Below are 69,591 nucleotides of genomic sequence, written 5' to 3'. Positions count from 1 at the left end.
TTTCTCTAGCTGTAGCATCATTCCCGTATGAGGAGGAGTCGAGACCTCGGGCACCTTCTTCCAAAGCAGCAATTCCTCCTCCAGTCTATGATGAGCCAGAGAGACCTCGTTCTCCCACAGGACCCAGCAACTCCTTCCTGGCCAACATGGGGTAAATGAGTGACTCCTGCACATTCTGTAGGGAAAGGCCTTGGAAGGTGGCAGAAATCAAAAGCTGAAATAGTTTGTCAGGAGAGAAGAGCACAACCCATTTCATGTATGTGGTTAGTCTGAGTTCAGAGTCCAAACTGGCAGGATGCAGGAAAAAATGTGGATTGACAGGATTGGGGGAAACACATCTGAGGTGCTTGCATTCAAGGCTGTGCTTTTAAGTCACACTCCAGCATAAAGTGTTTATGGCCTGTACAAACCAAAAAATTAAAACAGTTGAAAAAAAATTCAAAAAACTGAAAACATAGGTGGCATGTTAGTTCTTTTCCAGCTTTGTCTTATATTTGGTACATATCAGCAATTTGATATTTCAAATCATTTCAGCTCTGCTTTGTTCAAATCTGTGGCTGCAAATCTGCCCATTTACTTTCCTGCCTTGTATGTGATGCTTGTGTTAACTACTGTGGCAACAGAGTGAAGGTGAATCTATAGCTAAAAACAGCTTAGAGACCTCGTTTTTGGGTTTGGTGGGCTGTTTTTAATAGTCCAGAAAAAGATAATCAAACTTGGTACTGTTAGACCAGCTTGTGCATTGTTACCACTTCTAATTAGTAGTAGCATAGAACCCTCACTTCATTGAAAGAAGGGCTAAAAATCTGACCTAACCTGCCTTACTTTGACCACACAATTGACTATTTATTCTGTGACTTAGTATTTTAATCTTTCAGCATTCTAAAGCCAGACTTTTTAGCCTTTTGCTTAGAAAAAAAATCACGTAACTTGTAGAGAAGCTCCTGTACTTTCTGCCCTTGTGTAAAGAAATTTTAGGAGGTAGACTATTTGAGCACTCTGGAGATATGCAGTGTTACTGTTTTATGGAAGAAACCTTTATGAACTGATTTCTTTTTCTCTCATTGCAGGGGGACAGTAGCTCACAAAATCATGCAGAAATATGGTTTCAGAGAGGGCCAGGGGCTGGGCAAACATGAACAGGGGCTCAGCACAGCACTGTCAGTAGAGAAAACAAGCAAGAGGGGTGGCAAGATCATTGTTGGTGAATCTACAGAAAAAGGTAATTGTGTCCTGCACCACGTGTGGGAGAAATGCAGCTCTTGGGTTTCTGTTTATCATTTATCCTTGTTGAAAACATCAGAGTTGGAAAAATGACTCATATTTGTTCTTGTGGAAATTTACATTTTTTGATCTTCTTGTAAAATGATCCTGTATGCTTTTTTTTTAGCTCATCCTCCCCTTCTTCCATCAGTTGTCCTCCTTTGGTGCTGGGGAAGCATCTTCACTTCCAGCACTGATGCTGCTCTGCCCTGATGGCTTTTTCCCTGTCCCATCCTGTTGATATTGCTCTCATTTCCCTGCTCTTGTCTGACCTCAAGATGACCTCCAGGCTTCTGAGCACAAGTGGTGGAAGTCAGAATGCTTTTAGTCTTATAGTTCTTACGATGCAATTCTGAACATAAGAATTATTTCCCTCAAAGAAGGGAACACTGTTAGTGTTACTGCTTAATTCACACCATTGGAATTGATTTTTCTGCTTACTGTCATTCCAGGGAGCTACAGTAACAGTTGAGAACAACTGTTCCTCACGAATATGAAGTTATGTTTTATGGCTTTTATTCCATTGTTTGATCGATAAGATTCTGATAAAAGTCTGCAATTGAGCTTTAAGCTTAGATTATTCCATAATTCACTGTTCTGTCTTTCAACAGAAACAGGCAAGAAGGCAGATTCCAACCCCTTGACTGAGATACTGAAATGCCCAACTAAAGTGGTCTTACTGAGGGTGAGTTGGGAGTGAGGGAATGTGTCTTGGTACTGAAATGTTTAAACCTCTGTTCCTGATACAGAACTCTGCACTGTTCAAATGGTTTTGGCCTGCAGCCACGTGGTGTTCTGTGTTCTGGAGAAATTATGTGACTTCCTGGGGTACAAGCTGTGACTTTAAATCAACACTGCTTTAAATTCTGCAGTTCCCTTGTCTTAGGGACAGAGAACTGTCTCCTCCTGTAGCTCTTAAGCTTTTGAAGTATTTGTGGTCACAGTTCACAGAGCATCTGTGATTTGTCTGCACAGTCACCTGCACAGATTCCATCCAGTGAATTGGGTTTATTCTTTGACTTTCAGAACATGGTTGGTGCTGGGGAGGTGGATGAAGACCTTGAAGTTGAAACTAAGGAGGAATGTGAGAAATACGGCAAGGTTGGGAAATGTGTCATCTTTGAGGTAAGAGATAATCTGTCTTTTTTTGGCTGCTCTGAAAGTAAACTGGGCACTCATCCCTCACAACTGGAGTGTTACTGCCTAAGAGGAGCATACATAGAAGATCTCTCAGGGTCCTTTACTGTGTTAGAATTCTTGATTTTCTGAATCTGTAAGATAGAAGCTTCTAATAATAGCAACTGTGCAAAAATCACCCGAGTATTGTGGTTTTGGAACCTTTTTATTTCGTTCTTTCACTGCCTTTGTGAAGAACAGCAATTGAAAACAATGTTCTCGCTACTGTTCTAATTACTTCGGACTTTTGTTTCAGATCCCTGGTGCCCCTGATGATGAAGCTGTAAGAATATTTTTAGAGTTTGAACGGGTTGAATCTGCCATCAAAGGTAGGATCCTAAATTGTGTCCTGTGAACCTCAGAGTTAACTTCTGCAGAAAGATTAAACAGTCTCACTGTTCAGGCTGTTTAGTTAAAGAGATGTTTATTTTATTGCTGAGCTGCTCTTTGTTTCAATTCCAGCTGTTGTGGATCTAAACGGAAGATATTTTGGAGGCAGAGTGGTGAAGGCTTGTTTCTACAACCTGGACAAGTTCAGAGTGCTGGATCTGGCAGAACAAGTTTGATTTTAAAAATCTAGCTCGAGGTGTCACTGTTTTGGCAATCACGTTTTCAGCAGTAGGCTGGGAATACAGAAGAGAGAAGTAGCTTTCCTAGCAGACTGGAAACGAGCCTCATTGAATGGATTTTACACATTCATTGTGACTTACGTTATTTTGTAATATAAAGCCCTTTGAAAGTAAGATTCACGTCTGTGTGGTTTTGAATGGCACATTTCTGCTTTCTGCTCTGGGGATCCTGGTTTGGTTTGTTGTTTTTTGGGGTTTTTTGAGCTTTGGCCTGTTGAAAACCCACTGCTGAGGAGATGCTTTTTCTGTATTCCTGCTTTCTTTGTTCTCGTGCTTCATCATGGAGTCCCTGTGCTGGATCCACAATAATATGTGAAGCTTTGGACAAGGACTGTGTGCTATGATCTTCTCTTCCCTGATGGTCTCTTTTAGAGTTAGAGCCTTGCTCTCCTGAGTCCTCATCTCTGCACACCAGTGATTGCAGCTGGTTTGTTCTCCTGACTCCAGGACAAAGCTTCTGTGCCAGAATGGAGACTAAAATAACAAGAATTGAGTCTGTCTTCACAAATTAAAAGAAAACCCGTGTCTAATCCAGGGGAATGGAAAGAGGAGGGAATTTAATGGACTCTTAGCAGGAACCCTGTGCTGTCTGGCATTCTGCTGGGAATATCCAGGGATAACTGGTTTCAGGTTATTAGGTAGGGAGAAGGGAAACTCCTTCCTGTATCTGGCCAGCTGTCAGAATCTCACTTCTCTAACACACACACAGGCACCTAACTTTGTGTAATCATTTCTAACCTGGCATTTGCTCTTTCTGTTTATGTTTCTATATTTGAGGTCAAGTACCATCAAGGATTAGGCATTCTTTTAGGAAGCAGTGCCTGTGGAAGTTTTCAAAGTCGGAGGCCATGGATGGAAGTTCTCATGAAAATCTGAAGAGTTGACAAAACTACTAAACACTACTACTCTTACTTTTAACTTGATGTAAAATAGTGCACAGCTCTCTGCTCCTGACTTTATGTTTGTTTTTAGTTTGGGAACAGTATGTGACAAAGAGTTGACAAGAGGTGACTTGCAATGGTGGCAGTTGTCTCTGTGCCCCATTGCACCCAGAATTGTGCAGATACTGAAGTGACTGTGAGCCCTGAGGGCATTTTAGCTGTTTAAAAGCTGATGCTGGATGTCTTCTTCATGTTACACACACGGGCTGGGGGAGGGGGACAGACCTGTAGTTCAATGCTGAATATCTCCAGTTCTTGCCCTTTTGTTGAGTTTTGGCTGCAGATTTCTATGACAAACCCTTGGGCATTGTGTTCTGCTTATTTTGTCTGCTTGTGTTCCACCAACCTCTGTACAAACATTTGCTTGTAAAACAGATTTTTTTTTTTAAAAAAATGGTATTTTACCTGCTGTGTGTTGGCTTCCTTACTCTGCTCTTGTGTTGGTGCAAGGCAGTCCCTCAGAGCTGGGCACTTCTGCACCTCGAGTTGGCACTTTATCTGGTCCACCCTCACTGCAGCAAAGGTGAGGAGCAAGCCTGATGCCAAAACCACAGGACTTGGGGCAAAAACAGAATCTAGATTATGTTCCTGCCTCTGCTCTTAGTCTTTGAGCAACACTTTAAAGCCTTTGCTGCTGTGTAGTGAAACAAAGAGATTAGTCCGGTATGAGCTTGCATAGGTTTGCTTGTACTCAAATAATTTCAGTGGCTGCTGTAGAAAGTTAAACCACTGGTAACAGGTTGAGTGTGATCTGAACTTAGGTTGAAATATGACTTGGCTTTAAGCAAATGTGATTTATTTATGGCTCTTATTTCAGCAAATGCTTCTTGAGTGACTAGGCTGTAAGCATTTCCCGAGGTACACTGGCTGCTTTTTGTGCCTGTAATAACCAGCTGTTCTGCTTTTTAGCACCAGCTTCTGAGCTTCCAGTCTGGTAACTTGGAGGTTTTCCATTTGCTGAGAATAGCTTTATTGGCAACTTTTGAACCATTTTGTTCTGACAATCCTTACTGTGGTTGAAAACAGGAGTAAAGTATATCCATGGACATGTAGGGGACAGGGTTTGATTTGTGTAGGAGATTCATGCTATAAATGAGGTGTTTTTCTGTACCACGGGGACACTGAAGCAAGGAAACCTGGAGCAGATCTACATCCCCTGAGTTCCATCTGTGTGGTGGGTGCTGTATAGACATGTGACAGTGGAGCCGGGTGTGTCAGCAGGTGATGCAAACAAACCTGCAGAGGTTCAGACACTGAGCTCTGTGGAAAGACTTCATTTGTCTCCTTAGCAGGAACCATTTTTTTGCAAATGCACCTTCTCCCTGTTCTTCAGCACTCAATGTGTTGGTTCAAACGTAGTCAGGCATGTTTGTATTTTGGATGCCTTGAAAAATTTGGTCCTGAATTTACTCTGCTGGAGAATTGACCTCCTCTGGAATCTTGCCACTGACTTCTAGCTGTTTCTCAAATGACTTTTTATCTAACCCCTCCAGCTCTTCCTGCTTACACATCCCTTTTTCTCCTCTGTTTCATCAGTGCCCTTTCCAAGGGCTCAGCAGCACTTAATTTGGAGCTCTTTGCAGCTACCAAGTGTTATTTAGTGGTTTGTCTTTACACCCTGGAAATTGTGCAGCCACCTCATTCTGTCACGTGTATGTATGTGGTGACTGGTCTGAAGCAATAATGGTTTTGTTTCTCTTTTTTTTTTGTGGTGCCCTAAAAGGTTCTGATTTCACAGAAAGTGAAGAGGATGATGGGCTGTTAAGAACATTTACCTTACTGGCAGTGCAGGATTGGTTATAGGGCTTCAGGTATGATTTCCTAAATTTAAGCTTTAATTCCTTGGCTTAAGCACCTGTGTAAAGGCTGTGATTCTCTAACGTGTTGAATAACTGCATCTCCTCTTTGACTAAATATGAACTGTTCACTGCTTCTAGGAATTCAGATTAGATGCCTGCTTAGGGAGATTTGAGTATCCTGAAGCCACCAGGAAGCTGAGAGGGACGTGTGGGACGTGTCAGCCCAGAGCTGAATGAGGTGCCTGCTGCATTAACAACCCTGAGGTCTTAAGAACAGGGATTTGCTCAGTGGCATCAGCGTTTGCTGCCTTGTTCTCTTCCTAATTCAGAACACTGGCTACTATTTTAATAGTGGGGATTTAGTGACTTGATTACTTTCCTAATTGTTAAGCCCCCAAGGTATTGTTGCTGAGCAGTAGCAGCTATATCAGAACCCATTGTTAAGCACATAGGTTATGATTTATTTTCTCACCTGCACTGTTCTGCTCTTAACCTATGTTGACTTTCACCTGTCAGTTTATCACTTTGCCTGCTCAGTGTCAGACTAAAATCTGATGTGAGATGGAGCTTGGCAGGGAACATTTTTAACATTACTATTGTCAAAATCTTAAGTTTGCTTTGCCACCGTTGCATGAAAGGTGAGAATTGTTGCCTCGAAGAACTTTCTGTCTGAGCAGCCAAGGAGGGAGGGAAGCAGGCACAAGAAATATCTTGCCCGAGGACATGCAGAAGGTGGTTTCGAGAGTTGGGATTACACCCTGTTCACCAAAACCCACATTCCTAGTGGAGCTGCTTTTTATTGTGGCAAGAGAAAATGGTAAAATCTCTTAGCCTGGAGCTTTGGATTCTGAAGCAAATTCAGAAGGAGATGTAATTCATGTGCTGCAGTCCGTGTAAGTGGTTGCCTTGGGAGGGGCTTAGTTAAAACCAGGCTCCTGTGGGATATTTGAGTGTGTCAGGGTATTTTACCCTTCTGTGCAAGTGAAAATAGGTGGTGTAACCTCATAGAGTTTTCTTAAAGACAGAAAGACAAGTATGGAAGGTTTCAAAGAGGATCTTAAACTATCAGATCCTTCTTGCTCCACAAGCAGGAATCTAATGGGGAGTGAGAACTTTCAGTCCTCACAGCACTTGGTGCAAGACGCCCTGAGCAAGACTAAGATTCACCCTATGTTACATTGAATTAAATCCCATGTTCGTGCCTGGGATTGCTCCTCCTTAGCTACAGGACTTCACACTTCTCCTTGAGCTCCCTGATGTTCCTTCCAGCCTCTTCCCAGCCTGCTCAGGTCCCTCTGGGTGGCAGCATGGCCCTCTGAGGTACCTGCAACTCCTCCCAGTGTGTGTGATCTGTACATTTGCTTTAATGAGGGTGTTAAAAAGGGCTGGACCCAGCACTGAACCCTGGAGTTCACCAACAGCTCCTGGCCTCCAGCCAGACCCTGAGCCACTGATCACCCCGACCAGGCATTCAGACAGTTTTTGGTGTCTGCTCCTGCGGCTTCAAGAGCTTCTTTGTGAGAAAGAGCTTACAGATGACAATGTTTGGAAGTCTTACAGTAGTCCAGGTAGACAAAACCCACAGCTCTCCTCTGCCAGGCCACTCTTCATTGTGCAAGGTTAAGCTGGGCAGGCATGACTACCCCTCAGTGAATCCAAGCTGACTGCTGCTGATTTTCTTGTCCTTCATAAAAACAGTGTTAGATTAACTACTCCAAGAATTGTAGAAATTATTCTCTAAAATTCTAAAAAAATCTCTCAAATATTCTTTAAAAATTCTCTGAAAACTGGAAGAGAACTAGAACATCCACACATCTGAGGCCCATGTATGGATGCATCTGGCACTGGTAACATATTCCTAGCAAGAATAACCCTATTCCTTTTCCCAAAAAAGCAGGAGCTGCTTTTGATCATGGAGGACTCAGTGTTGCTAACAAGCACTTTCTGTTGCAGTAAGTTCAGTAGTGTAATGATTGAGTCCTTAGGGGAATTTCTGCCTTTAGGTGATAAGGCAGTTGTCCTTGAAGACAAACAGGGATTGATTGTGTCTAGCAGTGTGTGCTCTGTTAATTTGCTGTCACTGAGCAATGAGAGGACACAGCCAGGAGATTTGGATTCCTGCTGGGCTGCTCTGGGGAGATGTAGGTTCTTCATAGATGGGTTTGAAAGTAGCACCTGGGCTTGTGAATTTTTTTGGTGTGTCCTATGGGCAGGACTTTCAATAAAAGACTTCCTTCTTGCCCTGTGATGCTGTGATTTTATTCAAAGTGCAGAGCAGTTAAAGAGCAATCCCAGTGCCTTTATCCTCCATCAGTTTGGTTTATCCTCACACATCACCACTGGCTTCTGGTTGTGGCTGTAGAAGGTACTTCAGAAGTCCAGCTGGAGATGATCAGGCAGCTCCTGGCAGGAGATGTGGCCCTTGACTTTGTGTTTAATACATGAACACAGCTGTTTCTTACCTGTATTTTAGAGGATAAATTTATCTGCTTTGCCTTGTTTTGAATCATAAAATCATAGAATGGTTTGGATTGTAGGGGATCTCAAAGACCATCTAGTTCAAAACCCCTGCCAGGGACAGAGACACTTTCCACTAGACCAGGATGCTCAAAAAATTAACCTTCTCCTCAAAATACTTTAGTGACATTTCCTGCTTCACAGAGGACAACTGAATTTTTTAAGTTTGCAAAACCTGGTAATTACACGAGTTGTTCATAACATCAGCCAGACCCAACAGACCCTTGGGCAGCCCTAGATGTAATCCTAGATATTATGCCTTATGTCAGGAGCAGTAAAGGGCTAGCTGCTCTTTTCTCCTCCTCATTGAAGGATTTATTAACTCTAAAGCCTTTTATAAATGAATGCTTGGACTTGAAATTGTCTTTTAAATTGAAATTGAGTTGAAATTGTCTTTCTCTTTCTGCACGTCAGTGGGTTACAAGTGCTGCTTGCCTCATTGTCCAAGGTGATTTTACCTCCTATTTACTGCAAAAAATACTTTGTGCCACACAAGGTGCAGCTCAGCCAGCTAGTAGCGAGGAGAAAAAAATGCTGTAAAGTCTGCAGGGCTTTTCAACTGCTGGACAAAAAGGTGGGCAAACCCAAAGTCTTTCACTTCTGTTTCTGAAGAGAGAGAATGAATGACAAATCCTTGTCTGTGTGCCTGTGTTTGGTACTTTAACCAGAACTGTGCAGTAGCTGACAATAAGTACAAATGTGATCCTGTTGTCAGCTATGCTCCTTTAGGGATCTTGCTGCCTATTTGTGTCAGGTGGGGATAGACCTTGCTGGTGGCTTTTTGTACACAGGTACAAACACAGCCTTCCATGTCAGTAAGCAAAGTCTTGTTTGCATGGGGGAAATGGATGTTGAAGAGGAAAAGGTGCAATGGAAGAACAGGTATGAAAGCCAAAGGAAGCATTCTGTAAACTGAAGAAGGATAGTGTGTGTGTGTGTGTTCCTGCAGAGGTATCCTCTCATACCATGATTCCTGATGTCTGCTGAGCTCATGGTTGTGGCTTTTTCTCTTTTTTTTTTTTAGCATCAGGAAATTGGGAAATCCCAGAGTAGGGGGTTGTTAGCACAGGAATGTGAAAACACAACCTTATGTCTTGTGCCCAAACAAATGTCTGGTGTCCAAACAATGTTACCCACCCCGAGCTTTCAGGCCCATAGCTGTGGGAATCAGGAATAGGGCACAAATGTCCTGCACCCACCAGGCCCTGTCTCCCTTGCAGGACATCCCCTGCCCTGCTTTGGCAGCCCCACCAGTTGCAGCACATGCTTAAAGCCCAAGAGACCCTTGGCTGAATGAACAAGATCTTTCCTAGGAAGGTGCCTAACCCTAATGTTTCTTTTCTCCTGCTTCTTATTCCTCCTCTGGGAAGACCATAGGGTTTTTTTTTGCAAAGCAACTTTTAAGCATCTTGCCACTTCACAGCCCTTGAGTTGTTTTTCCTCTCCCCGTCTCTAAGGTGTTGATCTCTGGCCTCCATTTGAGAGCTTGCAGCAAGTCAACAGCTCAGGAATTCACATGGTCCTGCCAAGACAAAGGTCTTCCACTCATCTTTGGGTTTCTCCACCTCCTGCCGCAGGCACAAAGCTGGGTAGCACTTTTGGACTTCTCTGCTTTGAACCTGTAAAACTTGTATAGCAACTGTGAAACAAAAACTCAAATGATACTCTGGCAAAACACAGCGAGCTCCTCTTGGGAGGATGGAAAGTGAAAACTGGTGAGGCTTCATGTTTTCCCACTTTGGGAAAGTGCTGGGTTTGGGCAGTTGAATGATGCAGTTACCACTGGGAGAGGATGTGAGCTGCAACAATTCCCTCTGTGTCTTGTCTTCCCTCTTTGTAGGAAGGGATGTTGCACTCAAACAGCAACATATAAAGACCTTTCCAGGGAAATAATCCTGTGGCAATGAAGTTACTCAAACTGGGGTTCAGAGATTGGCTTTAAGCACAAATTTCAGAGGAAGATCCATCTCAGCCTGCCTATCATCCCCTATGACACAACACCATTGCATCCAAAGACACTGTCCCAGAAGTATCACGTTCACCTGCAAGGACTCAGCCCTTCTGAGGAAGTCAAGAATTTAGGGATAATAAGGAAATTGAGTTTTGAAAATATCTTCAGCTATCACATACTAGTCATAGTTTCTTCCCCCTTCTTCACATGGATTTCTACCTAATCATTTAAAAGTATTTTGCTTTGTTTTATTTCTATCCAGCAGGCTGATTTATTCATGGGCAAAGCCTGATGGTTTTTATTTTTCCTGCAGTGTTGGGGAACATAAAAGCCTGGAAACTTGAGGTTGCCATCAGCATTTATGTTAAGAAATAATGGTGTTGGCATCATAGAATCAATACTCTTTTTTTTTTTTCTTTTTTTTTTTTTTTTTTTTTTTTTTTTTTTCTGTTTTAAAAACAGGAGGAGTTAACTACATGGTAAAAATTTGCCTCACCAAGCCTAGACTGTGTGAAATAGAATTGATTATCTGTCACTCTTGATGCATCAGAAGAAGGATGCAGATGTTTCTCCAAATGTGACATTTCCTTTTCAAAGCCAGGTGGGTGTGTGGTAGCAGTTCAAAGCCACAGAAATCAATGGAAAAGGGAAGGAGAATTTCCTGCATGGAAAGAGCAAAATCAAATTTAGAAACCTGCTGGAGCTGGCAGCAGCCGAAAGCCAGGAAGGTTTGTCCCTGAGAGATGCAGTAATTACTGCCTGCAGATCACTCCTGGGAAATGCTGGCCAGTTCTTTCTCTCCAAAACCCAAAATCTGAAAATTGTGCAACATAGGAGACTGGGATCTGGAGCTATGCAAAGGACCAAGAGTACCTGGTCACAAAACTATTTGGGTTAAAAGGGGCCCTAAACATCATCTCATTCCAACACCTTCCACTATCCCAGGTTGCTCCAAGCCCCATCCATCCTAGCCTTGGACACTTCCAGGGATGAGACAGCCACAGCTTTTCTGGGTACCCTGTGCCAGGGCCTCCCCACCCTCTCAGAGAAGATTTTTTTCCTAATCTCTAATCTAACCCTGCCCTCTCCTCCTTGTCCTAAGTCTTTGACCTGCATCTCTTTAATCCAGTCTTGTCTCCACACCTTTAGAGAGCACCTAATCTCTGTGATATGAAGATGCCAGCACTAATACCAGAGGTTAACAAAAGTAATCTCTCTAGGTCAGGCTGCAAGGGGGAGATTGGCTGTAAACCCTCCTAAAGGTCATTGTTCCCAGTCCCTTCTGCATCTGAAGCCCTGCTGACCTGGTTGTGCTGCCTGTTCTCCCAGCGGGACCAGGCCACCAGCCTCTCTGCAACTTTCCCCTGCTAAATTTGCAAGGCTGAAGGATCAGGCTGGTGATGAGCATGTGGGGAGAGCTGGCTGTGAGAAAGGGAGCTGGGTACCAGTGTCTGGCTGCTGCAGTGTGGGAGGATCAGTGAGAGCCTTGAAAACCTGGGCATGGGCTGAAAGCAGAAGTGTAATGGTCACTGCCTGGTCACTTGAAGATTGGCTTAGGTGTGACCACAGCAACCAGAGAACAGCTGAGCAGTGGGAAAAGGAGTCTGATGCTGACAGGGAAAGCAGGGCCTTCAGGAGATGTGTAACCCAGGGGAGGAGGAGGAGGAGAGTCTGCCTGAGCACTCAGACATTTTGTTAAAGGACAAAACAGAACTTTGCAAGCCGGATGAATCATGTAAGCAAGTCCCCTAGTGTACCCAGTGCCAGCAATTCCCAGCACCCTCATCTTCCTTGGGTTTGTGCCATGCAAGTCATTCCGAATGTTATAAATATTTCAAAGGAGCTGTTTGCATTCTTATTTGCTTGTAGAGTACAAGCCTTGCAGTGAAGGAGATCCCCGTGATTGCTTCTCAGGCTGAAAGCACTGACATTCCTGCCTCACACTGCTCCCACCCATTATCTCACCACCTGGAAAGGGAGAACAGTTCAATACTGATTTCCTGGCTGGGAATGTGCAAGGATGTGCAGGGCAACTCATTTCATCCCTGTGCCCCTTGATGCAAAGCCTGGTTGTGCACACAGATGGAGTCAGTGCAAAGTGGGGAATGCAAATTAAATCTCCATCCTGGATAAAGAGGTTTTTCTGGGCTTAAAGATAAAGTTAAGGGGGAAATTCTTCCCTGTGAGGGTGGTGAGGCCCTGGCACAGGGTGCCCAGAGAAGCTGTGGCTGCCCCTGGATCCCTGGAAGTGTCCAAGGCCAGGTTGGACAGGGCTTGGAGCAACCTGGGATAGTGGAAGGTGTCCTTGTCCCTGGCAGGGGATTTGGAACTGGATTGTCTTTAGGATCCTTTCCAACCCAAACTTCTTCATGTTTCTATGAAATATGGGTTTTAAACCTGTGAAACCTGTGAAAGGTAAAAGGATCCTTTGCTGGGTCAGTTCTAACTAAACAACCCCCCTAACATATTAGTCATTAAATTATGCTTTTGTTTCCTTTGGAGACACCTTCCTACAGGCCATAGCTGGGAAAGCTGGTAGCAACCATGGAAGCTCCAAGTGCCTCTGCCACAGAAACCAGGACTTGAGAAGGTCTCAGGAAGCTTTCTGGACCATCCCTTAGCCCTGGTGCTCAATCAGTGCTGGCTGAAACCCTTCCCACCATGTTTGCTCAACATGTTCTGAAAACCTCAAGTCATGCTGAGCCACTGCCACCCTCTCTGTCTGTGCAGCCTGGCATTTGTGCTCTGCCAGGAGGACAGGTGCTCTGATTTCACCATCCTAGACCAGAGCTTGTTTAGTTTAATCTAAATCTTTCTTTGGGACCAGCTTGATTCTCAGGTTTGGTTTGGGTTTTTTTTTGTTTTTTTTTTTTTTTTTTTTTTTTTTTTTTTTTTTTTTTTTTTGTTTTGTTTTGTTTTGTTTTGTTTTTAATTATTACTGGTTTTACTTTTAAGTTGTTCTTTCTAGATGCCAGACAGAAATGCTGTTGAACTGTGAGTAAGGGGTGATGATCCTCGTACACCAGAAATCCCCAGACTATGTTTGAAACCTTCTCTGCTTATTTAAACTGCCTGGCACCACTGAGATGCCTGAGGCGCTTTTTGTGGGTGAAACCAAATAATATCGAATATAGAGAATGATCCTCTGACTCCTGTGATGGCCTTGGCTGGAGCTTGGAAGGTGGTTTCTGGAATTCTCTGGAAAATGAAAAGCAGGTGGACACCAAAGATGGTCCCATCTGAGATCTTTCTAGGTCAATGAACAGAATAACTGGAGCAAAACCGAGGGCAAGGACCAAGTGACAGAAGCATCATAATGGGGACCTGAACCGTCATTCTCTAATACAGGTCCTGGCCACATCCTTGAAACTCTGGGATGCTCCTACTGGGAAGTTTTTGGAGCTGAAGTGGCATTGTCCAGGCAAGATCAGCGTTGGAAAAATAAAACATCTGAGGAGTTAAACCCCTTCCAAGATGTGCAGGCACTGAGCAGGATGTTATGGACAACAAACTTGGACATGAGCATCCAAACATGAATTTTCATGGATAAGACACTCATTTTGGTTCTAACCCTCAATTTATTGCATTAAGTTTCTTCTGCTAAGCCCTGGAATCACGTGCTGGAAATATCCTTCTGGAGATGAACTGCTAATCCACATTTATCCTGAGAAATAAAACTGTAAAAATCTGGTTTTGTAGAGATTTGAAAGCTCATAGCTCCAAGGGGAATTTCACTCATTTTCCAGAGCAGAGGGCTGGGTTAGAGCTAAGGTGGACCAGAAGAGCTCCTGGGTCCTGCTGCCCTGGCCTTGGGCATGGCTGGGGTGTCCTTCCCTTCCACCTGGGTGCTGGGACACATGGAGGAGGTGAAGGAGGACTCTCCTCTACCTGCTGGGCTGTCTGGCAACAGCACATGGATGTCCAACCCATCCGCCTTAAATTTTCCCAGCCTGTGGCCCTTTAAGGTTACTAAACATCCTGAGAAATTCCATTTTTGGATGATTTTTCCCCAAGGAAGTGGTTGTCTGCTCAATTTGCTTGGGCAGACCCCAGCCTGTCCTGCTATGTTTTCCAGGGCTGGGGCATAAACCAGCTGCTGTAACTGGTTCCAGTCACTGGAAGAGGCCCAGCAGCCCATGCCATCTTGAACAATTTTGTTCCTCACATGGGGCTCAGGAACATCTCCACATGCAGCAGCCAACACTCCCTGAGCAGGACAGAGGCAGCAAAGCCATGTAGGACATTGGTGTCCCTGTCCCTGCCATTCCTGTTGAAGCCACAGCTCTCATAACAGCCTGGGGGAAGTTTTTTTTGAGTGCTCCTCACCCACTGGCCTCAACAGGTTTCTCCAGTGGGGGTGAAGACAAACCTGGCAGAATTTGCCCTGGGGAGGATGAAGAACGCTCACCTGGAGCAACGAGGTGGTCTGGATGGGGCGGAAGCCTGCAGGAAATGGATGAAGAGGCTTTAGAGTACTCCAGGGATAGTTTCAGGAGGCTTTTGTTGGCTCCAGGAAGGAGAAACAGTTTTGCAGGGAGCAGAGACACAGCATGGAGCTCATGGTATCTCTGTCAAGCACCCAGATGAAAGGATGGGGTCCTATCATGCACAATTCTGAGAGTTTCTCTTGAACTCCTTCCAAGCCAGTTCCTCTTTCTACCTCCAGGGAGGGCATAAAGGAACCACAGTAAAAATAAACAACCCTCCCATGTTAAAATGTTCCACCTTCACCTTCTGCAGCAACCTGAGCTCCAGAGATGAGGACACAGAGTGATGCTGTTCCAAAGCTCATGGATCATCACAGCCCTGTGATGCCAGGCAAGGGGTACTTGCTTGTTAATCCTCAGGATCCACCATTGCAGGATCTGAACTTCCAGTTGCCTGTGCAAGGACAGGAGATGCTGAACAGGGGGATCTGAATTTCCGAGCCCCTTGTTTGTGGAGCAGCTGGGTTTCCTCAGTTTGTCCTAGTGCCACCACGAAGAAGATGGGATTGGTGCTCTGATGAGCTCAGAAACTCGCAATGATGCAGGAGGCCAAAATTCCATTATCACACCCACATCCGTTACAGTCAGTTCTGTACTGGATCTACCAAGAAAAACAAACAAACAAACAAACAAAAAAACACCACAAATCAACTCAAAAACATTTTTTTCAGTACCTTCCACCCCTTTCTAAGGAAATCAGCTCCCTGTCCTGTTCCTGTCACCTCCCTCCTATCCCTGCTCCTCTCCAGGAAGAGAAGGGTTAAAAGCTCTGAAAACTGCCAGAACTTCCTCCTTTCTGCAGTGCCACCCTCGGAATGACGCTGGTTTCTGCCGGGCTTTGCCCAAATATGTCCGTTTCCTTCTGAAAGGAGGAGGAGGAAGGAAAGAAACAGAGATACAGAAGAAATATATATGTATTTTATATACGTGTCCAAGAGAACGCGTCCGAGCCCGAGGAAGCCAGGAGCCCGAGCGCAGCGCCGCCTCCTCCCGCTCCATGCCGTTCCGCAAAGGTAGGGCTGGATGGGTGGGCAGCATCCCGGGATGCTCCCCCAAGGACTACCTGGGCATCCAGGGATGGCTCCGTGCCCCTGGCCGTGCCTCCTGCAGCGATGGGAGCACCGGGCTGTGCCCGGCTCTGCCGCACCGCCGGCTTCTGGAGGAGGACGGGGGACACCCCCGAGGTTGTGTGTGGGGTGGGGGTGTGTGTTCTGTGAAGCCTGAAAAGGGCAACTGTCCCCTCCCCTCCTTCCCTGCGGGGTTTTTCGGCTGTCCCCGGGCGAGGGGAACGAGCTGCTCTGGCTGGAGCGAGGGCTGGGCACAGAGGGCAGCGGGATGTTTCTGGGCACGGGGTGCCGCTGGGGCGCTGCAGGCTGAGAACCCAGCGCATTTGTGTCCTTGGGAGGTGCTCGCCTGAGGGGCCGGCGGGAAACGGCCCTCACCTGGGCAAGCCCCTTCCGTGCCCAGGTGCCCTCGGATTCCCAAACCACCTCTTTTCCACAGAAATCGCTACTTGCCGCCCTCTGGCTTGGCAGGGTGGGCAGGAAGCACCATATTCTTCTGGGAATAGGGGCCTGTGGGACCTAAAGCCCCCATGGGTGCTCCTGTGCTGCCGTGGATGAGTTTTCCATCCTCTCCGAGCTGCTTAAATGTCACCTCCTCCTCCTCCCGGAGGGAAGTGCAGGCACAAAGCGGGAACCTTTCCCCAGCAGCTCTACTGAGTGGAGAAAAAGAAGGAGGAAAGTCTTCTTCATGAGGCAAAAAAGCCAGGGGAAGCAGGCTGAAGTCGGGATGTGCAAGGACACGGGTGGAAGCGTCTCACACAGGTGCTTTGGCCGGAGGGCAGTCCTGTGCTGGGGCAGGGACAGAGGTGTCACCCACTGCCACCGGCACGGCATCGAAAGGCAGCGGGGAGGGAATGAAATCGGCGGCGAAAGGGCTGGCTTTGGTTTGTTCTCCCCTCTGGGTGCTCTGGGGAGGTTGTCACGGGGGTGAGGCAGTGCCCGCAGTGATGTTCGCAGAATCCGTATCTCAGGCGCCGAGGTTTCTGCTGCCTTTTAAGGCTCAGCGCAGCGTGATGTGGTTCACACCCTCGCATCCTGACAGCGCAGCAGACTGCAGGGCTAGATTTAATTTTAGGTGATAAAAGGATTAATTGGGAGCAGAGGGAGAGATGCTGGGGGTGGGCGGTGGGAGGAAAGCTGAGCGTGTGAGGCTTTAAAAGCGCTGAGCTGGGGAGGAGGGAGAGACTGGGGGAACCCCCCAAGTTGGAGGCCAGCTCCCGTGGCCCTGCCGCAGCATCAGCAGGGACAGAAATGACCGGGCAGCTCTCCAGCACTCGGGGACACACGGCGGATTTGCGGCAATTGATGCTTTTCCGTGTGCGGTCCTGCCCCAGCACACCTAAATTGGGGAGGACCCGTTTGTTGGGACACCGTGTCGTGCTTGTCATCGCTGCCAGACCGCTGGGGCACGGCTGACCTGAAAATCCTCGGCGGTTCTGTCCCGCAGCCCTCGTGTGTCACCGTCGCAGCCGTAGCTCGTCTGACTACAAACTTCCTCTAGAGGTCAACCTTGAAATGCCAGAACAGCTCTCAGCAGCTCCGTGCATCAGCCCGCGGCTCCAGACAGCCCAAGGTGGCAGAGAGGCCGGTGTGGATGGGTTTTGTCCATTGCTTGTGTATTTTAGGGATAATTTTGTCACCACGAGAGTTGTCAAGCGCTGGAAAAGCGGTGCCTGGGGCAAGTGGTGGAGTCAGCGTCCCTGTAGGGATTTAGGACATGTAGATGTGGCACTTGGGGACATGGTTTAATGTGACTTAGCAGTGCTGTGACCTGGGTGCAGCCTTTAACCTTAGTTCAGATCATCCCGTTGGGCTGGTGGGACCCCACATCACCAGCCCTGCCTGGAGCACTGCTCAGTGGCTGCTGCTGGGCTGCCTGGGCTTCCCAGGGACACATCCATAAGCCACCAAGCAGGAGGGTTGTGGAGAGCATGGCCTTGTGGCTGCCCTTCAAAAGCTGCCCACAGCAAGCTGTGCACATGCTAAGTTTCCAGGAGAGTGGGGTGTGAAGGTATTTCCCTTCTAGTTCAACTTGTGTGTAAAAATCCTTGCTCAAGGTGGTGGCTTCAGCTGGTTTGGAATCTGGCTGTGTTCCTGAGCCTCCCAGAGGAATATGGGGACTCCAGGCAGCTTGGCAAGGAGGCTGAGCCTTTACTTGGGAGCCTTTTGGGAACAGCACCTCACCTCAGGGCTTGCTCACAGCCACCCTGATCCAGGGTGCAAAGAGGAGGCTCTGCCCAAGGGCTGCTGCTCTGTAGGCCCTTGGCAGACTGAGGCACAAGGACACTTTGGGATGAGCGTTTTGGAGGCTCTCAGCTGTCTTTGCACACCCCTGTGTGTGGAAATGGAGCATCCTGTGGTGGAAAATGCAAACTCCACCCCTGTCTTGGCCAGTTTCTCACTGCTTGCAGCCTTGGCATTACTTTCCTGTGTCTCCCTGAGAAGTCTGTGTGAAATCCTGGCTGCCTTGGCTCTGTTCTGCCTCCTTTCCCCTCAGGCACAGTAGCCAGTGGCATTGCCACAGGATCTGCACTTCATGGCTGAGTAACAGCTGCCATTTAGCCAACCTCAAGGCATTTGGCAGTTTCAGATAGGTGTTCAGAAAGGTGTTTCTAGCAGGGATGAGCAAGGACAGCCAGGAGGAAGGAGCTTAGGACAGAAATTAATTTCTTCCAGCATCGGGAGCACTGGAGAGAGCCCTGATCCCCAGGCAGTGCCATTACCCCGGCAAAAGCCTGTCTGTGGCTGCAGCTCTGCTGGCAGGAGGTGTTGGGAGCTTTCACCTGAAGTGCCCTTCCTGAAAAAATATGATTTAATTACTGCAGCTGACGCGAGGAAGGCTGGGAGTGTGCAGGTGATAAGCTGGCAGGGCACTGCCAGCAAGGGGGACATTTGTCATCTGTCAAAGGATTAATGAAATCCCGGTGCTGCTGGCTGGGAAGGAGCTGGAGATAAGACTGAAAGCCAGCGAGCAGAGATTGAACACATGGTGATAGAGGCACAGGACAGTTTGGGTGGGAAAGGATGTAAAAGATCACCTAGTTCCAAACCCTCTGACAGGGCAAGGACATCTTGTACTCGATGGGGTTACTTAAAGTCACTCCAACCTCACCTTGAATGCTTCCAGGGATGAGGCATCCACCACCTCTCTGGGCAACCTGGGCTGGGGTCTCACCACCCTCACAATAAAAAATTCTTCCTTATATCTAATATAAATCAACCTCCCTTCACTTTGAAACCATCATCTCTTGTCCTACTGCAACAGACCCTGCCAAAAAATCTGTCCCCATCTGTTGAAATAGGGTAAGAAGTTAGCCTGTCATTTTTTCTAAGTGCAGCTAACAAGTGATCTGTAAGTTGCTATATGAAGCTGTTTTGAGAATGAGAAGTTCCTTTAACACAACAATCTATTCTGAGGATGAAAAAGAAGTGCACCTGTAATAACAAGGGATTTTTCCAATGAGTATCAGTAAAGAAAGCTTGTAAACAATCTGAGAATAGATAGATTTGATGGACAAGTAAAATACCTTTTACTAACAATAGAAAAATTAACAAGAAAGCTATTAACCAGTTAGAAGTTGCCTTGAAGTTTGTAAAAACTGTATCAAGACAGCATTTGGCAATAATAAAGTGCCTTCTGAGCCTTCTGAACTTCTATTGTGTCTCTCTGTGTGTCGTGGCCACCTCAACAACGACACCCATCTTTTCTATAGGTTCCCCTTAGGCTCTGGAAGGGGCTCTAAGATCTCCCACAAGCCTTCTCCAGGCTGAACAACCCCAGATCTCTCAGCCTGTCTCTATAACAAAGGTTCCTCAGCCCTTAGAGCATCTTCATGGCCTCTTCTGGGCTTGCTCCAACAGCTCCACATCCTTCTTATATTGGAGACCCTGAGCTGGACACAGTGCTCCAGGTGGGGTCTCATGAGAGTGGAGTGGAGGAGCAGAACATTTCCCTCTTCTACTGCTCTCACTGCTTTGTACATTCTGTTAGCAGAAGTTACAACATCCCCTGGTCTCATTTCTGTTTGCTGACATCAAGGAGGCTCTTGTTAGCAGGAGCAGAGATGCCTTTTGTCTCTAAGCATGAAGGGAAAGGGCAGGACTGTGCCACCTTCCCAGCATTACTATTTCTGCTGCCCTCTCCCCTGTGCCACCAGGAACTTCCTTGCTGTCCCAGCTCCTGCAGTGACTCAGATTATAACACCCCCTGATGGGAAACTCTGCTTTTGCAGAGTGGTTACAGCTAAAGGTGGAGAACTGCCTTTTTGTAGCTTTTTTTAGGTATTGGGAGGGATAATCTTGTCACTTTGGGAGGCTTTCTGGATTGCTGAGAATGCCCTGCAGACCCACATGCTGCTGCCTTTGCCGGTCACATCACCCATCACTCCTCGATGTCGTGTCTTCCTGGCAGCCCTGGGAAAGTTTTATCCAGTACTTCCTGTCAGAGACACTGGACAGGATTTTTAAGCGCTGAAGGATGCAGAGAATCCACGTGAGGAGTCACGAGTTGCTTGAGGGGGGTCCTGCCTGCTGCAGCTCCCCATAGGGACTATCTCAGTGACAGTGAGACTGTGGGTGTCTGCTTGAGGGTGTCTGCTCAAAGGGCAGGGAGGAAACGTGTGGCAGAACTGGCCCTGTCTCTCCTGACTCACTGGCTCATGCCTAAGTCAAACCATCACTCTGTTTTCATTGAAAACCTTTCCTGGAAGGCTGGAAATCCCCTCCCCTCCTGATTTGTCCCCTGGCCTGTATTTCTTGTTGTGGTATTTTCATTATGGCTCTTGATTTCCTTTCACCCCCTTCCACCTCACTAGCCTCTTGAGCCAAAGGACCCAAAGGTGTCTGTCCCCCCATCACACCCCTCCCAGCATCTCCCTGCACTTCCAAGAAAACCCTTGGTGAGCATGACCTTTCCGCTGCCTCTCAGCCTTTGCACTTTCTTTAGCATTTATGAGGAGTTTTTAATGGATTTCAGGGTCACCATGCCCAGTTTTGTTCCCATTATTGCTCACTGGGTCATGCACAAGGAAACAGCAGAGTCCACCACCTCTGGTGGTGCTGGTGCAGGCACATGCTGGCACATGCCAGGCTGTCCTGGCCAGGTGGGACAACCTTGGCTGCCACCAGCTGCAGGTGGAACCAGCCCTCCACTAGAAACTCCTGTAGGAGGCTTCTAAAACGTATGCAGCTCCTCGACGTCCAGTGGGATTTTTGGTACCTGCTCTCCATTCTGATCACTCCACAGAAACCAGCTGATGTGCAGAGATCTGGGTTGTTAGCACCTCTCAGACTTCCTGATTCTGGGAATTAAACCACGTAACAATACTGAAGGTGTATCCTCATGTCCTAACCTGGGAGCAGGCACACACACCTATAACCTCCCTGCCATGGCCAGCATCCCACCAAGCAACTCAGGATGCTGGAAAAATCTCTCCTTTTGGTGTCCTGCCTCCTTCCTGGCAGGGATGGGGAAAGACTCTGCATTGCTGTTTTTCCAGCCACCAGCTGAAACCAAGCTCAGTGGCTATGTTACACAGGAAGAAAGCAGCTTAGATTGAGCTTGGACTTCACCCCAGTGCTCAGATCCCACCACCAACACCCCCCAGGCCCCTTTTCCACCTGCCATCCCACCATCCTTGTGGCACTGGGAGCCTGTTGCCAGCAGAATTGCTGCCCTGCTAAACCTTCCCCTAACACACCCTTTCTGATGGAGAAATTGATCTCGGCACAAAAGGGCTCCAAAGGCTTTAAATCAGATGACCACAGGTTTTGTTTTTTTTTCGTGGAGGGACGTGGGAGGATTTCAAAATCCAGCAGCCAGCAAGGTGTGATCCCTGTTTTCCTGGTGTGTGCGTGCAGGCACACACATCTCTGCAGGGCACCTGATTCTTCCCCCCTAATTTTTTCCCATAGCTACATTTTAAGGTTGGGGGGGAAAAATTGATAGGGGACAGGCCCCAGTTGAGACTCAAGATTAAACCCACACAAGCAGATCTAGGTTTCCTTTGTGTTCTCCCCTGGAGAATTCCTTGTCCTGGCAAGGAGTATTAGGATTCCATATTCCTTGCTATAATCTTCTCCATAGCATCTTTTTTCAGGCTGAAAGCTATTCCTCAGTCTTCTCCTTCCTGGAGAACAAAATCACTCTCATTTTGTGCTCTCCCATATACCCCATCCTGAAAACATCTCCTTGGTATTGCCCACTCCGTCCCATCCCAGATTAAACCTCTTCCTAAAGGCACAAGGCCTGGAGTCAAATGTGCCCTTCCTTGGTGCTGAGGAATCAGCACCATCCAGTCCAGAAAACCCAACCTCCTGCATCTTGTATGCTACCCTCTTGATAAAATTTCATGGAATTGGGCTTTCCTTTTGGTTTCCCACCAATATTATTGTTGTTGTTGTTTTGTTGTGGTGTTGTTAATAATAATAACAATAACAATAATAATAATAATTTCTTCTGGGACTTCATGCTGTTTGTTCAGAATTGACTGCTGAGACCTCTTTGTTCCCCCTCTCCCGAGTCCTTTATTCTGTGTTGGATGATTTCCAGCTTTACCCATTGAGGCAGGAGAAACTGAGGCACAGGAGGGTGCAGAGATGGGCTGGAGGCTGCACTGACGGTGTCTGTAGCTGCTTTTATCCACGAATCCAGCTCTCTCTGCAGCAATCCTGGCTGTGCTGGAGCATCCTGGCGTGTGTTCCTTGTGTGTTCCCCCCACATTTTTGGGGGGATTACTGGTTAAAACTTCATTGCAGTGCAGTGCAGAGCTTCCAAATCAGCCCCTGTAGGCAGGAGCAGAGTGTTAAAACCCCACCAGGAGAGACGCTGATTTGGGTTGGAAATCAAGGAAAGTTTTGCTCAGCTTTGAAGAAGATTGTCTGGGGACAGAGGGGGCAAGCTGAGACAGACCAGAGTCTCCTCGTGAAGTGGTCTGGGCAGAAACGATGCTTCTGGGGAAGAGGCAATGGGGAAGTTTACGTGACGGTAAATCCAAGGAAAAAAGGAGAGCTTGCCGCGTCCTTGTGCAGTCCCGGCCCCGCTTTGGGCTCTCTTCGGTCAGCGCTGGTGCGAACCAGCTGCATCCCTTCAGCCAGCCTGATTTATTCCCCTCCCCGCCGCCTCTGGAGCTTGTTTATCCGACCTGACGCGGGGAGAACCTTCGCCAGGGCAGCGGGGCGAACTTGTTTATCGGTTTTATGTATTATTTTATTGTCATCGCTGGCATGAGCGGCCAGCCCCGGGAAGCCGCAGGGGCCGCGCACGTCCCGTTGGCGTGGACACGGGCGGGAGCGCTGCGGGCTCCGCGGCTCCTCCCGGGACACGCGAAGGGAGCGTGCGAGAGCCGTGCGAGCTGCGCTTTCCAGCTCCTTCCAGGAAGCCCGGAGAGCAGCTGAGGCTGGTAAACAACAGGGATAACCCGCCAGCATCAGGGGTGTGTTTTTAACCAGAGGTACTGGTGCCTTAGCCTCTCGCTTTTATATTTTTTTCGAATGCTGTACTGCGTTAGTACATAACTCTAAGCTCTGTGTAAAGTGTTAGTTAAATGCCTTCACTTCAAGCAAAACAATGCCTCTGGGTGTGAGATCCAAGGACGCCCCACTGCCTTGAAAAGTCTAAAAAAATAGTGAATTGGGAGGAACAAACTGAGGGAATGTGACTTCATTACCTGAAGCTGTAACTGGAAAAGTAACTCCTGATATGTAAATGTAAACTAAACTTTTATCTTTCTGAAAAACTCAGTGACCATAATCCATCTTGGGGAGGCTTTGTCTGCCCTTAATGTACCTGGAGGCCCTTCATCAAATATATCTGCTTTTATGCTTTGAATTTTGTCTGGCCTCTGTTTCTAGGTAAGCCTGAAAGGGCATCAGTACTGGGAGAAAAATTTGGTGTTTTGTCAAAACCCCAAACTGGGTGTTTTGTCTCCTGCTCCCAAATCCACGAGCCCCAGGAAGGGATGTGGCTTCCCAGTTTCAGTCTCCACTGAGCCAGGATGCTCCAGCTGCCTTTACTAGGGGAGAAGCAGAGTTGCACTGGGTCTTGTTTGTGAGCTTGGAGGTGAGGACTGAACAACTGCTGATATCTGTGCCTGGGACATCAAATTTTTCTACCCCTAAAAATGCAAGTGGGCACTGCCGGGTCACCTGGCACAAGTGCAAAATAAAGGCTCCTCAGTCACCAATATAAATTTATTTGGAGGAAACTCTTGCCTTCATGCCAGGTGTGACCCAGCAAAACACCCCACCTTAATGCCAGTAGGAGACTAACATGGCTGGAGCAGAAATTGGAGAATTTGACTTGGCTTTTTTTTCTCCTTCTCAATGATTTTCTTAGAAATCCTCCTTATTAGCAAGGAATTTCTCACAGGAACAGTAGGACATAGCTGAGGCTGTGATTTGGGCTTAGGCAGCCTGATAAAGCCGTTCCACAAAAGGAATGTGGGATGGCTTTATGCCAACACCAGGTGCTCCAGGGATGGATCCGTGCTCACAAAACAACGTTCCCATTCAGAGGAAACTAACGAAAAACAAATTTGTAGAATAAACAGTCTATAGAATAATAATAAAGAAAAAGACATGGTAGGGTTTGTGTTTATTTTCCAGCCTGTGTCCATATCCCAGCTGTAGGCCTGGATCTCTTTCATGGCTGAGGACAATGCTTTGGGGTGGGAAGAGGGACTCAGGAGTAGCTTCACCACCAAAATCTCCATGCTGCTGAACCAAGCTGAGCAGGATGAGTTGAGATAGAAGAGGCACCTGTGAGCAGTGATTTTTGTGTTTATTTTTTTCTCCAAGGTGGCTTTGCCAAAGTCAGGGAATGGATTTCCACCTCCTGCCAGCTGTAAAGATCATGTGCATGGGGGAACACAGTCAGCAAAGCCTTTGTTTCCCTTAAACCTTAAATCACCTCTGGTTGCTGCCGTGCTTCTCCTTTCCCTTTTTTTTTTTTTTTCTCCTCTTAATAATTTTTGGGTGCAGCTGAGCTGCCGAGAAACTGATCACGTCCAAAACATTTACACCATAAATAAAAGAACAATGCAATAAACCATTAAATCATGTAGGGCTGTTGCAACAGCAGCAATTAGGTGGAAGGCATGAAGGTGGGAAGCGTTCTTTTCATGGATGTGACTTTCCTAGCCCAAATTCTGGACGACCTGAGGTTACCTTTGCCAACCTGGCTTGGGATGTGCTGTCACACCGTGCTGGCAGCCACGGGGTTGGGGTTGGGTGGCCTGGCAGGTAACGGCCCAGCTGCAGGCAAGATGGGACAAGGCAGCGTGGGATGAGGCTGGCGTGTGCCAGTGCTCAGCTTTCCTCACTCCTGTCATCAGTGACTGGTTCTGCTTGAATGCAAGAGGACCAGATTTTTGAGCAGCATCTCAAGGCACTGGCAGGGACTGGGGTAGTTGTGTGTGCCCCTGCACGTGTGCAGGGGAGCTGTGCCTGCTCAGTCTCTGGGGCTTTCAGGGATGGGCTTTCAGGGATGTTGAGTTGGTCATGTCTGGAATGAGCAGCAGTGTTTAAGGCAGGATGGGGAGGGGCACAGCTCATCCGTGCTCTAAGCATGTCCTGCACATACTGCAGCTCCTGTGGCCCTCTGACTACCCCACCTTCATCCCAAACCCATCCTAGTGGGATGCCCCTTAGCCAAAGCTGCAGAAAGGCCTTGCTTTTGCATAGCTGGCAGGTTTGGGAATTGCTCTGGGCTCTGCTCCATGGGTACAAACTGTATCTCCACTGCCTCAGTGACCATCCATGGAGTCCCTGAGGCATCGCAAGCATCTTCACCCGGCAGTGGGTGAAAGGTGCCCATCAATCAGATGCCTGGGGCTGTTCCAGCCTGGGTAATAACAACATGAACTGAAGGAAGGTCATGCCTCGATCCCGAGCCCAGCTCTCCCTCTTTATAGGGAAGCTGGCTGGAAAGCCTGCCCAGGAGCCGGGTGGCCCTCAGATCTCTTGTTGACTGTCTAGCAGTTGTTTTCCTTCAGGCTGAGCCCTGGGTAAACAGCTGGGTTGGGAAATATGAAACCCTGGCTGTGCTGTCACTGCAGGCAGCAGCCCAGGGACGTGTGGGGAGCATGAACCCACCAGAGCTGAGCAGGGGGGACACACAGGAGGATGGACATGTGAGGTGAGCCCCTCTCCTGGGGTCATTTGTTTGGTTTGAGAGCTGTCATATTTGTAACACAGAGTTTGTGCTGGAACAGGTTGCCCAGAGAAGCTGTGGCTGCTCCCTCCCTGGAAGCATCCAAAGCCAGGTTCGATGGGGCTAGGAGCAACATGGGATGGTGGAAAGTGTCCCTGCCCATAGCAGGGGGTTGGAACTGGGTAATCTTTTATATCCCTTCCAACCCAAACCATTCTCTAATGAGTGGTGTTGCTGGAAATGCTGAAGCAGACACAATAAAAGTGTTTTTTCCCCCATCTCCGTCGTTATTCAGTGAAGATGAGTTAAAATCAATGGTCAAGATGTGGTTCCCCCGTGCCATGCCCTCCTGTCTCTGTCTCTCAGCAGAAGTAACAGCAGTTGTTTGGGAAAAAACTGAGGCACTCCCAAGTGCTTTGAAGCACAGCATCTTTCCTTGTGACCTCTGCCAGGCACCCAGATGCTGCTTTGTTATTCCCTGTTAAACTCCAGGGCAGAAATCTAAACACTGAGCTCGGTTTTCTTTTTTTTTTTTTTCACCCAAGGAGATGTTAACAGCTTGTCATTGTGGGTTGGAAAATATAAATGTATTTGAGAAAATATGTTGGCAGCAAGCTCCCCGTATTGTTTCATATTGCCCCAAAATTCCAGAGAAATTTTCCAATAATATTTTTCATGTCTGATTGGAAAATATCAGAGAAAGAAGAAACAAATTCTGTAGATGTTTTTAAACAATCTTAGCCCTTTTTTTTCTTTCCCAGCCAGGTCTCCATGGCAGAGAAAAAAGTAAATTAAATACATAAATGAAAATCATCTGCTAGGACTTAAATGCATTAAAATCATTGCTCTGAAAGTGGAAGAATTTTAAGAAAACCATGATAAGGAAATTTGGTTATTTCATTTCTGCATTCCAGCAATCTTTGTGATCTTATTCCAGTGATTTGCATCCAAAACTTGGTTAGGAGAGGTGTTAGGAAATTGGAGGTTCCCTGAGAGAGGTTTTGACTGTAAGGAGCTCCAGCAAAATATATGGAAACAAAACTGGACCTTACTATTCTAAATTTCAGCTTGTTGACCACACACTTTCCCCTCTTACTTTTCTTTCACAGACCTCCTAAAAACAGTGCCTGCAGGTCTCGAGTTTAAAAGCACATGGCAACACTGAAAAAGTGGGACACAGACTTCACCTCTGGATTCCTGGTGGTTTCCACCAGCTGAATGGAGAGGGGAGCCCCTGGGGAGGCCGATCCAGGGAACAGCTCAACCCCAGGAGTGCTGCTGATCCCAAAAGTGGTTCTTCTTGGCCAGAGCTGAGGTGTGTGGGCCACTGTTGGGCAACCATTGTCGGGATCATCCCAGCCCTGTGAGGAAGCAGGGATGAGCAGGCTGTCCATGGAGCAGACGTGCTCACAGAGGTGAGGCGTGGGTGGGAGGATGCTCAGCACGTACATAGTTTTGAAATGCAGCTCCTCACCAAAGCTCTGCTCTTCCTCCCTGGATTGGACAAGGACTTTGGGTTTTGGGTCACCTCGTGCTGGAGAGCACTGAGATGTGCCTAGAATGGTTTTGAGCATAGCTCTGAGGTACCCTCCATGCTCAGAGGATGCAAACTCCTCCAGGACACATCTGATCCTGGTTTGCAGTCAATACCCCACAGCAGGGCAGCTGAATTGCTCTCCTCTCCGTGTGAGTGCCCATTTCTCTCCACGGGTGGTAGAAGTGGTCAAAGGTGACCAGTTCCTTGTAGACACCCCAAAATTACATAAATCCTTCCCAAACTCTACCCACAGCTTTGCTGTGGATGGAGGCAAAACAGCAGGAGCTGAGAGCTTCAACGCCTCCTCCCTGCTCAGCATCCCTCAGGGGAACCTTTCCATCTGAGCCTCCCAGGCAATGCAGATCCTTCTGGGATGCTGCTTCAAAAGCCCCTGCATCAGGAGCCAAACTGATTATCAGCAGGGGTTGAGACCTGAGAGGAAAAAAATACCCTTTTTTCCTAGGCTGTGATTAATCTGCTGCCCGCTGCTGCCTACAAGCACGTCCTCCTTGATCATCAGAGAGACAAACCACCACAGGTTCTCCCCCAGAGCTTTGTGTTTTAGGTCCTTTGCATTACTTTAAAGAGATTCCCCAGCATCTCTGAGGTATCTGGCTTCACCACATCATTGTCTACAATTTTTTTAGAGGCTTCTCTGTCACCATGACGATGCTGAGGTTGTCACTGGCCCGGGCTTGTTACATAATGAGGTGAGTCAGCCTTAGAAAGGCCACAGCCTTTGCCATTGTTTGATTTAATAACCTGCAATGATGAGATAACGATCCAGGCTCTTAATGAAAGGTGGGTGGTAATGAGAAGTTAGGAAACAGTTCAATAGCAAAGTCCATGGGATAATGACAGGCTGTAGTTTCCGGAGGGTGATCATCCTCCACCGTAAATGGGCTGAACAGACTCATTCGTCTTCCGTGGGGGGGGGTTTCACATCCAGCACTGAGCGCCTGCAGGCAGGAGACCTGGAGAGCTGCATCCCAGGCGCCTCACCGGGCTGGGAATTAAGTTCCTCCTGAGCACAGTCAACTTCAGCCATCGGGCACCTCCATGAAAATAAATCCTATAACAATGTGTGCATTCTGGAGGGCTGGAATTCTTTGTTCTTCCTATCAGATCTCCAAAAGGCTGCATTGCTTTGCAGCACTGTGCTGGTTTGGGCTGGGACAGGTTGATTCTCTCCAGAGTGGCTGCTCTGGGGCTGTGTTTCTGACTTGTGACCAAACCAGTGTTGATAATATAGAGATGTTTTGGGGTTTGCTGAGGAAGGCTTGCCATAGTCAAGGCTTTTCTGCTTCTCACCCCACCCCACCAGTGAGGAGGCTGGGGGGGGCACAAGGAGTTGGAAGGGAACAGAGCAAGGACAGCTGACCCCAAACTGACCAAAAATATTCCACAACACATTGCGTCAAGTTTAGGAAAGGGGGGACATTCGGGGTAATCGTGTTTGCCTTCCCAAGCCACCACTACATGTGATGGAGCCCTGCTTTCCTGGGGATCACTGGACACCTGTGGGAAGTCGGGAATTAATTCCTTGTTTTGTTTTGCTTGTGCAGATGGCTTTTGCTTTACCCATTAAACTGTACCTCAACCCATGAGTTTTCTCACTTTTACCCTCCAGTTCTCTCCCCCACCTCACTGCGGGGAAGTGAGCAAGTGGGGCTGAGCTCCCAGCCGGGGTTAGACCACGAAAATCCTAAATTCGGTCTGGTTCAGGTGTGAGCAAATGGCTGTAATTCTGCTGATTTTCCCGGAGAAGGCACTGTGGTAACACATGCCAAGTTCCACTGGCAGCAGCAGGACAGGGAATATCTGATCTGGCAGCGGGGACAGAGCAGCCCTGTAAACACACTTTTCTCTCAGAGCAGCAGGATTTTTCTGCTGGATCAGTGCCTTGTCGCAGGTGGATGTGGCCTCTTGATTAGGGATGAGGTAACCTAAAGTCAAGTTCAACATCCTGTGTATTTACACACTAAAGCAATCCCAGGATTTTCAGTGGGGAATTTCACAGCCTAAAATAGCAGGGCAAACAGGGAAGTGTTTCTTTGACGTTACTAAAAGTACCTGAGAGTAGAAGGCTCAACCCAGTGTCAGGCTAATGTGAATATTGTCTTTTCAGAAGCTCTGGTATGCCAAGACCTGAATTGTGGTTCTCTGACTGATCTGCACCCGTTGACCCTTGCTATTAGGACCAAGTCTGAACTTCTGCAGCCAGGTTTTATTTCAAGGAGAACCGGTATTAAATTCCTGAGATTAGAATTTCCCAAACTCTTGCCATTTAATTACCCTTTAACTACTTTTAGAAACCCACGTTTCATAGAATCACAGAATGGGCTGGGTTGGAAGTAAGTGACCTTTAAGACCGTCCAGTTCCAACCTCTGGGACATCTTCCACAAAAATAAGTTGATTCAAGCCCTGTCCAACTTTGGACACTTCCAGTGGTGGGGCAGCCACAATTTCTTTGCTCAACCTGTGCCAGGGCCTCACCACCCTCACAGCAAAGAATTTCTTCATAATATCTACCCTAAATCTACCCTCTCTGCAACCTATGGGGTCAATTATGCTTATGATTTAATCCATTTATGGGGTGAGTTTGTTTTGCACTAGACTTGTAAGGTCAGGAACTTTCACAGGACATTGCTCAATCCTCCTGGACCCGTTTCTGAGCAGACCTGCCAGCTTTGAGAAATGCCAGCTTTGAGAAATATCTGAGCTTTAATGGATGTTTGCAGCTTCAGAATGTTATCTCCAAATTATATTTTTTTAGAATAACAGAATAATAAACCTCCTTTCTTAAATATGAACTTCTATCTGAGAGGTCATCAATCCTGGCTAATGGACACCCATTTTACACCTTCCCATTTTGGTAATAAGATTTACCGGATGTTCCCAAGGACCATCCAAGACACATTTGGAGGCTGTTACCTCTCTGAAAACAGTGGAGGAAGCCTTGAATTATTTTGCTTTTAGTATGACTGAATCCAGGCTTTCATCCTTCCTTCTTCCCCATATTCATCAAAGCCAGGCATTGCATTTACAACTCTCCCATTTCCTTTCCTGCTACCCTTTAACTCAGCCAATTATAACCAAAGACCTCCAGTTAGGGCACAAATCTGACCACTCAAAAGAAATAAAGTTTGAACTATTGTCCTCCAACCTGAAGAGTTATACATTAAAAGAAATTAAACAAACAAACAACTTTGCAGAGTGTTGACTTCAGGAAGAATTTACTGTCCTTGGAAGAATTCCTGCATGGAGTGTGACAGTGACAGCACACAGGGAACTCAGAGCAGAGGGCTGAGCAGGTCCCCAAGCTGGAATCAGCTGGATGAGGCCGAATCCTGCATTTCTGCAACTCCTTCCTGGCTTTTGCTGTCCCTGAGCTGCCAGGAAAGCAATGTCAGCCCTGGGTGCAGTGTTTGACTGGGGCTGATACCGCGGGGTGAGCAATGCCCTGTGCTTCTGTGGGGATTTCCCCCTCTGGAGCTCAACCCTGGTTTCTTAATGTCAGAGGCTGAACCCCGTTGAATCTCCCCCTTTTCTCGGCTTGTGGCTGTCTTTAAGCACAGCTGCAGCCACAGGCAGCCCAGGTCTTGCTCCGGCGGTGTCCCGGTGCCCGGCTGTTGTCAGCAATGATCGGAATTTCTTACAACCCGCCAAGGAAGGAGTTTCATGAGCACATCAGGTGCAATTAGAGGGTGCAACAGGCTGAAAAAGTGCACGGCTTGGAGAACGCTGGTGGGTGAAAGGAGGGGGAGCTCTGGGGCACACGATGTTCCCTGCCTGGATCCTGCACCCCGGGCAGGGCTCAGCCCTCACCGCTGCAGAGGGACCAGGAGCTCTCCCCTGATTTCAGGGCAGGGGTCTGTACATCCCGTGCTGAGCAACATCCCTTAATCCCTTTTTGCAGCAAGCCCTGTCTGCAAATAATACCGTGAAGAGATGATTTTGCTCGGTTCCTGTTCCCCTTGGCCCGGCAGCGGGGCCGATGCGGCAGCAGGAGGAGAAGCAGCGTTAGATTGCAAGAACAGGGGGCAGAGAGGCGAGAAATGAGGAAGGAAAACCCAACTTCTTTACAGGAGGGGAAAAAAAAAAAAATTCTTCCATGCCAGAAACACCCCGATCCATTACAGGGACAAATGAAGGAGGTCTTGGTGTTCCCTCCCTGGCAGCAGGAGCTGGGCGGGATGAGGGAGCGGTGATGTCCTGGTGATGCAGGTGCAGTTCACACTTCGCTCCTTGTTTATTTATTCCTGTAACTGAAATACCTGCGAGGGGCGAGGGAGGCAATCGAAAACTGCAGGCACAAAGGCCCGTGAACTGCAGCTGCCTCTCCAAATACAAACATTTTTATCAGCCTGATAAAAATCAGACATTTATCACGCTCCCCGCCAGGAGCCTGACCCTTAGCAGCTTTTTTCCAAGTCCTTCCAAAGAAAGAGCCATCAGCAGTGGAAACTACTCAGCATCCAGCTGGCAAGAGGAGGGGTCAAACCACCTGGTTTCCTTTCTGAAAGCATCTAATTCCCCGAAAAATATTGCAGACAGTTTTCTTTGCTTGTTCTGTATCTCATTATTTAATTTTTTTTTAAACTGCAAAATTTAGCACTTTTGGTTTGTTTGTATGATGTGCAGCTGCTTCATGACTTTTGCAACCACCCTTCCGGGGTAGGGAGCGCTTTGGAATGGCTTTAAACTGGATGAGAGTAGATTTAGATGGGATATTTGGGAGAAATTCTTTCCTGTGGGTGTGGTGAGGCCCTGGCACAGAGTGCCCAGAGAAGCCGTGGATGCCCCATCCCTGGAAGTGTTCAAGTCCGGGCTTGGAGCAGTCTGGGATAGTGGAAGGTGTCCCTGCCCATGGCAGGATTGTGGGACTGGATAATCTTGAAAATTCCTTTAAACCCAAACCATCCTGTGATTCTGAACTTTGTGCCCACATTCCAGACTGATAAACCAAGGCCATACTGGAACCTGCTGCAGATGAAGCTGCCCTGACATGAATGGAGCACACGTGTGGCTACATCCACAGACAGTGATGTACACACAGCTCCCAGCCACCCTCTCCCAATTCTAACTATGCAAAGAATTCCTGGATGTGTGACTCAGATCCCACCAGGCATCTCCCCCACCTTGCACCCCCCCGTGCCATGTCCAAAGGAGAGGATGCGTGTTGCACTGAACGTAGGCAAGAACGTGACTGGTGCTTCCCTTCCGAGTTTCCTTTAGAGGGAACCAAATAAATAATTGTTTTTTTTTAAAAAAAAGACATCAAAAGAGGAGGGTGAATCATGGCTTAGTCAGAGTAGGGGCTCACCAGAGCAGTCGCTGCTGGTGCTGGCATTTTGATGCCAGGGGGAGGATGTCAGAGCAAGCTGGCTGGTGACTGGTAGGTTCTTCCAAAAGGGATGGAGAATGAAGTCTGGAGCTGTTATTTTGGGATGCATCCAAGAGCCTAATGCCACTGTTCAGGATGGGTTGTGAGGTGAGTTTGACGTTGGAGCAGCAATGGAACAAAAGAGGGAACTGAAAGGTTCTAGTTTTGGTGTTTTGGAGAAGTCTGAAGACTGTAAACCCATAAGAAGTGGGTATCCCATTCTCACAGAAATGGGCGTTTCCCCCTTCTCTCCCAGGCTTTTCCTTTTTGTATTTCCCTCTCCGGCCTCTCTGGACCTGCTACATTCATCCTTTAGACACTCAAGGTTATTTTTTCCCCCTTCTACCACTGGGACTTTAATATTTCAAACCCTGACATGACATTTATACTCCTGTCCCTTCCCATTTATTAAATATCTGTGAGTTCCTGGTTGGAGTATGTTTGGCAGCGCCTCCAGCCTGCACTGGCTGGTTGATTCCTCCCTCCACCCTCTGTCACAGAGTGAAGTTGTGGGACAGCATCACTGGCTGTCCCATGTCACGCTGTGCCTGTGGAGGCTCTCAAGCAGCTGATACCTCTTCCTGGCAACATTCAGACCACATCAGTGACTTGATTTCCCGAAAAATTGCTGAGCTAAGCACCCCTTCAGGCTCTTTTCGCAGCAGCTGCGAGCAACATCTTATTTACCAGCCCAGGTGCTATTTTTAGAGAGCTGGGATTTTGCATGGCACGATTTGGGTGGGGGAAAAATAATCCTCGGAGTGCACCTAGTGCTGTCCTGCTCCCCGCCCTCTCCCCGGGGTGCAAGTGCCTTATAAATAGAAGCGCTTCTTCCAGCTGACCTCCCTCGGAGCAGCTGGGTGCTGGTGCCTTTGAAATCCAGGCCACTTATTTAGGAGTTGAAGCTTTCCGCTCCAGTTATTTAGGAGTTTCTAAGCCAAGAGTTACTAGGTGGATCTAATTTGAAGCGACTGTGATTTTAATTCAGGCAGGGTTTCGCTTTCGGGCTCCTTTTCATGTCGTGGGGGTGGTGATTTGTGAGGTGGAAAAGAGCCACGGAGTGGGGAGGGAGCTGCTGGAGGAAGGGGGATGTTGCCCGAATTCCTTGTCCTGTAAAATCATGTGAATTTTTGTCCTCTTTCTGACTCATGCTCTAGCTGGGAAGCGACTTTCTGTTGCCCTACATGTGAAAAGATTTGGGGATTTTGTGCAGAGTGGTCCAGGAAGGGCTGTTGTGCCTGACTCCCATCCCATCCTTGCCAACTGGAACACTCACAGCTCTCTCCCATCTTCCTTCCCACATCCCAAATCTCTGGTTTTTTTCCAGCTCCCTCATAGTAGCTTTTTTAATTTTTTTTTCCCTTTTTGCCTGTGAATATTTTTTCCGTGTGTAGGAGAGGGAAAGATTGTGCACTTTTTACTCCATCTTGGCTCCATGTAAGGAATTGGCCAGAAATATCTTCTTTCTAAATGCGTTATAAAAACACAAGCCTTTGCTTCTAAAGGAGGAAAATGCCTTGAGTAAAAAAAGGTTATTGAACATTTTAGGTATCTGAGATGCTCCTTATCAGGCTTTAAATTTTGAAGAAAAATTTGCTTTATTAAACACCATTGAAGCTGATGCTCTCACCTCTACAGCTCTTTCTGCCCATGACCCATTCCCACATTTCCCTGCTGTGGCAAATTCGCACCCAGAATCCTTCCAAAGAGACCCCTCCATGCCAAGTGGGAACATCCTCATCAGCGTTGGGGGCCAAGGGGATTTGAGCACCTGCGTGTTTGGGATTTGGGTGTCGTCACAGGAATTTTCAGGGTGGTCCCAACCCCTCCGTGCTGCAAACAGAGGCTGTGTGGGTGTGTCGCCATTGCTGGGTTGCCGCTTGTATCCTGATTTAGAGTGGAAACGTAACTGACAGGAACCTGGCGAGTGGATTAAGAAGTTTATTAAACTAATAAAAGAACGCCAATATAATAATAATAATAATAATAATAATAATAATAATAATAATAATAATAATAATAATAACAATAGTACATAAACATGACACAATGAAGAAAAATTAAATAATAAATTGATAAAATAATAATAAAATTAATTATATGAGAATGTTAAAGAATAAATAATTAAACGAGAATATAAATTAAAATAATATTTAAATATTAAAATTTAAAAAATGAATTTCTATTTAAAATATAAAAATATTTTTTAAAATTATATTATATTTAAAATAGTATTTTTTATATATATATATATATATATTTAAATATAAAAAATTAGCATGATGCACCCGTTTGAGAGCTGAGGCTCCCCGCGGAGCATCCCCAGCGCTGCGGCCGCTCCAGCCGCCCCCGAGCCGCTTTCCGCGGAGGGACGCGGGGATGCCGCCGCCTCCCGGCCCCGCCCGGGCGCGGAGCGGGGCGGAGCAGCCGCGGTGGCCGCGGGCGGAGGCGGAGCCGCCGCATCCCGGGCATCCCCTCCGGGGGAGGCGGCTCGGCACCGCATGTGCGACGTGAGGGACGTGCAGGAGCGCAGGGCCGGCATCCCCGGGACCCCCCGGCATCCCCCGGCCCCCCGCGGGATCCCCCCGCCCGAACCCGCTGAGCGCGGAGTGAGGGGCGCGCCAGCGGAGACCCCCAGCCCAGCGCTGTGTACTTAGCGTTCCTTTTTATTTTCTTTTTTTTTTTCTCTATTTTTTAAAATATTTTTATTTCATTTGTCTCTAGTTTATTTCTTTTATAAAAATTTTATTTTTAAAACTTTATTCCATAGTTTTTTATTTTCCTCCTTATTTTCGCCTCTATTCCCTGTTTTATTTTCTTAATTAATTTTTAATTAATTACATTTTCCCTCTTTTTATATCTTTCACTCCTTTTTCATTTTTTTTGAAATAGCTGTTTTTAAGTCATTTATCGTCAAGTTTTAATGTCCCCTTTAAAGAAATTAAATTTACATCGTTTTACATCGTTTTCCCTCGTTGATCGAAAAGACGCGAGAAGTTAAATAGGGCATTTATTTAATCATAAATATTTTAGTTTGGGGGGTCCCCAAATTCCCCGGTTCTGGGGGGGGTCGGTGCCGCGTCCCCTCCGCGGAACAAAGCGCGTCCTTTGTCCGCGCTGCAGTGCGGGCGGCGGGCGGCAGGGGGCAGCAGGGGCCGCGCCGACATCGCCCCTTCAGCCTCCTCCTCCTCCTCCTCCTCCTGCCCATTCTGCCCATCCTCCTCCGCCCCCCCGCGCCCCGCCCCGGAGGCGGTCCCGGCCTGCCGGGATACAAATAGGCGGCCCGGCAGCTGCCGGCACATCGTGAGCGGAGCCGGATAGAGCAGAAGCGTGGATTGTAGCACCGCTCCTTTCCCGGCTGTCTCGCGTGGAGATTCTCCTGCTTTTCTTCTCTTGTTATTTTTTTTTTTCGATTTAAACGGGAAGATAATTTTTATTTATTCTTTTTTTAAAATATCCGTATTTTTTTTCACTCCGCTTCCCATCGCGGTTCGCGGCGGGGCTCGCCTTCGCTCCCTTCCCGGCGCGCAGCGGCTGCGCTGGGGCCGTTCCTGCCCGGCTTTGTGCCCTGCAGACCCGGCCCTCCTCTTCCTCCTCCTCCTCCCCCTCCTGCCGTAAAACCTTCACGAGGCTCGGAGTAGCATCCGAAATCGCGGCAGCCGCTCGCCCAAACCGCCGACTGCAACAAAACCCCTTTTTATTTTATTTTATTTTATTTTATTTTATTTTATTCGTCTATTTCCCCCACCTCCTTCCCCCTTCCCCTTTTCCATTTCTCCTCCTCCCTCCCGCAAACGCATCAAGGTGGACGCGGAGCGCAAAAAGACCTTTGTTTTAAAAATGCCCATGGAGCTGACGCAAAGCCGCATCCAGAAGATTTGGCTTCCCAATGACAACCGCCCGGCGCTGCCCCGCCGATGTGAGTACCGGGCACGGCAGCGTCCCGGAGGGATTTGGGATCGGCATGGAGGGATGGGATGGGTGGGAAGCTCTCCCCTCTCTCTCTGCGCAGCGCGGCGGGGCTCTTTGCAGCATCCCTGCAGCATCCCTCCTCCTCGGCGTGCCCCAGCATCCCGGCGGTGCCCGCATCCCTCCCGCTGCCATCCCGTGACTCACTGGCAGCGGGAGGAAGGTGCAGCCGTCACATGGCCCCGGCCCAGCGGAGGATGCGGGGAGGTGCCGCCACACGCGTGGCCCCATTTCCACTCTCCGCTCCCAGCCCCGGGATTAAAAGGAAAAGGCAGCAGGATGTTCACCTCGCGCCCGGGGCGTCAGCTTAGATGGGATTTTCGCGGTGTCAAGCGGCTCGCTTGGGGATTTATTAATGGCAGAATCATGAATGGTTCAGGTTGGAAGGGACCGTGGAGATAATCTCGTTCCACAACTCTCCCGCCATGTGACAGGAGACCTTCCACTAGACCAGCTTGCTCCAAACCCCGTCCAATTAGTGTGTCCCAAAAAAAAAAATTTTTTTTGGAGGTGGCGGGAGGATTAGGGCAATGGATTTAAGGGAAAAAGAAAAACTCCAACCAAACACCAGCCATGTGCACTTCACCATTTAACCTTGTGGGGATGAGATGGGAAGCAGGTGGAGGGGAAAGCAGAAATTAGTGCTGAGACTTCTGCAGTGGATTCCCCTTGTGTCTGAAGCTCGGAATAGATGAATGTTTGGGTCAGCCCGGTGTTATTATAAATCAAATCTTGACTCGAGCTCAGAAAGCAGCTCTTTGAAGTCACTCACCAGCTACACTGACAAGCTGCCAGCTGTGCGACTCCTAACTAAATGAGCGGCGCAGGAATGTGCGGAGCCGGGATTGAGGGGGTGGCACTCGCAGCCTTGGCCAGCGATGGAAGTGGCTTGGGTGAATCAGTCTTTCTAATGCTTGCCTTCATCAGGCTTTTAAAGTCGCTTCCGATGTTTGTTTACCTTGGCCGGAAACTTTTCCCTTCTAAATAATTATAATATTTTTTTAAAAATATATAAGATATCCTATGAAGTTGACAGATGCTGTTGCCCGCGGCTGTGGGTCAGGCAGCCTGGAGCAGATGTTGGGATGCTCAGCCTGTGCCTGCCAAGGGCAGCTCTGCAGCGGGAGCTGCCGAGGAAATGGATTTCAGCAACAGGCTGCACATGTGGGTAGCCAAGGGGCTTTGCTTGGAGTGGGGTAAAACGTCTCCCGGCTTAATGCTTCGCACGTGTGTCCCTGTGGCTGGATTTTTCTCAAGGACTGGCACCTCTGAAAGAAATCCCTTGTGCATGCAGTGGTTTTTTTTGCCACTTCATTCACCTGGTTTCTCAGAGAGCTCCCTCTTGGTAGCGGAAAAAAAACCCCCTCACATATTTAATATATTGAGTCACCGAGGGACTTATTAATAACATAATGTGGCTTCTTAATTGTTTTTTCTTGGTGTGGGAACAAGCCACGCTAATCGCTGTGCAATGCGAGAAGAGGAATTTTTAGGGATGGTTTTTTTTTTTTTTTTTTTTTTTAGCTTTTTTTAAACTCAAGGTATTTTAAACGCGAGGTGCTGTTAAATTCCTCAGCAGCGACAAAAAAAAAAAAAAAAAAAAAAAAGGCGAGGGATGCAAAGCCGGGTGGGAACGGAGGGATAACGGAGACCGTGATGCCGGGAGGGAGCGGACGCATCCCCGGGAGCATCCTCTTGGAAGGACGCTCCTCGGATATGAAGAAATGAGTCCGATTGTGGGACCGCCGGTCCAGGGGAGGCTGCGGTGATTCCTTCAGCTGGCCTTTCGACGGCGATCCATTAAATTGCTGTCACGCCGCACGTCTCTCACGTAGGGGCTGGGAAAGTGGAGCCGTCGAAGGCGCTGGCTGGGCAGAGCCCGGAGAGGGGAGGAGGATGCTCCGGGAGGGAAGGGGCTGCCGCTGTCTCTCTCCATTCTCTCGCTGCTTTTTTCCCGTCCCTGCGGCTCGGTTGGGAGTGGGAACACACGCCGGGGATGTGCGCGTTCGTCACCGGGTGTCGGGGCGATCGCGGCTCCACGTGTGCGGGCGGAATCAGGCGTCCGGGAAAGTGTTGGAATTGCGGCGGGGGAAAAGGCTGGGAAAGGGGGAATAGGACTAACAGAACGTGCGGTCTGGGCTTGGGAGGTTTTGGGGCATGAGGAGACAGTAAAAATGCCTGAAGTGGGGAGGTGGCTGTTTTATCCGACTTTTTATAGAAGAAAATTTCCTTTTTTTTTTTTTTTTTCTTTTTTTTTCCCCCTCCTTCCCTTTACCCACTGGTGAAATAGACTTTCTTGCAAATAGCAAAGGTGATGAGCTCCTTCTAAATAGCCTCTGATTGAGCCTGAAAGTCAGTCCCTGCCCTTGACTTACCTGGCTAGATGTTGATAAGGAGTAATGAATATGGATTGAAATCCCTGATAGCTTCCCAGCAGTGGTGAAAAGAAATGATGAATGAGGTCTTTGTGAAAGATTGGGAGCAAAACACTGGCTTCTGTTTCATCCCTGATGCAAAGTTTCCCGGAGACTTTTGGTTTGGGCTCAGATTCCTTATGAAAAGTTGCTCACTGATGCCATGATGTTTTGGGAGGTGCTTCCCAGGTGCTGTTCAATTGTCCAAGGACAGCAAAAACTGGGGGGAGATTCCTGAATTCGGGGTGCCTAACTTGCAGCACCCTTTGCAGGTGACACGTGTGGCCACACAGTGCCAGCCCTGGGGCTGTCACAGCTGTCTGGAGCCACAGAGACATGAACAGTACCCAGCATTGTCCCTTTACTCTTGGAGTGCTATTTAATGACCCCAAATCCTCTTGGCTCTGCTCTTTGAGATTCTTTTGTCCACTGGCAGGTAGGGAAAGGAGGAGTTTCCTTATTCAGGTATTATTCCTTCCTCCTCCCTTTATCTAATACGTGTGTGGGTTTTGTGTAAAACAGATTTGCACTCAAAGCTTGGATGAGGATGTCAGATTGTTGGAGGGGGGGAAAGTATTTTTCTGGGTATGTTGCACAGCTCCAGCACAGAAAATTGGCACTTGATGCCAAAATTTTTGGAAGCTACCCTGGGATTTTGAAATTCAGCACTGAGGGGGACAGGTTGCACAAAGGGAGTGAGTGTGAGGGCAGCTCCAGCCTGGGGAATGTGAAATTTATGAAACAGAAGATAGAGAAAATGCACTTTAGGCAGTTTTTAATCTCTTGCCTGCTGAGTTTGCTTTGGTGAGAAACTTAGGAAGATGATGGGTGGCTCTTCTCTGCCATCTGGGTACCAGTGCCATAACTCTTCCTTGTGGCTTTAATTTGGTTTCTCCAGCTGCTGGATTTATTTCTTTTCTTAGAAAGGGAAGGTAACCCCAGGTACTTTGCATATTCTGTGAGTACCCCTCACTTTGTTTGCCCTTTCCAGATCCACACTGACAAAAACCTGGGAGCCCTTGGCATCCCCTGGTCCCACCTTCAGGCAGCTGTGACAGGCAGGCAGAGCTCTCCACCCAGGCCATAATTAAGTTGGGTTTTATGGCTCTGCCACCAGCCACTCACTCCCTGCATTCCTTTCCTATGAGGTCTCTGGGCTCACCGGGTGGGTGAGAAATCCCCTGCAGGGTCCCATCTGTCCTGCAAATGCTGCCTCTGGATTTTCTTTCCAGCTGTTTGTCATGGACCCTCTTCGCCACAAAAAAAGAATGCAACAAAAAAAAACCCAAAAAAACAACAACAAAATAAAAACACCCCAAACCAACAACTAGCTTGGGTTTATGAGGAAAAAACGGCATAAATCACTTGGATATCTGCTTTTAAATGCTGGTGGTTCTGTGGTTCTCTTGCCTTGTTTGTCTTCAGAAAATCCAGTTAGTTGATTGTGTGTCAGCTAAAACTCTAGTCAGAGATTTCTGTGGGTGAAGATCTTGGACCAGACCTGGTATTTCAGTGCAGGCACTGCTGCAGGGATGGGTCCAAAGTCCTTGGCTATTCTTGATCTTTTCATGGAATTGGCTGAGCCATTGGAGTGTAAAGTTGTGCTTGCCTTGATTTTTAACTTTTTTAAAAATTATTTTTTATTTTGGTTGTAAGTGAGGAAACCAAGGCACAGAGGCTCTCCAGGGAGCCTGGGCCAGCTGCTGGCTCCTTGCCTACTTTGCACCCATCAGGGTGTTCTTGCTGTGGCTTTCAGGTTTCCTTCAGCTGCTGAAGGACTTGGAAGAAGTCTGGATAAAAACAAGTCCTTGTGGGGTTGATGCAGGACGAGCTGGAGAATTAACAGCTCCTGTTCTTTTTTCCTTGCAGCCTGTGGGCCTCAGCTTGCCAATTCCCCCACTGTGATAGTGATGGTTGGCCTCCCCGCCCGTGGCAAGACCTACATCTCCAAGAAGCTGACTCGCTACCTCAACTGGATTGGTGTCCCCACAAAAGGTGAGGCTTGCACTGACTTCCAGAAGGTCTGGTCCTCAGGAATTCCTCTAGATCAGTGCTTTGAGAGATGGGAAGTAGTGGTGGATGCTTCCAAGATACCACAGGCCAAATATCTGTGTTTTCACACCCTGCTGCAGCCTAGTTTCTCCTTCACTTTGAACACCAAGGGATGCCTTGAACCTTTTGCTCTGAGGATGTAATTTCTTGGGCTTGGCTTGCTTTAATAACTGCAGAAGCTGCACAACTAAGTCGTGTCTCTCATTTTGATGTGTTTTTTTTCTTTGCTTTTCCCACGTAGTTTTCAACGTTGGGGAGTATCGGCGTGAGGCCGTGAAGCATTACAGCTCCTATGACTTCTTCAGGCCTGACAACGAGGAAGCCATGAAAGTCAGGAGGTGAGTGTGGACATCCCTTCCCTGACCCCAGAGGGTGTTGAAGCCCGTGGCTGGCAGCACAGTTATCCACTTTGGGAGTGATGAACTGAGAAGTTGGGCTCTGAGTTTCCCCTGGATTTGAATTTCCCCTGCCTGCTCAAGGAGGGTTCTGAGAGCTCAGAAATTGAATCTGTACAGGATTCACACCACACCCAGAGGACATGAGGGCCACATATCTGTCCCCTCTTTTGCAGGCAATGTGCCTTGGCTGCCCTGAGGGATGTGAAGCTGTACCTGACGGAGGAGGCCGGGCAGATTGCGGTGAGCTCCCAGATGTGCTCTGGGGTTTGGCAGCTGTGCCAGCCCCAAAGGCCCTCTGCAGTCCCTTCTCTGAGGAGGGCCTCACTGGGAAACCAGGCCATTGTGGTGCTGATTGAGGTCTTTTGTTTTTTAAAGGTTTTTGATGCCACCAATACCACGAGGGAGAGGAGAGGGATGATCCTAAACTTTGCCAAAGAGAATGGATTCAAGGTTGGTGCCATGGGGCTGATGCCTGCTTTGTGAAGTCCACTGTAGCGTAGAGTTGGTTTATCTTCTTTCATTCATGTGTTATCCTCATGCTGTTCTTCCTGTGGGAGGGAGATTTCACCACTGGGTTTGATTAAAATATGGAACTGTTCCTTCATTCCCTGTACTGAGCCTTGGGGAAGGAAACAATGGGAGTGGGGCAGAGGGAGAGCTCTCTGGTCAAGCAGGGAGGAGGTTGGCTTGAGCAAGGAGCTGGCTGAATGTCACAAACCTCGTTGGTGGCTTTCAGCTGAGCTTTGCTTTGCTTCACAGGTGTTCTTCATTGAATCTGTCTGCAATGATCCCAACGTAGTCGCCACCAACGTTATGGTAAGTGTGGAACTGGTGGAAGTGTCCTGCTTTTGCTTTCCCTCCATAGAGAGGTAGGAATGGCATCGCATTCACAAGCTCTGGTCTTCATGGTGGACTTCAACCACCCTGGTGTCTGCTGGAGGGACAGCACAGCATGGCACTGGCAGTCTAGGAGGTTCCTAGGTGTTGATGATTTCCTTCTCCAAGTGAGAGCACCCCTCCTTGTTTGTTCTTCTATGTTGCACCTTGTCACCGACAAGGAGGGGCTGGTGAGGAATGTGAAGCTCCAGGGCAGCCTGGGCTGCAGTGGCTGTGAAGTGAGATGTCAGGAGAGCAGATTTTGGCCTGGAGTACTGTGGGATGAAAAAGCCCAGGAAGAAAGAGGGGCCAAAGAAAAGCCGGTTAATGTTCAAGGATCATCTTCTCCAAGTTCAGCTGTGATGCATTCCCAGCAAAGGAGCAGCTATCAAAAATGCCAGGATGATCAAGGAGCTCCTGGACAAACTCAAGGACAGAAAGGAAGCCTACAGAGAGAGGATGGAAACAAGGACAGGCAGCCTGGGAGGAATACAGAGATTGTCTGAGCAGCCAGGGATTGGGTTAAGAAAGACAAAGCCCTGACCGAACTGGAGGACTTCAGGCTCAGTCTCACATCAGTGTTTGGGAAGATCATGGAGCAGATAATCCTGGAAACTGCTGAGGCACGTGGAAAATTAAAAGGTGATTGGTGACAGCCAGCATGGCTTCACTGGAGAGAAATCATGCTGCCAGCCAGGGTCTGGGGCTGAAGAGTCTCTTTTGCTCCTGCTGGGAGCTGTTGTCCCAGTGACCAGCTTTTTGGGAGGCTGCACACAGCCTTTTCTACAAAAAAATGCTCAGTTGGCTACTTTTTTTTTCTACAAACTGGATTTTTTTTTTTGAGGATTTTAATCCCTTTATATGGAAACTAATGATTGAAGGACAAGGAAATGAGCTCCTAGCTGAGTGTGGGATTTTGCACCACGGGGAACTGCAGATGAATGGTGCTCTCTTAGTGCTGGGATCAGTGTGGAAAACACACCTCAGGCCTGGGATGCTGCCACACGTGTCGATCCATTGTGTCATCCTGTTGGTTTCAGGACTGCTTGTGAAGTTTACCAATGTGTAATGCTGCTGTTCAAACCCAAATCTTCAGGAAAAACACCTGTTAAATTAGTTCAGGCAGGACTTAGTCTGTGAGGGTTGTGGATGTTCACATTGCCCGTTTCCACTGACTTTCAGCCCAACAGCTTGCAGCAAGTAAAGCACAGAAGGGGGTTGAATGTTGCCATCCTCCTGTCCTGCTGCTGAGCTGGGATAAGCATCTTGTCTAAGCTCATGCACTTCCCTTTCTCAGCTTGAATTTGAACCTGATGGGGTTTTTTTTAGCCTTTAGGAAGCTCAGTTTTCCTGCTGTTGAGTGGTGAAGTGCTACCCCAACTTTTAGGAGTGTACTAAATTCTCCTACCTTATGCTTGGTTTTGGGTCTAGTTACCTTATTTTCTGCCCTATGATGAGTGATGACAATAAAGAAGTCATCACTTGGTTTCAGCTAATCACTGGATCCTGGCAGGACTTTGAAATTCCAGATTAGCATTGTCTGGCTTGGAAAGCTTCCTAACCTCTCCTTGTGGCATGTTGTTTTTTTTTTTTTTTTCTGTTGCAGGAAGTTAAATTGTCCAGCCCAGATTACCGGGACTGTAATTCCACCGATGCCATGGAGGATTTCATGAAGAGGATCAATTGTTACCAAGCCAGCTACCAGCCCCTTGACCCTGATGACTATGACAGGTATGAGACCCTGACTTCTGAGCTGCCTTGAGCACCAGCCCTCTCCCAGGAGAGGAGCAGTGAAGGGTGGAGCTGTATTTCACTGTGTCTTCAAAAGCCTGACTGTGCTAGAATGATTTATGGCCAGGCCTCACCTTGAATTCAAGCTTTTTATATTAAAATGCTGGTTTCCCTAGGCTCTGTGCCAGGGAAATGGACACTGATGCCTTCCCAGGCTCTTCTAAGCTGATTTCAACCTTGTTCTGCAGGCCTAAATACAAAGGCTTTGGGAAAGCACTTGAGTTTGAGTGGTTGAGGTGCTTTTTCATTGTCCCAGTTAAAGGTTTGCTTGGCTGAAACCCCAGGGCTGAGCCAGCCCTGTGGCTTCTGCCTGGTTGTGGTGTGCCTTGGGAGAGCTTTGCTGCCTTGCCTGACTCTGCAGACACCTCCCAACCTCTCTCCACTGCTCACAAACACGTCTGTGTGCCCTGCACGGATTATCCCTGTCCTGCTGATCCCTGTCCTGGGGAGGAGCATGTTCCCTGTTAGTCCTGTTTAATCCTCTTTCCTGCTGCAAGAGGAGGGGTGGCGATTACACTGCTGCTATTCAGCTCTCCGTGAAACTCCCATTACCTGTTGGCTCCCTGCTGGAAATAGCCCGCAGGAAATCCTTTGAGCCGGGTGATTACATGGACAGAGATAACTCACAGGGCTGCTTTTGAGAGTGACTGTGTCTCTGTCTGTCCCCAGGGAACTTTCTCTCATCAAAGTCATCGACGTTGGCCGGCGGTTCCTGGTCAACAGGGTTCAGGATCACATCCAGAGCAGGATTGTTTACTACCTGATGAACATCCACGTCCAGCCCCGCACCATTTACCTCTGTCGGCATGGGGAGAGCGAGTTCAACCTCAAGGGCAGAATTGGAGGGGACTCTGGCCTCTCCAACAGGGGCAAGAAGGTGAGGGAGAAGGAACCTATTCCCCTGTGGCTTCTAAGAGTGCTCTGGCTGTAGTAGGTGCTGTGCCTTGGGTTAAGTGTGTGTTTTAATGGCAAGTGGACTGCTGAGCGTCCATCTGTAGCTCTTGGGGATCAAGGAATGTGTGGCTGCCCTTGCCCTGAGAGCAGAAGGCTCATCTGTCTTCCTATGGAAGACAACACTTACTGGGAAGTAGGGAAAAAGGCCCATTGGGAAGCTATGGGCCAGGAATCAACCTCTCTGTTTTGTGTCCCATAGTTTGCAGTGGCACTGAACAAATTTGTGGAAGAGCAGAACCTGAAGGACCTCAAAATTTGGACCAGCCAGCTAAAGAGGACAATCCAAACAGCAGAAGCTCTCCAGCTGCCCTATGAGCAGTGGAAGGCACTCAATGAAATCGATGCTGTGAGTATCTGTGCAGCCAAAAAAGCTGGATGGGGCTGGTTATTGCTGAACAAGAGCAAGGGAGGTCTGGGGGCTGTGCTGATGCTGTTTGACTTGAGCATGTCCAGTAACCTCGTGATTGTCCTGCCTTGGCAGGGTGTGTGTGAAGAAATGACCTATGAAGAAATCAGGGAGCAACATCCAGAGGAATTTGCTCTGCGTGATCAGGATAAATATTACTACCGTTATCCTTCCGGGGAGGTAGGTCTGCAGGGGCACCTTCAGAGACAGGACTTTTGCTATAAATGTGCCCTTTTCCTCATTCTGTCTTCTGCTCTTGAGTAGAGGAGCAGTGAGAACTCCAAGAAACTAAAATTAGAAGAGATCAGGGCCCATGTTTACTTTACCTTGAGCTCTTGTGAAATCTTGGCATATGAAGATCTCACTAAGAAATACGTCACTTAACAAACAGTCCCACTGACTTTTTATAGAAAATTAGTTGGGAAAGATCTCTGGAGATCCCTAGTCCGACCTCCATCATTGTATCTGCTCACAGATAAAGCAGTTTCTTGCTGCCCCAATTTTCTTTCCTTTGATTTCCAAAAAAAGTATTTTTCACCTTGTTCTCAGTATCATTCCCTAAGGGTTGATGGTAATATCTGTTCTTGGCAGTCTCCTTTCAGGTGTGACACAATGAGGTGAGAACGCACATTAGTTCTGGGTGATACTTAAGGCTGTGAATTGAGCTCATTATCCCCAGATTGAAAGTCATGCACATAGACATTTCAGAAAAATCTTTGGAGACATCCTCATGACTGTATCTAACTGAAGACTGCGTGGGGATATCAGACACCAACTCTGGGTGTTCTTTCTGGCTGCCTGTCAGGTTTTTTTATGAGGCCCTTCAAAACCCTGGCATTTCTCAAGTTGCTTCAGACTTCTCAGGATTTGGAAATCCTGTAGAAAATCAAATATTAATATGTGGGAGAGGCTCTATCTTCAAAGCCCTTGTAGCTTACCTTAATTGTTGATTCTCCAGGACTGAGCTGTGATTCACTGAGATGTGAATGGCTCCTTCTCTGACAGAAGAATTAGAAGTCCCAGAGTACCCTGAGGATGAGGATTTACTTGTTTTTAGCACTTTGTTGGTTTACTCAGAGGCATGAAATCAGGAGGCGTACCAAGACCAGGAATGTTGTTTCTTTGGGATGCTCATTGCATTGACTCCATGCCTCATCTCCTTTCCCTTCTGTCCCAGTCCTACCAAGACCTGGTGCAGCGCCTGGAGCCAGTCATCATGGAGCTGGAGAGGCAAGAGAATGTCCTTGTCATCTGCCACCAGGCTGTCATGCGCTGTCTCCTGGCCTATTTCCTGGACAAGAGTGCAGGTGAGTTCCCTGTCCCTGGGAAGGGGATTGGCCCTGCTGGAGGAGGAATGATGGATACAGCCCTGGGGAGGTCATGTTCACATCCTGGAGTGTGCATCTCTTTGGTGTGGGATGAAGGTGTCTGGGCCTGCCTTTGGAGAGGAGGTGGGATAACCCTCCTGCTTTGCTGTCTCTGCAGATGAAATGCCCTACCTGAAATGTCCCCTGCACACGGTGTTGAAGCTGACCCCAGTAGCCTATGGTGAGTGAGACCTTCCTAAACATGCCAGGGGGGTTGACTTGTACCTCTTCCTGATGCCTTGGGAGGGCTGACCTGGAACAGAGACTGCACAGAGCTAGAAAATAAAGTAGATATTTATTGAAAGGCTTTTAAGGGTACACCTTGGGCAGGCCAAGAGCCTGACCAGGGCTACACCCAGGGTGGATTTAAAATGGTCACAAAATGGCTGACTGGTCATGAGGTCTTACTCTTTTATCAATTTGGGCCCTATATTTGCATATAGGGGTTTAATTGTCCAATTAAAGCTTCAGGTTGTGAGGTCCCATCCTTCTTGTTTCTCTCTTCAGCCCACCCTTGTTTGTGCTTTGGGCCTGAAAGTTGTCCTTGGCCCTCAAGAGGGAAAGGATTTGTTTTGTCTCCCTGCTCTGTGAAAAGAGCTGACTAACACTTAATGTGACGCCCAGAACTGCACCCCTGGGCAGCACAGAGTCTGAAAAATATGAAAGCTAAAACTTAAGGCATCACTCCTGGATCCAGGCTGTCTGGGAGAAAAGCAGGGATCTGTGGTGGGACACTTAATAACATCCTGTGACTGCTGGACTTGCTGATCTGTCTCTTTGTGCTCCTTTCTGCAGGCTGCCGAGTAGAATCCATCTCACTGAACATTGAAGCAGTCAACACGCACAGAGACCGGCCAGAGGTGAGTGTTGCTTTTCCCTGGAGCTGTCCTTTGGTGTCCCCCTCCTCTCCCCTGTGGTCAGCTGGCAGTGGGAATGCCTGGAGTAGGCGTGGGGAGATTGCTCATCTGGGTGCTTGGAAGTGGTGCTGGAAGACCCAGAGCATCAGATATGCTCTTGCTTTGCAAAGTTGTGGCCAGCTGAGGATTTTCCAAGGGAAAAGGACTGTTGCATGTTCCTGCTTCCTGGTGTGTTTGCTCAGGGAAAACTCCTCCCTGGTCTCTGACTTTCACCTGCATGGTCATTCCCTTGCCTGAGCAGGGAGTGGAGCTGTGGTTGGAGAAGGTGACTTCTCCCAGGTCTCCCAGTTGGCTGGCAGAGCCTGGGCTCAATGCTTGCCCTACATCTGCCTCTGAGGGTCTTTTTCCTGGTATGCCCATGGCTCTCTGTCATTCTGCAGGGTGGGAGGTGACAGTGCTGGACCAGGGATGCTCTGTGGAGGAGACCCCACTCTGTGGAGAAAAATTCCTGTAAGGTTGGGTGTATCTGCCAAGTGCTCCACTGGAGCTCAGAGGCCAAAACAGGAGGATGCCAACTTGGTGTCAGGGCTGGGCCACAGGGACTCTGGCAGCACCCATGTCCCAAAATGCTGGAACATTTCCAACTTGTGCTTAGGAGTGGTGATGCTGACCAGTTGGGGCTGTCCCCTTTTGGCCCACATCTCCTTTCCTTTGCTTTCTCTGTCAGGTGGCAGCACCTGAGCCACGTGTCCCACCCCACAGCTGTAGGGGGGAAGCCAATCCTTCCCCCTGCATGGGGCTGTTGATGCCCTGCTTTGCCATCCTCTCTGGGGATGGCAGCAAGGCATTGGGTAGGACAGGGTGGGACATGGGCCAAGTGCTTTGGGTGCCCCTGCTCAGCTTTGCCTCCATCCCTCCTGGCTTGAGTTGGAGCTTGGTGCGGTGCCAACCCTCGCTGGCTGCTCTGCTCCCATTCCCCAAGTCTTCCTGATCAGCCTGGGCTGGGTCATCTTCCCTCTTGTTGCTTTCACTCCTCTCTCTGGGTGGAGGGATGAGCTTCGAGGAGGAGACCGATGGGCACCCCTGTGTCATGCAGAGTCGGCTTGATTGCTGCTGGGTATATTCAGCTATCTGTAGTTTTTTTTGTCAGCTGAGACTCAGATGAGGTGAAAATCTGTCTCATATCTGAGTGCAGAGCCATTTTTTTTTCTCTCCTCCCTTTCCACACTCTTAAACATTTTGTACCAGGTTTTTTTTTTTTTTTTCATATCCATAGCCTTTCAGTGCATCCTTTGCTCATTTCCCCTTTCTCTGTGGGGAAAAGCAGAGGCCAGTTTAAGATAAAAAAGAAAACCAAAGCAACTTGCTTCTTTTTTTTTCCCCCTTTTTAACTGTTGCCTTCTTCCTTTTTCTTTATTTCGCTTTATTTTTTTATATTTACTTTGATTTTCTTTGTCTCACTTTAATTTAGGAAGCAAAGAAGGGACCTAACCCGCTCATGAGACGTAATAGCGTTACCCCTCTAGCAAGCCCAGAGCCCACCAAAAAACCTCGCATCAACAGCTTTGAGGAGCATGTGGCTGTTTCTTCTGCCTTGCCAGGCTGTGTTCCTCAGGAAGTGCCCACGCAGATGCCGGGACAAGTTAGTTGAACTCTTCTCCTTTTTTTTTTTTTCTTTCCTTTTTTTTTTTCCTTTTTTTTTTTTTCCTTTTTTTTTTTTTTTTGGTGGTTGTTGTTCTCGTTGTTTTATTGTTGTCCTCCTGTCACTACTGAAGCTGAGGAGCTGCTTGCACTTGGTGTAACCTGTGCTGCTGTCTGAGATGTCTTCCTCCCATGGCTGCTGTCCATCCCTGCCTTGGGTCATTGTTGATCCTCTCTTGGATTTTGAGAGCGTCATGAACTTCCACCAGGCTCTAGGCTGCATTTAGTGTCCTCACCATCCAGCATCAACCTCCTGAGGGGTCTCCTCCCTGGAGTGAGCAGGAACAAAGGGCTTGTGCCTTCCCTCTGGGTGTGCTTGGCTCCGGTATAGACCTGGGCATGGCAATAAATCAGATGCTCTTGTGCTTGTCTTAAGGAGGATCTGCCAAGACTCATATTTGGCTGGAAGGGTCTCCCTCATCCTGGAGCTGTAGGTGAAATAGACCAAAATTGAGTAGAAGGCTCTTGGTGTGGTGAAACGCTGTGGGTAGCTGCCATGCTACTCGTGTCCTCTCCTCTTTCACCCACCCATGAAGGGACATAGGAAGAGAGGCCTTGCTTGCTGCTCACTTCTCCAGGCACAAACCCCTCTCCTAAGCTCACTAAGGAGTCCTATATAATCTATAGGAGCCTTAGCCATGCTACCCTTCCCACCAGCTGCCTGTTGGATCTCGCTGTCTTGCCCAGCCCCTTTCCCTGTTGTCTGTGTTGGTGTGATGTCCTTTCTCCCCTCCTTGACCAGATCCCAGCCAGGTTAGGAATGGCTCTGTGCTCCCCCACTGCTCTGCTTGGTTGCTGCTTTGCATGAGCCTTCCAGGACAGCTGGCTCTGTTTCAGCTTCCAGGGCTCTGGTTGAGCCTCACAAGAAACCTTTTGCCAGTTCTGACTGCCCGGTGCCCCTCGCTGCTGTCCACTGTCCTCTGCCCAGTGTGGCACAGAGTTACTGACACCTCTCTCTGTTCTCTCTGTCTCTCTGCAGCCTTTACTAGGGAAGGCATGCCTGTAAGTACCTTCTTGCGTCTTATTCCCCTTCCAACCTTTTTTTTTCCCATGTCTCTTGCCATCCCGCTGGGTTGTTTTGTTGTTGCAAAATCCAGACGGGGTGTGGATTTCCTGGAGTTAATGTTTTGTTGTTTTGGAGGGGGAATTGTTTTAGGAAAGGTAAAGAGGAGACTCTGGGTGCTGGTTTGTATCCTAGCTTGATGAAATGTCTTGATTTTGTTGTGAAAGATTATCACTTTCTCTCTGGTGCCTATGGTCAATGTTGTTGAGTTTTCCTGGAGTTTTCTCCTCTGTGATAGCACATTGTACTGTAGGTGAGAGAGCTGGGTGCTCTGTCCTTCCTGAGAGCTCTGAGTTGTCTGTGAGTGATGGCACCAGAGAGGTATCTGAGAAGCTTCTGACCTTCTCAGGAATGTGTTTTCTGGAGCTGGATGATCCTGGGACCAGTCATCAGTTCTGCAAACTTGGGTTTTGGAAACAGTCAGCCTAGATGTTGTGGGCAGAGTGAATAGAAATTGTTAAGAAAGCAAAACAGCTTGAGCATTTGATACACTAATTCTGAATAGTCAAGCCTCTGGCAGTTTGGCTTAGTGCTGTTAAATCCCTGAGGAACAGGACAGCTCCTGGATAAATTTGAAGCCTTTAGACCTAATTAATATTACCTTGCGTTCAGAGCAGCAGTTCTTGATAGGTACTCAGATGTTTTCTCAAAGACTGGAAGATGTAGTCTCAAAGACTGGGAAGACTTTGGGGCTCAGCTGATACTGGGTAATGTCCAGGGGGTCTTTTTGCCCTTTGAGGGCCAGTTCAAGTCAGCCTGTGAGCCTCCCTGGCTTGGGTTGTTCTGTGGGCTGAAGATGGAGGGATCTGGTCTAACATGGCCAGGCCAGAGCTCAACCCTGCTTGTGTGTAGCAGCTGTTAAATCTCATATTTCTTCCCCTTTTTAGAGAAAAGGGAGGTTAGGACTGTTGCACTTGGCTTTGCTGGTGGGTGGGTTGGGTGAGTGTAGAGGTTGGGTTGCTCAGCATGGCCTGCATGCCTGTGATCCTTCCCTTGCTGCTCAAGGCCTCTAAAAACCCCTGATGAAATCTGATCCTCTTGGGTTGCTCTGGAAGCATTTTAGTTTTTCTCCATCCTTCCCTCCACCATTTTCACGTCTGTATTGTACCAAAAGGCACTGCATGCCTTGGTGCTAGCTGGGACACTGAAAACACACTCTGTTGTTGAGTTTGGGAGATGGATGTGTCAGATTTTGCTGGAGCAGGCAGTGATGGTTGCCCATGCCAGCTGTAGGCTGGCAGCAGCAAGTTTAAAACCTCCAGCTGCTGGGAGCCTGTCTCCACCTCCTAGTGTGGAATTTAAAGGCTGCTTTTGTGGGACCCATGAGGACATGCCAAAGCCAGGGCTTGGTGACATTCACACTGCTGTTAGCTCTGGGAGGCTGCTGTCTTGTACATTGGTTTGGTCCCTCACTGTCACCACCTGTATGGGGCTGGGGAGGTGGAAGGTCCCTCCTGCACAACTTGCATCATGGGCCTGGGTTGGTAGTGGGACCTTCCCTGCATCAGCCCTCACTGTTGGGGTCTTGCCCCCCATCCAGGAGGACCAGGGGATACCTGGAGAGGCTGGGGACATGGCTGAGTACCTCAGGGTCCTCCTGGCTGCGGGATTGAGCTGACTGGGGGTCGTGAGACTTACCTGGCTTGATGATTTCTTTTCCTTTTGCTTGGTTTGTGATCTGAAGTGCACTTTTGAACAGTCACCTGATCCCTTCCCTTCTTCTCCCCTTCACTTTTCATGCTTAAAAAGAAGACCCGTTTGTCACTTTCTCAAAGTTTTCTCTTTGCTAATATTTCCAAGGTAAATGGCTGTGGTGCATGTGGCTTTTCCTAACCCTCCTCCTGTCTCCTTAGATAACAGAGAGAACAGCTCAGCCCATTCTGCCTCGTAGCCTGGCTGGGATTCCTGGTGCTTGTAAGAGGCAGCTTAGGTAGTAAAAGCATTAAAAAAAACAACAACAAAAAAAAACCAAACAAAAGATCCCCAAAAACAAACAAACAAAAAACCCTCCCAAAAAAAATCGAATCCTTCCTAGCTGTTTTCTAGTCCTTTTTTTTTTTTCCCCTACCTTGTTTCATGTAGTTCTGTGAGTTGGGAAATGTCCTTGTGGTCCCCTGGGCTTCTCCTGGAGCAGGTGCTCCCCTTGGGGCTGGTCCTGCTTGTGTTTAGCTGGTTGTCTCTGGTTTTGTGGTCCTCACCACACGCTGGTGGGTACCCATTGTCGTCTCTCTGTACCAGAGCTGTGTCTGGAGCATCTCTTGGGCCCATGAAACCTCATGGGGTGTCACCAGGGGAGTTGCGCTGCTGCTCTACCACTGATGGTGGCCAGTCCTTGGCATGGCCAGTGGGAGCTGCCTGCTCTTGGCATTGCCAAGGATGGACAAACAATGACCTCATCCTTGGCAGGCAGGGGGGACACTGCCCACCCTCAAGGGGAGCAAAAGAGATGTTAAATTGGGCTCCTTTAATGAGCACTGTGGTCCCATTACCTTGGAACCACAAAAAGCTGCAGGGTGGGGTAGGAGGGGTTGCCTGGGGTTTAGCTCAGTTTTTTAGGGGTATCTAAATTCTAACCCTGTAATTAAAGCCAGGCAATGCTTGAGGAGGGGGTGAGTAGTGAGTCAGTGCCCTGCCTCTCTCCTCGGGTGGGCAGTGCCCTCTCCTCTGTGGTGGGTGCTTCGTAGTGACCCATGTGTGGCTTTGTTCCTCCTCCTCCTCGTCCCCTTGTTCATGTGTTCCTGGAAGATGCTGCTGGCCTGGAGCCTGACCCCAGCGCATCCCCCAACACCCTCCTTCCCCTCTCGTTGCAGAACATGAACAACTCCCAGAAGCCGTCGTGACTCCATGGGCACCGTCGCGAGGCCGCCGGCGCTGCTGCTGGTGCCGCCAGCTTCTCATCCCATCGCCATTCCCGAAGCTTGCTCCCAATGAACCGGCCCCCTCCGGCTGCGGCCAGCCCGGACCTCGCCCGGCTACACTCACGCTGCCCGTTCATCCGCAAAACCCCGCGCTGCTGAGGGGGAGGGATGCAGGAGAGCTGAGGAGGAGGAAGAGCCCCAGCTCCCTCACCCGGGGTCACCACCAGCTCTTCGGGCTGCAGCGTTTGCTCTCCTCTCCCGGCGTCCTGCTGGGTCATATCGAGCTGTAAAGTGCTTCTGTAGCGCACAGGAGTTTGATTTTCCTCTCTTTCAGTGGTGTTTTTGATCTTCTGTATAGATGATTGGTACCCATCCAGTCTCTGGATGGGGTGTGTATATATATGGATGGTGCGGGGTTAGCAGAAAGATAGGGGGAAAGGGGGGGTGGGTAAAGGGGTTTTGCATTTTTTTTAATTATTATTATTATTAATGTTGTTAATTACTTTTGAATAAGCCCCTAACATGCTGTGCTGCAGTCCCTCTCACACACACTACAACTAAGTCACACATGCCAGCCTGGCTCATGCAGATCTGTGAGTGCCAGGAGAAGCAGCTGTGTGAACTCCTTCATTGCAAGAACTGCTGGGTTTAATAAAAAAACCAACCCATTTTTTCACTTCTTTTTTTTTAATCAACATACCTTAAAGGAGTTTGCCGAGAATGTAGATCTGCTGCTAAAACTGGTTGAAAGCTGCCTGCAGTGCATGAGGAACCATGCCAGCAGGAGCTCAGGTTATGCTTTCATCTTGGGGAGCACCCAGGTGTGGTCTGAGTTCAGGCATGAGCTGAATTTTGGGGAGGCTGAGCACTGTTTGAGGTGCTGTGCTGGTACTTCATCTCCCCTTCCTTCTTTTTTTAGATGGAAGTTGGAGGTATTGGGGAAGGGTTTGGATCCCTAGGCTTAGATGCATTTTGTAGATACAGAGGTCTCATGGAGGTGGCCAGAGGTCTGGAGTCCCTGTCTGACTGCAAAAAACCACAAGAAGGGACAGTTTTGTCTGTATTTTTTTTATTTAATATATACACACATGTGTGTGTATATCTATATACTTAGAAACTGCTTGGTTTTTGCACTTTATTTGTGGCAGAAGCATAACTACTTTATTTTTTTTTTCTGAGTTGTGCCCCTTAACAGGGGAAGCCTGAATATAGGCAACTTTTTCTGTTTGTTTTAAATTGTGTTTTGCATGCTGGGACTACAAAACAGTAGTTACAGTGTTTGACGTGGGGGAAACAGGGTGAGGTCTTGACTGACTCCATCAGCTAACTCTCATAAGATCCCTTGTTGGCAGCCTGTCCTGGGCTGGCAGATAGCAGTTAAAAATGGCAATTAACCACTATTGCTTTGTGTGAAAGTCTGTGGATTTTGGATTTATTTTTTATTTTTTGGGGTTTTGCGTTGGGTTGGGGTTTGTTTTTTGGTTTTGTTGGTGGTTTTTTTTTTTTTCCCTATCACATGCAGCATCTTCTCCATGCCCATCTTGTGGGTGTTTTTTTTGCTGGAGACAGGAGGTGAAAGCAGCCATCCCTCCTGCAGCACTAGGCTGGGGAACTGGAAGTGGAGCAACCCTTTGGATTCATCCTTCCCATGGCTTTCCCCAGTGTCCTGCGTAGGGAACACCATCCCCAAAGATGGGATCAGAGAGGTTTGGTGGATAGATGACTGTCTGAGCATGTGTGTGTGTTTTGGGGGTGGGTTTGGTCTGTTTTTCCTTTGGGAAAAGACGAACCACAGTGCCTCACGCTTCGGCCTCATGCTCGGAGCGGCACCGACAGCGGGAGGGCGCCGGGGCCACGCTCAGCCCCTGTCCCACGGGGGTGACAGTCCTGGCAGTGCCCTGCCTGTGTGAGCTTGTGCATATGTGTATCATATTCCTGTACAGATAAAACAACACTCTACCCTTCCCCCCACTGCTTTATTTCTGTTTAAATAGCCTCATTAAAAGTGGGCTTCTCCCTTCGTGCCCTGGCTGGCATCTGCGCTTTCGGTTTCTCTGCCTTTTAGATAAATGAATGTGTTTTGGGGAGGCCACTCACTCACTTGGCTCTTTTCAGCTTCTTCCTTCGTGGGGGAGTTTTATCTCTCTCCTGCTGCAAAAAGATAAGCCAGCAAATACAAACATGACGTCTGGCTGCCCCGAGATCAATCGTGCACATGTGTAATTGCGCGGATGTTTTGGTGTGTATTTGTGTGTGGGTGTGTATATATATAAATATATATATATATAAAAAACAGGAAAAAAAAAAACCAAAATGGCCCTGAACTTTCATCCTTTAGTAATAATAGATGTCTCAGTAGGTCTTCAAAAACTTGAAATTTGAACATGGTGTTTTCTCCAGGGAAAACTGTCCTGTGAGTTCCTCTTGTGCTGGAGGGGTTGGTGGGATGGTGTCAACCCTGTGCCATCACAACTGCCCCAAAAAACTTGCTGTCCATCTTTTTGGAAAAACAGCCAAGGACTGGGCAGCTGATGCCACAACCAAGGAAGATTGGGAGAGAGGACATGTCAAACCACACCAATGATTTCTTACCCCACTCTTTTTTTTTTTTTTTTTCCCCTCTCTGGTTTGTTTTCCTTTGTGATACTTGAATTTATTTTTTTAATTTTTTGTTGATAGCAAAGCGCTCTTTATTTATTTAATGTATACTGCAAAGCTTGGAGAGAAGGGTGCAGTTACTTGGGATTACTTTTTTTTTTTTTTTTTTTTGATTTGTGGTATGTTAACTACTCTGTATATACATCTGGAATAACTGCCTGATAAAAAGCTGTGCCAGCTTAAAAACAGGGTATGCCTTTCAGAAATTTGTATATTTTGCAGTTGCTGGACCAATAAAATATCTTGTTGAAATACAGATGTGACCTGGTTCTTCCTTGTGTCAGCAATCATGCTCTCAAGCCCTAAGGGTCACCCTATGCTGCCTCACACATGTTCCTATGCCTCATAAATAAAAATTCTCATAAGAGATTGTGGATGCTCCAGGCCTGGAAGTGTTCAAGGCTACGTTGAAAGGGGTTTGGAGCAACCTGGTCTAGTGGAATGTGTTTTTCATTCTAAGAATTCTACAAGTGTTAACACCTACTTAGGCTAAGCAAATGCCACCCAAACTCCATATGCTACTCACTCTTGAGTAGAAAAAGTGATGTACTGGGACTTGTCCTGCCCAGATCTAAATCTAGGCTGCAAATTAGGCAGGGCTAGGCATTTATTCAAACTTAGTCTAGTTCTTGAAATCAGATACCTGGGTGCTGAATGAAGGGCTATCTTTGCCCCTGAAGGCAAGAAAGCAGCAGCTGCCCCCTGCAAGATAAATTCCCTGTAAAGTTGTGTGTAGTTTTTTAATAATTAATTTAATATTAACTAATTGTTCCAGAGAAAAAAGTGGGAGGAGGCAGGGAAATTTGACATGATTTTCTGTATCACAGCTTGGGTGGATGCTGCTTCTGTGATTAGAGGCTTGTCCCACTATAGGAGTTGAATCTCTAAAAGCTTGTGAGGAGCTAGAGGGCTAAAAGGTGCAGAGTGCTGTTCATCCCAGCTCAGCTCTGTCGTTTTACTCCTGCAGCCCTTGCTCTGCTCTCCCCATGGCTGATAGAGCCTCTCAGACATTGCTTTGGGCCAGAGCTTTTCGGGGTGCACAGGGATCATCTCTCTTCTCCCGATTGCTCTGTGCTCTAGGCCCTCTCAGCAAGGAGGGTGTATTCTCATTTTAAGTCTGTTCTCTTATTTTAAGTTCTTTTTCTCATTTTGTTGCCTTTGCACTAATATTTTCTGGGTGGACGTGCTCATCCCTGTGTGCATCCTGAGGGCAGGGAGGCTGTGCTCTCCGGGAAATCCAGTAGCCATAAATTTTTAATTTGCTTTTTTATTTATTTATATATATATATATATATATATATATATTTAACTATTCACTTTAATCTCTAGCAACCTGTCTGTCTCCTTGAACCTGGCGGAGACAAAACACTCGGCTTGTTTTAGGGCGAGGGGCTGTAGCCTTGCAGTCTCCTCACAGGGAGTCCTGCAGGGGCTCTGATAACACCTCCAGCCGGGGTGGGCTGAGGTCACACGAAGCCACAACATCAGTGCGGCTCCCCTGCCCTCCCCTGGGGCTCTTTGGGAGCCGTGATAAAACCTTGTCCTTGTGGGAAGAGCACGGGGGAGAAGGTTTTGCCTCCCTGAGAGTGGCTTTGGGCAGCATTTCCAAGGCTGCTCCGTAAGGAAATCCCACCTCTCCTCCCCCACCCTCCCCAAAAAAATCTGTTCTCCTCTTTTCATGTGCACGATGGGGCTTGTGTCACATCACCCCCAAATAAGGGAGGGGAATCAGTGCCATCCCAGGCTGCATCCTTTATTTTTCATCCATGTGATGCATTTTGTAGCAGCATCCGAGAGAGGACAAGCTCCTCGAGGCAGTGCAGCTTTAAAGGTTACATTCGACAGCAGGAACATTTCCCTGCTCCCAGTCAAGTCCCGTTTTTATTAAAGAAAAATAAAAGGAAAAAATAAAAAAAAAAAAAAAAAAGAGGAATAAACCCCGAGCTCACTGCTGGCAAACAAGGCGAGAGAACTTGTGATGGCTAAAAAAAAAAAATAAAAAGGGCAGACCAGTCACGCTGGCTGACTCAGCTCTGATTGATGGCTCAGGAATGTGTCTGGGATTAACTAAACCACGGGCAAACCTTCACAATGCAACACATCGGATGAAGCACAGCCAGCAGCTCACCTGCCTCGGGCTGGGGAGTTGACTGCCCTCACGTCTGGGATTGGAGGGGATTTTTCTTCTTTTTTATCCATCTGTGAGTAAAAAAAAAAAAAAAAAAAAAAAAAAAAAAAAAAAAAAAAAGAGAGAGAAACGGCTGTTTTCGGGAATTGCTTTGCAAGCGGCTGTAGTAGGAATTATCTGCAATATTTCCAGGTGTCTAGATGCACTTGTGCAGTTTTGCTGCAACCAAAATGTCCTAGGAAGGAATATATTTATGCTGAGACATGGAAAATTTATTTTGTAGCTCTGTGTAAATCACAGCCTGGGTGCTCCATGCTGAAACTCTGCCAAATGTCAGGGTCCCTTCCCCATCCCCAGGGGAGCCTGTGCTGCATTCATAGTTAATGAAAAGCTGAGTGGATGTGAATATTTGTCCCTCATATTTCCCTTATTCATGTGTCCAGCTGTGTCCTCTTTGAGGTTAAGTGGTGTGGTGGGTAGAAAAAGTGTATAAAAAATGAATTTATTTGTCAGCAATCCTGGAAGACACTACATCATGTGGATGGAGGAGTAGTGATAAGAGTCAACACCAAAAGCATTGACGCAACCCCAAAATACCTGATCTAGCTGAAGATGTTCCTGCTCATTGCAGGGGTTTGGACAAGATAACCTTTAAATGTCCCTTCCAACCCAAACTATCCTGTGATTCTATTCTAGGGAATTAATTTGCAGTGCCTACATCAAAGTCAGCTTCATCTCTTGTTCCACCTGGACCTGCCCTGCTCTGTGGTCCACCCCCAGGGGCTGTGTCTGCTCTGGGGAGGCATGGGTGGACCCAGCAGCTCCAGCTCAGTTGATGGTGGGCTAAATGCCTTGAGAGGTCTTCTCTGGATGTTATCTCTCACAATCCCAAGTAAAATCTAATTGGCATTGTGATGATGTTACTGAGGCCACTGAGCTTCGGGGCAAGCTGGATAAAACCCAGCTGATGCTTCTGTCCACCCAGCTTGCTGCACAGTGAGATTTTTGTCTTGCTGATCTGAGGCTCAGATCTAACATGGTCTGAAGGGACAACATTGAGGATCCCCCAGGCTTTATGAATTTCCTCTCCCTCTAGTAGAAGGTGCAGACTCTGATATTGCACCCACTCCTGGCCAGACACCAGCAAACATTGTTTGGTCTCTAAGAGGTATCCGAGTGCTCTTTGTGCTGATTTGATGTTGGTGGCTCAGAGAAGGAGCCAGAGAAGTGGGTGGCAGCAGAGGTTGTGACCAAAAAATGCAGCTGAATTAGAGCTACAAAGAGAAACAGTAATTAAGACCTAACGAATAATTACCATGGGGGAGGGCAGCTCAAGAATGAACACAGCCCCAAATCCAGATATTTCCAGCTGCAGCTCAAACCCCACAATTAAGCTGTGATTTTAGTCATTATGAGGAGATATTTCCAGAGCTGGGTCTTGCCTTTTGCTGCCTTCATCCACCCAAATGACTGCCTGAGCATGAGCAGAAAGAAAACCCAGCATTTTGATAAATGTCATCCAAACCAGACTGGAGAGCCTGTGCTGGATGCCTCCACCAAAGCTGGGTGCCAACCTGTGGGCAGGGTTGGAGATGAAGAGGGGAGAAGGCTTTGGAGAAGGCTTTCTGGCTAGCAGGGGATGTGTTGCTTTAGAGGTTGGTGGCACCTAAAAATACCAACATCCTCCCTCAGGAATCCTACCATGTGGTAGCACACAGAAGCAAACATCACCTTGCATTTCTCTGGTTCTTGGTGCATCTCTATCCACCCCAGGGCACTGATCCATCAGTGGCAGAGGGGGGACAGGAGGCTGTGGCTCTCACACAGGTGCCTGGTCACCCCATCCAGTCCTGGGGTGGGTGTCCCTACAGGCAGCTCGCCTGCATGTCAGGGTGATGGCACCAGTGCTCATGGCTAGTTTCCTTCCTGCCTCTCCCACCGGTGGTGCTGCAGGGACTGTGACTTCCCCTGGCAGTTCAGGCAGTTCAGGCAGTGTTAATGTCACCTGCTCCAATCAGTAACACCACAGTGGTGCCCTGACCCACTCGCTCCTCATCCTGCCAGCCTTGATTCCTTCCAGCCTTGTGACAAGTTCAGATGTGCTCTCCTACCACACATCCACCTTCATTCTCTCTGCCTGCCTCATCCTTCAGCATTGTTTTGGCATTTTGACCCAGTCTTTCCTACCATCCATTTGGGCACATTCTCAGTGACGTTTTTACACCATTTTTGGTGTGCATGAGCCCATCTTTTTGGTACAGAGGGGTTATTATCTGGCTATAAATTACTCAGCAAGGATTGGCTGCTATATAAGCAAGGCATAAAAAACCCCAAAGCATTGATATTCACCGTTATTAATTTGTAATAATGACTGGGATGCCTTTCCAGACTTGCTAATTGGTTCATGGTGAATATTTCTGAACATGGCCACTGCACAGAGACTGATTTAAGCCTCTTTTTTGGCACAATTTTGCCTGCGATGGGGTCTGTTGCACAGGGGAAAGAAGTCCACCTGCATTCCTTAAGTAAAATCACTTGCAGGAGTCAGCAAACTCTGGAGAGAAATGGGACTGGGAAGAAAGTGAATTAAGCCAGAAAAGTTGTAATAAAGGGTTTGAAGGACTCATGGTTACAGCTGGTTGAAAACCACGGATCTTGGTTCACCAGAACTTCTTTTTTAAACGTAAATAAAAATAAAAATACCTTCCTGTCCAAACGGGATGGAAACTGATATTTTTCAAAATTTCTGAAGCTCTTTTTGACCTCATGAACTGACTTGTCATTTTCCCTGTTTTGCTGAAGATGTTTTTACAGAAGCGTTGGGCTTTTTTTGGAAAAAAAAAATCCCTTATTGGAAAACACTGCACTGGAGTAATGCTGGGTGAAGAAGAAGCACTGATGGGAGAATGGGGGTGACACTTTATCACTCATTCAAGGTGAAATGGGGTTTTCATTGCCCTTATCTTGCACAGGGCTGGATGCCCACCTTGTCCACACATCAGGCATCTCCTGGGAGACCCAGCAGAGAGGAGCAACCTCTGGAATGCAGATGTGACTCAGCCTGGCGTCTGGCACCTCACTGTCGTCCCTGGAAAAGCTCTCAGCAGCTCTGTCAGCAATGCCCCAGACAGGGAGAGAGGCTGGGAGGTCTAGGCTGAAGCACAAAGCCCACCTGTCTGCCCTTGGTGGTTTTATCACTGGTAATTATTACCTTCCTATCTGCTAAGCTGATCTGAGCCTGTCTGCACCTTCCTCTCGAAGCCTCTCCTAGCAAAGCTCTGCTGCTCCGAGGGTCGAGAAGGACGGGCTGGAGGGTGATTAAGGGCTGTGAGGGTGTCAGCCAGCCAGGGATGGCTTTTTGCTTCGGCTGTGAAGCTGATTTTCCTGCAGAAAGGCTGACTCAGCGGAGCTGGGAGGGTTAGACTAAGCCAGGCAATCGCAGGGATGCCACGGGGTGAGCCCATGCACGTGTTGGGGTTGGCTGATGGGCTGCCATTGCCACGGTTTGGTTGTGTATCTGAGACTGTAATTTGGCTTCGGCATCTTCTTTAGGAGCCTCTTAATTTATTTTTTTTTAATTATTATTTTTTCTCCCCCCAAATGCAGCCTGGGGACCTGCCCCTCAGGTACTTCCCGATGGCAGTGCAATGTATTTCTCTTTCTGGGTGCCCTGGAAGGGTTTTGTGCTAGCCTGGGGGAGAGCATTTGGTTTCATGGCTTGTCTTTGGCACAGCCAAGATTTTTGGAAAGCCTGATATTTGCCAAGACCATCCAGGAGCCCACACAATCCCAATGTCCAGCCCATCCACTGGCTGTGGATGGAGTTCTTGTGTCTGTGCATTTCTTGCAGGCTGTGGATCAAAGCTGTAGAAGTGCAGAACATCTCAGGTTGGAAGGGACCCATATGGACCATTACATCCAACTCCTTGCTCCTGACAGAACCACCTGTTATAAATGCACATTATAAAGTTGGCTTTTCACAAACATTAGAATGAATACTATATGTAGAATTGTACTGTATTATGTTTTGTTAATGGAGTTTGGAAAAGTGATGAGTGTATTTTCTGATTGTAACATAATGTAAGTGGTAAGAGGACTGGGTTTTTTCTTTGTGACATCTGAACTGACCAGGAAAAAAAATTATAGGAGAAGGGTCGTTACCTTGCAACCCTGCATGGAGGACTGCTAACTTTCTGTTTTTTTATCCAAATGAAAATAAGCAAAAAAAAAAAAAACTCAAAAGAAGGCTTTATACCCATGTTACCAGACAAAGTGAAGCCACCCACAAATAAATTTACCAGATAAGATGATTAAAAAACCACATAAATCCTTAAATATCAAAGTCTGAAAGAGTGAAAGGTGTGCTGCTGGCTGACTTTATGCCAGGCACCTTCAGCCGAGAAACTTTGGATTTTGTCTCATAATTGTCTATTTATTTTTTATTAAATGTTTAAATTTGAAAAAAGAGTGGAAGTCGTTTTTCACGCACCTAAAACTAAACCATCTGTGCCAAAAAAGCACAAACAACAACTAATAAACTGTGTTTGCAACAACAGAAAATCAGTGTTGAAGTGTGCTAAATGAGCACAAGCAAACTGTCCCTTCTCCAAAACGGGATGTGTTTTCCCCTGTGCAAAGGTTAAGGGAAATATTAAACAGCTGCCAAATTCTTCTATTGTTTTGAAGAGCTAATTTGAGATAAACAGCTGTGGAATCCATCTCTGGAAGAGGTCTGGGTCCAGTTTGGAAAGGTGGCGTCCCAAGGCCAGGCTGCATGGGAGATCCACTCTCACTCACAGTCACTTCATGCCTCAGTAGGCAAATGCCAGAGATCAAGATACCTCTGGATAAGGAAACATTTACTGGGAGGGCTTAGGAATAAATCCACCCAAGGAAATGGACCTAATGGGTGTATCAGAATCAGGCCCGGTGTCCTCAGGTGAACCGGACGTGTTTCAAACAGATCCCATTAGCTGCAACCCTCTCTGGGTTATCATCACCTCTGCTGAGACAGAGTACAGCACTGAAGCCATCAAAAACTGGTATATTCCAGGGTGGAAATCCAGTAGCATCCTCTTCTAGGTAGTTAACCAAAGGGCTCAAGCAACTATGTGCAAAGAGCAGATTAAATCCCTGTGTACTGGCCATGCCTGCAGCAAATAAATCTGTCAGGGAGGTCATTCCTGATGCTGGCTGGGATTATTTATAGCCACTGTCTGTAGGAGCTCATCTGAGCAGTCAGGGATCTTAGCAGGGCTGTAGCTGCTGGGAGGAATCATCTGTGTTTAAGTGAGACTGGGAATGCAGGCAGAGCCACGCAGGATTCTTCTGGGTGAGCTTTTTTTCTGAGATGAAAATGGTGGTTTGTCAAAAATTGAAGCTCTCTGTGTCAACATGCCAGGCTGTGTTTCTACTGGCAAACCAACAGGGTCAGGGCAGGGGTCATCAGTGGGGTTTTGGTGTGTGGCCTGGACTAACCAGGAGCAGTGCAGGGGATGCCAGGGCTCAGGGATGCAGTCACACCATATCCATCACTCAGTTTGGGTACATGCATCAGCTGAGGGTGTCTGTTGTCCAAAGGTACTCTCCCAAAATAAATCAGAGTGCTCAAATCAGCTCCTTATTTGAGGCACACTGACCACAGGTGCAGCCTGTGGACCACAGGATTGTGTGGATTGTAACTACAGGGTCTGTGAGCAGAGCTGAGGGCAGCATTCTGCTGTCAGGGGGACTCTGACCATGATGGATGAGCTGGGTAGGACTGGCAGCAGCTGTGGCCACATGAGCATGATGCACACCACGGCCACCCTGTGCACAGCCCCAGGAAAGTCCCAACACTCAGTGGGAAACTCCATCCCCACTGCTTGCACGTGGAAGGGGAGAGCTGTGGGAAAACACCTGGTTTTTCACAGTTTTGGGGCAAGAGGCACAAAATATTTCCCCCGTTAGCTGCCAGCTCTGGTTGTCAAACCACTGAAAGTCGTGTTGTGCTGGTGTCTGTAAGTGTGGAAATCACCCCAAAGCAGGTCTGGCCTTGATGGAGAGCAAAGTTGTATTTTTATTATTACTCTTATCACTGTTGTCTTTGTTACTATCACTGTTATTATGTCTGGGAGTGGCATGAACTCCCCTGTGCATCTCAGGAGTCAGGAGGTGGGAGAGGGATCCAGAGTGGATTCAGGATAGACCTGTTGGACCTCAAGCCCTATGTTTGGTTTATTTGTCCAGGAAGTGTCTGACAAAATTGGTGAATTGCCTCATTTCTCACTCTCTGTGATTCCCAGAGGTACTTCAGTGATTCCTGGGGGGATAAATTTCTGTCAGAGCCTCTAGGAAGTCACACAGCCACCTGGATCTCCAGCAGTTTGATTCATGAACCTGTATGGGAAGAGATCAAACCCAGGGCTCAGATGTGGAGCCCATTCTGCATTCAAACACTGCCAGGGCATCTCTCTAAATAGAGACAAGGTAGAAGCACATCCTCCTTGCCTTCCAGAGCCAAGATCTCCCTCCTCCCCCATTAGTTAGGGATTTTCCGCAATCCTGAGACCAGCTATTAGGCAATCCTGAGCAAGCAGTGCTCCCACAGGGCACATCAACCTTGTGCTCTCACCTCACTTTGGTCACTGCCTTCCAGTTCAGGATCTGCTGGGGCTGGGGGATTGCAGCAGAAGGGATGTTGTCTAGTGGAGCAAATGCTGACAGGATCACAGGGTGGTTTGGGCTGGAAGGAACCTTAAAGATCATCTTGTTTCAACCCCCCTGTCATGGGCTGGGACACCTTCCAGGAGACCAGGTTGCTCCAGGCCCCATCCAACCTGGCCTTGAACATTTCCAGGGATTGGGCAATCCCAGTTTCGCCAGGCAATTTATTCCAATGCCTTACTACTCTTTGAGTAAAGAATTTCTTCATAACATCTAATCCAAATCTCTCTTTTAGTTTAAAACTGTTCCTCCTTGTCCTATCACTACCTGCTGATGGACCAGAGGAGTCATAAAGCACAGGAAGAGCTCTAACTGATGTCTAAACTGGATATTTACTTTCTTTAGCTTCTTGACATTGCACTTATTAGTGCTGATGCGTTGATTTACAACCTGTGCCTTGCCTGGCAGGTGCTGCCACTGGCAAAATTTGCAGCTCCGTTTACAGTTGACAACCAGGCGTTAATTGCTGTATTCCTAACTCTCCACCAGGCTGGAAAAGGTTAACAGCAACCAGCCTAAACCTAAAACTGCTGGACTTCAGGAGCATTCTGTCCATCCATTCCTACCAAGCCCGCAGGAGGCAGGCAGGATTGGATCCTCCCTGGGAGGAGGAGGAACCCCGGAGGCAGAAAAGCTGTGAATGCAGCGGTGCTTTTTCAGGCAGTGCGTGGTTGTCGCTCTGCCAAATGCAGCCCTGCCACTCGTGGTCAGTGGAAGAAGCGACTGAGATTTGCATCTTTGCCTGGCGCTGGCTCAGCTGCACAAACGCGGAGTCACGGCTCCATTCACGCGGGGGGAGAGAGGAAGCGAGGGGGAGGATGTCACCACAAGTCACAGTCAGCCTTTTCCAGTAACTGGCGTATGCTTAAGCAGAGCTTATGTTTAATTTACCAGCAGGCAGATGGTGGAGAGCTCTCCCACTGCTTGGTCACAGGGCTTGAAGTCTCCTTTTCCTTCTCTGCTGTTGCTGCAGCAGAGACAACCAGCAGCAGTGATCTTGTGATCTGTCCCTACGTGTGGCCTCCCGGTGACAGGGTTCCTTCCAGTTAATCCACTGGAGCTGTGACTCGAGTGCATCCTGGGCTGCGTCACAAGAAGTGTGGGCAGCAGGTGAAGGGAGGGGATTGTCCCTCTCTTCCCTACTCCAGGGAGACCTCACCTGCAGAGCTGCCCCAGCCCTGGGGACAACAGCAGCAGGACCTGGAGCTGCTGGAGCAGATCCAGAGGAGGCCATGGAGATGCTCCAAGGGCTGGATGTGCCACTCTGCTCTGGAGCCAAGCTGGGAGAGCTGAGGGTGATCGCCTGGAGAAGAGAAGGCTCCAGGGAGATTTTAAAACACCTTCTGGTACCTGAAGGGAGCTTCTGAAAAGGAGGGTGATTTTTTTACATAGGCAGATGGTGATAGGATGAGGAGGCAAGGTTTTAAACTAAAAGAGGGGAGATTTAGATTAGATAAAACGAATAAATTCTTGGCCCTACCACTGCCCCACATCTAAATGGCACGAGATGTGGTCAGGTGCTTTGGGTTACCTGGAGTGGGGTTCCTGGCACAGCTCCTTCTGGCTTTGCTCAGCAGATGGATGTTAGAGGTCCCAAACTGACTCCCTGACTCCAAGGGCACATGGTTTTATGAAGAGCCCAGAGGCTGCACTGGAAAGGCTGCAGGGGTGGGCAGGAAATGAGGAAGCAAACCATACCTATTGTTTAGGTGCATAAATCTAATAAATTCCTTGCCAGGTAGTGTTTGCTTTACAAGAACAAGCTGGGAACAGAGTTTACTAGTTATGCAAAGTTGCTTGATTATGAAAATAAAGCCTCAGATAAGCCAAACTTACCTGTCATGAATCAACAACAACAGAAAGGAAGGTTTTAGAGAGAAGCAATACCAGCTCTCTGCTGGGAAAAATGGCCTGGTTTCTAGTCCAGGACTATGCATCAAGTCCTATCTCATCTCCCAGACAATGCACTGGGTCCTCATCTCCTCCTCCTCTTGCCCACGGGATGTTTTGACTCTAGCACTGAGCAAAGAGAAAGGCATATGTGACCTAAATCAGGTTTTACTTCTGCTCACATCCCTGCAGCTTGAGTAAACAGCAGAGGATGTGACTGAGAGCACATATGGTGCCTTGTCAACGCCTCCTCTGCTCCAGGTCTTCTTCTCCCTTCGCCAGAGGTGAGTTTGACTCACTCTATGTTTAGGGAGATTCTTCTCCTTTCCCCACACTGCTCATTAAACCTCCCTGATGAGCCAGTCCCCAGCCCACCTCTGCAGCTTTTCTTGTTACACAGAGCAGCGCTGTAGGACCCTGCCTGCCAAACCCCACCAGAGGGCTGGGAAAGGATGGGAAAAGCCCCCCCAAGAGACCGACAAAACAAACACAAAAAGGGACTCACTTGATCAGCCTGAGTGCCAGCCCCACCCTGGGGTGTGGAATAAACACTGGCAGGTATTTATTTATTGCCAGTCAGCATCCAAGTATTTGTTTCTCTGTGTCACGGGGGCACACACTCATTCGTGGATGATGGATGCCTTTGATCCCTGCGAACCTGGGCACACTTTCATCTGCCAAGGCAGGGGAGGAAAGGAGCTGGCAAGATTTCTTATAAGTATGCTGGGATTTTCTAGCAATTTGACACCTAGATGCAAAAAGATTTCTTTTAGGATATCTGAACTTCTGCACCACACATTTGTCTATCCATTTCTAATCACATATTCATGTGTGTATGCTAAAGTATTTAATATACACATCTCTCTCTCCACCCACGTTCACCTACATATGAGTACACAATGCTGGAAATGATAATCTGGGTGCCTTGGCATTAATAATGCATAAATCAGATGTTTGCAAGAGCGAATGCATGACAGATGATGCCATTTCAGTCTTGGCACACACACATGTGCATCTTTTCTCCATCTGTCTAGTTATGAACATGTAGGTGTCCTTAACACCAGCACGGGCTTTTATTGGGACTGTTTCTGGGATGAATTAAGTTAGCACACAGCACTGGTTACCCCAGCCAGAGTAAACCTCAGCAGGAGCAATTAATTAAAAGTCACAGAATAGTTTGGGTTGGAAAGGAACTTGAATTCCATCTCATTCCAATCCCCTGCCGTGGGCAGGGACAACTTCCACTATCCCAGGTTGCTCCAAGCTCCATCCAACCTGGCCCTGGACACTTCCAGGGATCCAGGGACAGCCACAACTTCTCTGGGCACCCTGTGCCAGGGCGTCTCTCACCACCCTCAGAGTGAAGAATTTCTTTGTAGTATCTAATCTAAACCTACTCTCTTTCAGTTAAAAGCCATCACCCCCTGACCTGTCACCACATGCCCTTGCTCCTTGTTCCTGCTCATTGAAAAAAAAAAATAAAATCATACACCTGCTGTACTTTTCAGAATCAATATGGATCCAGTGCAGGCATCAATGTCCTGATCAACTCAAAGTAACAGCCGTGAGAAGAATGAAATGCCCTCATGTGACTGAAGAGGCTAAGTTCCTGGCTTGACCACATGACTGCTGAAGAGTTCCATCCAAGGACTGATTTAATGAGGCTGCAGGTAAAACCCGGAGGTGTTGCAGCTGGGAGAAAACCTTCCCCTCGCCGTGAGCACACACAACTCCGTGATAACTCTTCCCTTGATCTGTCCCAGCTTTATGGATATTAAGGGAAATGTCTTTAGTGCAAGCAAGGTGGAAATATTGACCACGGAGATTAGATAAGGGGCGTTTGGTGAGAAGCCTAATTTCCCATCTGAAATGGTCACAGTGACCTGAGATATGATGAGTAACCACGGGCTGCTGGAGGTCAGGGAACTGGCCCCAGGGGAAGGGTTTTTCCCAATGTCTACAAGAGTGTGTAAAAGAGGGAATTTCTCAGCTACACTGAGTATTTTATGGAGCTGGGGTTTATTCTGATATGATCCTGAGGGTATTTCTCCACTGCCCTGGTGAGGCTCCTGGATTTAAAGGGGTAACTCGAAGAAGCATTAAAGGAACGAGGAGATTTTTGTCTGGCCCACGGCTGGTTGCTCCCGTCCTCACAAGCAATTAAGGACATATTTTATCCTTATCTACTTTTATAGCCTTTATGACACCAATTTGCCAGGAACACAAAGTACTTAACTGAGGTGCCCTAGCAGAGTTTCAGCTTAGGTGACAAAATGCCCATGTGCCTTTGACTCAATTGACTGGACAGGGAGCCAGGATCAGGCAGATCTGGCCATCTCCTCTGTTCTTTCTGAGGTACAGAAGACACAACTCATGTTGTGAATCATGCCAGAAAATGCTTCAATATGACACGTGCTCCTCCTGAAGTCATCCTTCCACTGCTCCTTGCTGTGGGCACCTGGAAATGTGCATTTCTTCCTCCCGCCAGTGGAATAGACACAAATCTGCATTTTTTTTGTGGTCCCAGGTCTGAGTCACCAAGAGGTACAGCCTCCTCCAGCCACACCACCACGCGTATATCACCTACAGAGCAGGCAAAAAGA

The 69,591-nt window shown here is 47.9% G+C and overlaps 2 protein-coding genes across 5 annotated transcripts in view; both read left to right on the top strand.

The window, feature by feature from the left end:
- RBM17 (RNA binding motif protein 17) overlaps positions 1–4,392 on the top strand; it is a 12,280-nt gene extending 7,888 nt beyond the window's left edge. For both annotated transcript variants that reach the window (XM_066318860.1, XM_066318859.1), the window contains exons 7-12: positions 10–151; positions 1,071–1,222; positions 1,875–1,948; positions 2,290–2,388; positions 2,696–2,768; positions 2,902–4,392. In XM_066318860.1, the coding sequence (XP_066174957.1) occupies positions 10–151; positions 1,071–1,222; positions 1,875–1,948; positions 2,290–2,388; positions 2,696–2,768; positions 2,902–3,005 (644 nt within the window). In that variant the 3' untranslated portion in view covers positions 3,006–4,392. The remainder of the gene's footprint in view (positions 1–9; positions 152–1,070; positions 1,223–1,874; positions 1,949–2,289; positions 2,389–2,695; positions 2,769–2,901) is intronic.
- A 31,794-nt stretch (positions 4,393–36,186) lies between these two features.
- On the top strand, positions 36,187–56,521 carry PFKFB3 (6-phosphofructo-2-kinase/fructose-2,6-biphosphatase 3). Of its 3 annotated transcripts, XM_066318858.1 has the most exons (16): positions 36,523–36,820; positions 41,154–41,279; positions 41,578–41,674; positions 41,908–41,974; positions 42,110–42,184; positions 42,494–42,550; positions 44,217–44,341; positions 45,071–45,278; positions 45,555–45,701; positions 45,837–45,941; positions 46,939–47,068; positions 47,247–47,309; positions 47,924–47,988; positions 49,457–49,627; positions 50,666–50,688; positions 52,499–52,708. In XM_066318858.1, the coding sequence occupies exons 1-16, from the start codon at positions 36,742–36,744 to the stop codon at positions 52,551–52,553; spliced, it is 1,593 nt and encodes a 530-aa protein (XP_066174955.1). In that variant the 5' UTR covers positions 36,523–36,741; the 3' UTR covers positions 52,554–52,708. The 3 variants fall into 3 exon arrangements, with proteins under 3 accessions (XP_066174953.1, XP_066174954.1, XP_066174955.1); XM_066318856.1 differs by lacking the exons at positions 50,666–50,688; positions 52,499–52,708 and adding an exon at positions 53,560–56,521 and having other exon boundaries at positions 36,187–36,820; XM_066318857.1 differs by lacking the exons at positions 49,457–49,627; positions 50,666–50,688; positions 52,499–52,708 and adding an exon at positions 53,560–56,521 and having other exon boundaries at positions 36,188–36,820.
- The last annotated feature ends 13,070 nt before the right edge of the window (positions 56,522–69,591 follow it).

This window comes from Sylvia atricapilla, chromosome 5 (genome assembly GCF_009819655.1).
Source record: "Sylvia atricapilla isolate bSylAtr1 chromosome 5, bSylAtr1.pri, whole genome shotgun sequence".
In the NCBI taxonomy this organism is placed as follows: Eukaryota; Metazoa; Chordata; class Aves; order Passeriformes; family Sylviidae; genus Sylvia; species Sylvia atricapilla.
Note: the sequence above shows the minus strand (reverse complement) of the source record. Positions and strands in the feature narration are given on the sequence as shown.

Bases quoted from the DNA above. Each gene is read 5' to 3' on its own strand.
- PFKFB3 (XM_066318858.1), top strand. From the start codon at position 36,742: ATGCCCATGGAGCTGACGCAAAGCCGCATCCAGAAGATTTGGCTTCCC. The intron at 42,551-44,216 runs GTAAGTGTGGAA...TTTCTGTTGCAG, and splicing joins TAGTCGCCACCAACGTTATG to GAAGTTAAATTGTCCAGCCC. The intron at 45,942-46,938 runs GTAGGTCTGCAG...CTTCTGTCCCAG, and splicing joins ACCGTTATCCTTCCGGGGAG to TCCTACCAAGACCTGGTGCA.